Genomic DNA, 72,089 nt, shown 5'->3' with positions numbered 1-72,089 from the left:
AAGTATTTTTTTTTTTTTACTTCCAACAATAAAATACTTTAAAAAATACTTTCTTTTTCTAACCTTATTTCTGATTGTAATGGGAAACATTCATTCAACCTGTTATGTACATTAATTTGTTACTAGTAATTTTGTCAATTCAATTGTGTTTAGAATCTTCGTCCCCTTCATTTCTATCTATTCATTTTTCTGCACTAATTGCAAATATTAATTACAAATAAATGGGCAAAGTTTTAATTAGTTTTTTTTAATTGCATGTTTGAGGGATGATAATGAATCTACATCCAAATATTAGACTAGCACAAAAACGAGTTTATTGTCCCAAGAGACCAAACAGCATCTACAGTTCTTAATTCCCTATAAAGAAGGACAGACGCATGCTTTTATCCAAAATATTAGTAAATATTTTAAATGTTTTATTCATCAATGTGTAATATCAATTTCTTTTTGAGCTATAAATTTAAAGTCTTGGTCAAATAACATTAGACAACTTTTAACGTAGATACGCTCGGTCTCAATAACTCTCCCAGATTGGGCAAAACATATTTTAATGTACTGATTGTGTGGATAAAATTGCAGATATCAACGTCATATTTTTCTATAAGATAATGCATGATACCGATTGGGCCTGTTTCGTATACTAACATTTTTACTTCAGCTACTCTCATATTCTGTACACCTCGAGCTGGATGACCATTACTCCTAGAATTTCTAATTTGATAACACATATTATATAAAAATACGTTCTTACCAAAACAAATTCCCTGTCTTTCTTCAAAATACCTGTAAAACATTGTTTTTACATCCAGAAAGCTGTCTGTAACGCTGTTACATGTATCAAATAAGCGAGCTTCGATCATGTTACATGTAAAGATGTTTTAACATGCCAAGAATGAATAGCTATCAGACAGGTATTCTTTTTTAACACTTTATTATATAGGATGAGTTCGATAAATATTTCACCACTGAATTTTAAATGTAAAGTTCCTATCGCGAATTTTCCGTGAAGTTGCGGTTAGCCCGGTAGCATGCCAATCGGCTTTCTACTAAAAATACTACCCAACTTTCACGAACGTATCTTGTATTTGATTTGTATTCTAGACTGTAAATTGTACATGTAAAAGTTCTTAAAATCCATATGGTGAATTCAGGGGAAAGCTCAATTCGTTACACTCGCTCAAGTTTACGCTGAATAAAAACTCCAAAACGAAACAAAAGTTCAACAAGTTGTATTTAAGTTGATGAAATAACGGTACATGGTATTCCAATGAAAACCGATTCTCGGAGTTCCGAGATAACAACTTGATAACGTGCGGAGATTCCAGCACGGACAGTCCGATATAATTCTTTGTACAAAATCGAAACTAACGTGCGGAAATCCAGCACAGCTAGCCCGATATCACACACACTCCACTAACGTGCGGGGTTCCAGCACAGTTAGCCCAACCGATCTCTTCCAGATCTTAAACCATTCTCTCTGTTACAATTATTTTTTTTTGACAGGCATTGCTTTTTTATGACAAAGGGATAGTAATGGCATGCCAGAAAAATAAACATTCACACATCTAGCTGTTACGATAAGTTCACACTTCTATTGTCCAACAATTATTTAATTTGCCTGGAGATTAACTTAAGAAGAAATCAAAGACTAGAGTCAAGAGGATTAACATTTTTGTCAAATGAAAGCATCTCCGTTTGTTTGGTTATTTCCTTTTTTGTTACAAACTAAATTGCGTAATTAGTCTGAGAGAGAAAAAATTAAACTTAAGTTCTAATAGCAGCTTGTAAATTTTAAATCGTTAACCAAGATTGTTATAGATAAGTTTAAAAATCTTTCATATCACGCAGTAGATGTTATGATGATATGTTCTAGCCTTGTTCTGCCACTTTACTCAGAAGCTGTTTTTTCCAAAATGCTCACGTTTTTTCTTTTCAGAACAATAAGAGTTTACGTTATTAACATTAAATACGCAATGAACAAAACTCACAAAAAATAGGGAAAATCAACTTTTCGTGACAACCATATCAGTGAATCAAAACAGTACGTATAATGTTGCTAAAGTTAGGGTTTAATATATACAGTTTTCAATATCTTTCTCTTTAATGTACATCACGATTTGCTTGAAAAACACAGTAAAATGTTCTTATTAATGTACAAAACATTAGGATTTTCTGCCAACGATACCTTTCTTTATCCAGAGTTGCCTTTAATACTATGTTATTTCATACATCTGTGACCACGTAAATTTGGTATGGCACTAGATTCGTCGGAAACTGCATTCATAATGTGGATAACAAACGGATTAAAACTCTGTGCAGGGTTTTGGATTTATCTATTCATTCATTAACCGAATCTAGGAATATGCCAATATTTTGTGAAATTCTAATGTTAAGAATTCCTGAGACAAATGTTATCGGTGAAAAATGCAATAGATTCTTATATGCATTTGATTAACGCACATCTTTAATAAAATATGAATTTTTTTTATTTTTCCGACAAGCATTTCGAGAAAACCCCATATAAATCAGGTAGTGTAATATATAAAGATAGAAATAATCCTATTAAACAATGCATCAGTAATCGAAATATTTCTAGAAATTTGTATGGATTTAAAAAATATTGAACTCTTGTCTCGTTGAACCAGACGCTCGGCTGTCTCCATAATCTCCGACAATCAAGAGCAACTCACTGCTTGTCGGATATTTACGGTGACAGTCGAGCGTCTGATTGCACGTTGTTGCGTAGGAATATATAAAACAAATCGTTCGTACCATTTAACATCTAACTATTGACAAAGTGTTCATAAATTTAAACTTTACACACCATGATGACATTCGAAACTCTCGGGATTTTTTATAGTAAATGCACTGTGTTAGAGTAAATTATCCCCCGTATTTTCTTTGATGAAGAAATAAAAATTCCAACGAAAATTTACCCGCATTTGTTTTATCGTCTCTGAGTTTATCCATCAATAAAATAAATGCCCACATTTGTTAGATTTTGCTAGATTTTGGGAGGATTTCTGTGATTACCGCGGATTTCGGTTATTCGATACACCATGCAAATGTGATATTGTGGAAACTTAAAAATAAAGAGCCTCCCGTGATTAAGCGTGATGGTAATGGGCATGCGCAAGATTGTAAAATCCAAAAAAAATCAGATGATTTCCGGAATATTTTGTGGAATTTTGTTGGTTATTAAATAGCAAAGCTTGATTAAGAAAAAATGAAAACAGATCGGTAATCTTCAAGTACCAATGACGCTTAGAATATATAAAACAAAAGAGAGTAATCTTCCGATTTATCGGTTTTAAAGCCTAAAAATACGAGTCTGTTATGTTAATATAGTAGTCTACATAACTCAGTTTTATTTGTATTTATCACTTTTTCCCATGCCTCCCCATTGCGCTCTCTTCCTTTCATAGCTCGGTGAACGAGAAGTTTGCGACCTCCTTTCTGCACAGACTCTATACGAACCCATTAGCTATGCATTAATAGATCGATTTTTAGCTGTACAGTCATGTATATATAACATACAAAAAAGAAATACATGTATGAATGGTGAAGAAGATTAACATTAGCTAAATTAGTATTTTTTAAATTTTGTATTTCAAACCCCTAAAATTTTAATTTTAACAATCATTAATGATGTGATTTTATACAATTTTATTTATCGGATACAACCATATAAAATAAATTATATATTCTTAAATTCTTTAATTTTGAGACAAATTTAATCAATATAATGAAGAAATATCAAGAACGATAACTCCAAATAACAAAGAAGGATAAGTCTTAATATTTTTCTGGCAAAGTGTCAGGAAATGCAATATACATAAACGTCTGCAAGAATAATTAATCATTTTCTCGATGGAATCGGATGAGCACGGAGATTTCAAAGTAAGACTAGAAATGGAAGAAAATGGTGAAAATTTAGATTTTCTGCAATAAATTGATGACGATTTTTTTATTGATGAGATGATTGATCCTTTTTCTACAATCAATGATGCTGGTGCGTCCGAAAATTCCGAAAAACTAATTGCTGAAATGAAAAGAACTCTAGAAAACGCTAATTCTGAGAACACATCGATGAAAAGGTTTAAAACAGTTTCTGAGGACGAGATTAAAAGGTTTCGGGACAGCCGGCAAACGGAATCCACAAAACGCAACACAAAATGGGGTGTTAAAATCATTCAAGGTAATCATTTTTCTTTTAAAATATAAAATATCTCATAAAGTTAAAATTTGGTGAAATTCATAATTTAATTAAACATATCACAACAGTATCTGTTTGAACTTTTTTATACTACCAAAAATACAAAAAGGTGGCCAATGCGAATGTATTGAAAGGGGGGAACTCAGGTGTCAACTATAGAAGCTTGAAAACAACCCTAAATTTTGAAACCCCTTACTTGGCTTATTTTTTCTACATATGAAACATATCTATTTTTTTAGATTAAAAATATACATACAATATAAAGATATTTTTTTAAAATGGAGTACAGAAACGTTTGTCTTTGAAATCGAATTTGTCACCATTGAAGCAGCCAATCCCAACTCCAAATTATCCAAATTTTATGCTGAAGCCTGACCAAAAATAACAATAGAAAATACTCAGTCTGAATATCACAAAAATACCATGAAAAACATCCGAGCACCCATAAACAGACACCTTTCAGACCTGGAAAGAGACATGCACATCGTAAAAGATAAAGAATTTAAAAGTGCAAATGATACTCTGGATGGAAAATTGAAACATAATGTGAAATGTGGAATTTCTAAGTCTACAAAGCACAAGGAAGTCATTACTCCTGAATCTGATGAGAATCCGCGAGTATCTTTACTCCGTCGACAACCCAGTAATCTTGAGATACCGTGTCTGGTACGATATAGCAATACATTTCGTAACCCGCGGCCTAGCGAAGAGCTGAAACAAAATTCATTTGAATTTATTACCGACAAAAATGAATGTGAATATGTCGTCTTGTCCCATGAAACAAAACAAAAAACAATTCAAGGAGGGTTAACAAACGAAGAAGCAAACAACGATAAAAGAATGTATGCCATAAACACCAAACAATGCCCAGTCGCGTCACTGAAACTACTCCTTAGCAAAACTGACCCCAATGCAAAGGCTTTATTACGGGCCGCGAGGAGGCGGTCCGTTATTTGATGCACATTTAAAATTTGTAACTGCGTTTCTGCAGGATAGGTTTTTTTATGAATTAATATTATGCTCATTTTTATCAATTAAAAGTAAAATTGCATGTAGAAATATGTTTTTTAATATTATATGTTTTACTCGTAAATGAAAAGTTGGTCAAAGACTGTCGTGTTAGACGCGTTTGTATCGAGACTATAATGTATTCGGAAATTTTCGGAGTTTCCCATTGTATCGGGATCGGTATACGGGACATACTAAAACCTGAAATACTAAAGACCTGAATGAAATGAAATTTTATATAAATGATGTATTTGAATTTCTATGTGCTGCGTCAAATAAAGTGGCTTTGTGTGTGAATTTATTATATTGCCACGTGCGTTGTGGTGGAAAATTATCATGAAATGACATCGATATCAATTATTTACGCAAAAATATGAAAGAACTAAAAATTTGAATGGACTTGAAAACTTGAGCTAACCTGATTTATTTATAATTCTTTTGAAATAACCATGATTATCTTCATAAACTGTAGTGTAGATAAAGTTTATAATTCCATTTTTAAGAAAAAATTATCCGGCTTATTTTTTACCTTTAAAATTGTGCAGATTCTGCTGGATGAGCATGATCTTACATGTACCTTTAAATTAATCCATTTTTATTTTATTATGTGGTCCCTTGAATTTATATAAACTAATGCATTATATAAGTTTTAATTCAAAACAATGCAACAAAAACTCAAGATGGTTTGATATATATATATATATAATCCCCAAGAGAATAATGATGAATTGAATTTTGTATTAAAATAATTTACAAATCAATGTGTTCTCCATTACTTCATACTAAAGCAATGATCATTCAATTACAGTTAGAAATGCTTACTGTAACGAACTCTATTCTTAATAATAATAGTAGAATGTTGAAATTCAAAACGTGTTGATGAAAATATAGTAATTAAAATAAAAATCCACCATTAAAATTAGTATAACCAACTTGTTATTTTCTTCTTTGTGGTAGGTTTTTTTTAATGTAAACAACCAATGATGATTCATACAACAATTATATTTTTGCGGCCCATTTGACGCTTGCGCCAATATGATTTCTTGTTTAATCACTGTAAAACAGAAGCATTGAATGATCTTAACAAAAATATCTGGTATTCAGGTAGACCAGTAAAAAACGTATCAATTCTCAAAATTTATGTGTGAAAAATGCTAAGTGTAAACAACGGTACACAGCACACTGCCTCCGGGCAACTAGCATCCAGGCGCTTAGTGACGCAGTAATAGAACTTCGTTATATAATGTTTATGAGTGGACACAGAAACGAAGGTTCTATCTGCAGCCACGCGAGAAAATGCTCGGAAAACCAGAAACTCGCAATAAGCAAGATTCTCTCCAGATTGGCATCAGCGAGCGATGGCGGTGCGGGGCCTAGCTATCCCGACGACCAGGGCAGTGAGGGTGCATACCTGTTTCAACAATCGCTGTTCAAAACACAAACCACAAATGTATCAGCAAAATCTTTTATAAACAATTCGGTTTTTCAAAATTGTTCAATCAATGTAAATGTAAAGCCAGATCAAGAGTAATACACAATAAACATCTCCTCGAGTAAATCACACCGCATATTAATTTCATGACCTTGTTTGTTTCTTGTTATATCTTGCTTTTTACAAATAAATCTCGCTTAAATATACAACATTTGTGTTTGAAATTCAATTATAAGCATTATTTGACAGTAAAATTTTTTTTTTGCTCATCGACAGATGAATCTAAAATCTAAAAACCGCACCGCAAACTTTTTTATGAAAGCTTTCGGCTTTCATAAAGTTTGCGATGCGGTTTTTAGATTCATTTGTTGATGAACAAAAAAATTGATATATATGGAGATATGGAGAATTAGAACATAATTTTGGATTTGTCAATATTACAATTCGAACAAGATAACACAGAACCTGTTGAACATTTTTTAACAAGACTTATTGAAAAAAGAACTATTAAAATATACCAGACAAAATATTACTTTCGGTTGCAATGAATGGTTTAAGATCTGAGATCAGAACGCATGTTGTTACCCAAAATCCTAATTCAATTAGACAATTGAGGAACATTGCTATTTTAGCTGAAAAAATTCAACCAAGTCAAAGTATAACGCTGGAAAATTACAAGCATCTGTGAACACAAATTCAAAGTTTAAAAGAGAAATTTAAGACACGATCAGAAATTAGTTATCAAAAATGTCTTGAATCCCAAGACCAAAATCAACCTCAATATTTTGACTCGCAATATTGTGAAAATCACAGGGTAAGATGTATTTCTTCGACACAACAAACACCTAATTATATGCCAAGACGTAACAATATCAGTGTTAAAAAGTCAAGAACAGCTAGATACGAGCTGCCCGAGGTACCAGGCTGAAGCAAACAGCCATTAACAGCAGCCACTAAGCCCGTAGAAGCTAGCAGCCAATAAGGAAATTCATCAAAGTACTGAGAGAACTCGAACAGAAAATGATATTATACTTTATTGACGGCATATTTTAATTAATATTAAGAAAACTTATGCATGAATAATTTCTCTATGCATGGACAACCTCGGAGGCAGTAAAGCTCGCCTGAAAAAATATTAATGCGTTTATGTCTAATGATTTTAATTGAATATTGGTATTTGTCTATTTGTATGCATAAAAATTGATCCCCAAGTCTGTTTACTTTTCTCCAAAAATAACATGCATCGAAAATCATAAAAATCATAGTGTTTCCAAGTTCTTTTGGTCAATCTCAAGTGAGATATAAACCCCTGAAATGACCCAGATCCCCTGGGAGCTACTTGGTGGTACCCCTACAGCCCAAATTTGAGACTGGGAAATAATAGCCCCATAGGTCCCCTACACTGCCCTGGTATCCGTCTGATGCACACTTCAAAGATAAAAGAGATAATGGTCCGTCTTTCACCCCTATATCATTGTGAAATGCTAAAATATGACAAAGTTCGGGTGAGCTAAACCGACCCATTGTTTTATTCTTCGAAGGTTCACGTCAAAACATGACTGAGACAAAATAATCCCAATTTCACCTGATGATTTTCTCTGTTTTTTGACTGCGACATATTTATTATGAGAATAAAATCACAATGCTGGGTGTTCTATTGTCTCATATTCGTAATAATACGCTGTCTTTTTAATTTTCGATTAATGTTTTTTCTGGGGGAGTGAAAAGGCCAGAGCATAATTTTTTTAACACGCACATGTTCAGCTTCGATGTAAACAAATTATCTTGCCACACTGGATTGGCTTGGGGTTTTCATTGTATTTGTATCGTTTTATGCCGTTTAATTTACTTTAATTTATCATGTCTTGTATATCAGAATACGTTTGCATATCACTGTATACGATTCATATAGTTTTTTCTATTTGCATCAATAAGACTACACTTAGGATAACATTATATTCATGACTTAGACCCGTATATACGTAATTCAATTGTATCCAACAAAGACGCATTTTTAACTCTTATCCAGGCGAGCTTTTCTGCTTTGGAAGTCGTCAATGCTCGTTCAAATTATTGAGCATTAATCATTTTGATATTAATTAAAATATGTCGATTACTCGAGTACTCTCAGTTCTTTGATGAATTCCTTATTGGCTGCTAGATTCTACGGGCTTAGTGGCTGCTGTTAGTGGTTGCTAGCTTCAGCCTGGTGTCCGAGGTCAATGTAACACCTACTGCACAGCAGCATCAGCTAACACAACACCCCCGCATGATCGCTCTGCAATATTATTTTTGTTAGGCATGTACATGAATAGGTCTAGATGTCCAGCTCTGAATGCTTTGTATTATAATTGCAACATAGTTGGTCATTTTTCAAGAGCATGCAAACAATCATGTTTTCTTCAACAAAAGAGATTCGCACCTATTTCCAGAAAGTGCCTCTCAAATTCAGTTCAGTGCATACAGTTGACCTCAAAAGCAGTAAAACCCGAGTAAACCCAAAGTAAACCCCGAGTGGACCCAAATTTTCAAAAAGTAAACCCAGAGTAAATCCCAAGTAAACCCCAAAAGTAATCCCGGGGTTTAGTTGGGGTTTACTCTGGTCTTAGGTTGGGTCTGATTCAGGTACTGTACAAGAGTTTTCTACTTATGTTGATATTATTAACGTAAGTACTGGTTTGGCAAGAGTCTCAAAAACAATTACCGTAGAACCGATCGGATTTGAAATATTCCAATAAAACTCTCGCACACTCAGAAAAACCATACCGTGTTATTAGAACCGACTGGCAATACACAAAAGCAGCTCGCAATCGCAAAGTGTCTTGTAATTAATCGGCCGAAGCGCGTGTTTATACAATGCCAATGCATCCAATAAGAACGTATGCTTGACCGCGGGCACGATAATACCTACAGTGAGTACGATCCGTACGCAAGCTATTTATTTCATAGACGAAGACAACATAACTATAAAATCAAAATATAAACATGTACCGTTAGACTTAACATTATGAGATCAGCAAAGGCAACTTTTTCAAGAATTGAATTTATCAATCAAAACAGTAATGTCTTTGCAAATGATTTATCAGAATTAGGTAAATGCAACAATTATTATCATTCCATCATAACAGAAACAGAAAAACCTATTCAATCACAGCCATTTAGGACATTGCGAAAAGGAAAGTTAGAAATTGAAAAACAAGTATTCCTTTTAAAGGATTGATAGGCAATACTGATATATTAATAGCTAGAAGCAATCAACATGATCAGTTTGGTGTAAAATAATTGAAAAGTTCTGTATTTTTACAAAATAAAGAATATTTTGAATCTGTACACCATAATTTCATTAATTTAAACCGTCAACAAATTTAATTTTGAAATAAATTTGGGAAAAGCCGATCGTAAACTCCTTGTCTAGTTTTATATTTTAACGTAATTATTAAATGTTAATGTATCTTCTCCTTCAGAATACAGATTAGGGTTCTTCAAAGAGCATTAAAACGTATACAAAGAAGGAGTTGTATTAAAATAATTTAATGCGACTGAAAAACATTGAATACCATTATAACTTGCTATTGAGGTTGCATTATAACGTAAGCTTGTTTATAAATCAGGTCGTCCTCCTAGCTACTATTATGCAACACCAATAGATCGAAGTCAGTTCATGGAGCATCTTCTTATGATTGAGGTCAGTTCATCGAGGTCAACTGCATTACTGAATGAATCTGTCGATCGAAATTCTTACGCGTGAGACAAAATGTGCATTCTTGAAATAACAGGTCGAACTGTATTTTATGTATGTTGCATCTCTTAAGATAAATGAATTGAAATAACACTGAGTTAAATGTTATATAAAAACAAAACCAAACTTCAAGTTTTTAAAGGAACTATTTATGCAAGCGGAATGTGTCCGCACGTGGAAGCATTTGCCGAATGCCTCCTATGGACACAACAATGATCGGCCGAAGCCGATCACAACAAATTAAACAAATGTTGAAATACGATATATTTGAAGAAAGTACATCTGCTTATGCTTCTTTGGTTGTCTTAGTTAAAAAGCCAAATAATGAGTATAGATTTGCGACTGATTATAGAAAATTGAATGCGGTCACTCAACTACAAACTTTTCCAGCTACGCGTTAAAATGATGTTTTTGATGCGGTAGGTCAAACTAAAGCTGAGATATTTTTAACCCTAGATTTGGCTTTGGGTTATTGACAAATTGCCTTGAATGAACAAACATACCAAAACTGCTTTTATTACGCATGATAATTTATATCAGATTAAACGAATGCCTTTTGGATTAGTTATGCACCTGCAACTTTTCAAATGCTCATGAATATGATCTTAAAAGGTCTAACGTGGAAACACTGTTTGGTTTACATCGATGATATCATTGTATGGTCAAATAATTTTAAAAATCATTTAAAACATCCTTCTTTAATTTTTCAAAGCTTACGAGACGCGAATTTGACATTTAAACCACTCAAATGTTCATTTGCATAAATCCATCTAAAAATTGACGCGCTCAAATCTTATCCTTTACCTAAAAATCAGCATGATGTTCGCAGTTTTCTGGGTCTTGCAAATTATTATCGGAAATTTGTCCCTTCCAAAATTGCGCTACCTTTAAATAGGTTATTGAAAAAGAACACGCTGTTTAAATGGACACAAGATTGTCAAACTGCTTTTGAGTCATTGAAACAAGCTCTAACGAACACTCCCATCTTGGCGTATTCAGATTTTCAAAAACATTTTTTTTTATCTTGCTATGCATCTGGAATGGCAATTGGTTATGTTTTGTCACAACTTGGGGAGATGATGACATGTAATCGCATATGGGGAAGAGCGCTTAACAATACAAAGAAATCATATTTTGTTACGGAACAGTAAAAGTTAGCATTAATACCAGCTATTGATCATTTTCGCGTTTATTTAATTAACAATAAATTCATTGTTAATACCGACCACAAAGCGCTTACCTGGTTAAAAACTATAAATCATACAAATGCAAGATTAATTCGATGGGCTTTAAATTTGCAAGAATATACATTTGATATTAAACATAGACCAGGAATAAAACATCAAAATTGTGATGCTCTGTCAAGAAGGCCATACCCAGATCAAGACATGTCTCAAAACACAAATGCGTTCTCCCAAGATGATGATTTGTTACCGTCAGAAAAAAGAGAAATAACATTCTTCTATGCTAATAAAAATTATGAAGAAATTTTTAAAATGGCTGAAAATGAAACAAAAGGTGAAAATGCAACAATAAATGTACTATCGGATCAAACTCAAACTAAAAATGAACAACAAAATTGCCCATATTTAAGCATATCTATGAATATATACAACAAGGGATTCGTGCAAAAACAATACTATATGAAGCAAATCAACATGAAATATTATAAATGATGTATTGTTTCACATATTCAAACCAAGAGCTAAAGATAAGGCAAAAACGGAAGTAATTTTAAAACAATTATATATTCCAGAAAAACTAAGAAATGATGTCAAAAGGTCATATCATGATTCGATAGCTGGAGGTTGTCATTAAGGCGTTCAAAGAACTTATGCGGCAATTAAACAAAAATACTTTTGGGCAAAGATGTATCAAAATATCTACGATTATGTAACGTCATGTGACATCTGCAAAGGGTTAAACGAGCCACATCAGCTCGAAATGCACCATTGCATCCCTTGCCAGCCCAAGGTACCTCTGATAGATGGCATATGGATATTTTGGCAGGGCAACCAAAAACTAAACAATGCTATTAATACATTTTATCTTGTCGCATTGGTCAGAAGCATTGCCAATGAAAACTCAGGAGGCTACTGAGGTTGCTCATTTATTATACAAAGAAATGTGTAAAAGGTATGGGGCTCCTAGAACGTTAGTCAGTGATAGAGGAAAGAATTTTATGTTAAAAATAGTGCAGGTCTTGTGTAAAAATTTTCAAGTTACACGACACGTCACAAGTTTCTATCACCCACAGAGGAATGTTGCTTGTAAGAGAATAAATTCCACACTTCCACAATCGTTGACCTATTGTCAAAAAGAACAAATGCAGTGGGATGAAGTTTTGCCCAGTATTTTGATGGCATTCAGAATGAGTCCTTCAACGCAATCAACGGGGTTTTCTCCATATTATATGTTATTTGGTAAAGAAATGTCCTTAGATATTGCGTTGTTGCCAACTGAAGAATTACAGAAAGCACCTGATGCATATGTAAAAGGATTTATCCACAAAGTAAAGATTATTCAAGAAATCTCAAAACAAAATGTAAAAGATGTACGAAAAGGAAACAAACAACAGTATGATAGAAAAAACAAAGGTACCACAATTTCAGATAAGGGATCAAGTACTACTCAAGTTCATGAAACGGACTCCAGGAAAAAAATAATATAATTCAGGTTAAATTTGAATTAAAATCGTCGGTTCATGCAAATCGCTTAAAGTTATATAAGCATCCGCGAGATTTTCGACCACCGCCTGTTAATGATAATAATGGTGAGGTAAAGAACACTAATCAAAATGATGTAAATCGGGATGATGATAATAAGCAAAACGGTTAAAATAATGTGAATGACAGAGAAAATCAAGATAAAGATAATAAAAAGCCAAATGGACAATAGCATGAAGTTGAAAAATTGTTGAAATCGAAATACATGAATAATTAAAGACATTATTTAGTTAAATGGGCGGATGGATCAAAACCAGGGCCCGCTTTCTTATCGTACTCTTTTCATTTATTACATATTACTGAGCAATTTTTGATTGATTTTTAAAAATTTCTTTCTTATTTCAGCGAGAGTCATACCTTTTGTAATGCAATATGAGCATCGACTCATTTATTCTGTAATGTTTTAGGGCAGATTATAATGTAATTGAGTTCATTCTGAACACACCTCCCATCAACTAGGGATATGATAGATTCCGTAGTTTGATGAATGAAATAATCAGTCATTGTTGAAATGTATGTAATTATTTCCTATAACATGAAATATAAAGGAAATCTAATATGAGAACAAATGCTTGAAATGCAGGAAATAAGGCACGAGATACATGTATAATTATAAAATAACATTGATTTGTAAAGAATGAAGTGTTTACCTAATTTATATATTTACATATATTTAATATTAACGAGGAAATTTCTAACACAGAAGCATGTGTTGTTTTGCAGTTCAGTTATCAATCCTCCATCCTGTTTATTGCATGGCATGTGCAACCACCGACTCTTATTGATAACATCAATTCTGATGTCAGTTCGGCCTAAACTAATGGTTCATTGGCATTTTTTTTTCATAAACTAGCTAGCATCAGCGTATGTACAAATACATGGGTTAATTTAGCATCCCTGATAACTAAGACTTCATGTTGTCTATACTTTGTGTTAACTTTCACCATTCTATAACATTAGGCTAACCATTTATTATTTCGGTCAAATTTATTACAAGCTATTAAAATCTCTAATTAATCCAAATAAAAAGTAACAACAAATTTCATTAATTTAATTTTTTAACGATATTTTTTTTTATAATTCTAGCAGGTTTTGTTTTGAATTTTTTTATTTTCTTTAATCGCTGCAACATACATGTTCTTTGGTTTTGGAAATATCATCCTGAATTAGTTAACTATCATTATTTATGTAACACACAAATCAATGGCTTATAATATGTTATATTATCATCAATTTCACAAATCACATTATAACTGTTGGTGCACATCTTTTTTCGGTAAATAAAGCATATTGTTGGCTATAGTCTCTTGTCTTCGCAGCTTACAATCGTTATGAAAGAAAATTACTACGGTAATTGCTGAGATGCATACTGAGCTTCATGTACAATTTTCTATATTAATTGTAGTTTGCCTATCATTTAATTGATGATTACCAAACAAACAGAAGACACTAAATGAATAATTTTTGTCAAATAATATTTATTTTGACAAGGTGCTCTTTTCTACGGATGTAATATACAAGCGTTGGACTTTGTTTTTTTAAACCTTTAATCATAATTTGGTTACGAAAAATCTAAAAAAAAAAAATGTGGTCAAATGATATATATCGGTTTTAGTTTATCATGTATTACTGTCTAAGATTGTCGAATCTGAAAAAAGAAGGTCTAAGCCAAAACGTTGTCAATACATCACAATAGTGTGCTCCTGATGATACAAGTATTCTATAGGATGTTGTAATCCTTTATTATTATCTTTTTGTGTGTGTTACGATTTAATAGATATGTTTTTGCATGTTTTAATTCTCTTTTTCTCGTTGTAGATATATATGTACGAGTCACCTGAATCAGAGTGAAGATTGGAATAAAAATCAAAATCATATCGAATGTTTTTAATTTTGAGGACAAGATTTATTGTTATTGGGGGAATTTATCATAACGGAAATTCTATAGAAATTGATTAAAGTGCATGCGTTAAATAGACAACGTATGTTTATTTGTGTTCATGGAGATGTGTTTTTAAGTCCAGTGATGAGCCTGTCGACGCCGGGTCGGAAATCGAAATAAAACGCTATTACTAACCACGGTGTGTCTAATCATTAGTATGCACTTGATTGCATTTACTTATTAGGATGAGAATATTGTAGCGCAGTGTCCGTGCGTATAAAATGGGGGTGCGGTGAACACAGCTCTCAAGTAGTCATCTGGAAGCTGTAATTCTGCCTCCTCTTTTATACAGGTAAGATAAATTAAAACGCTTGAGCGCATTCTCAAAAGTAAACTTAATAGATTCCGAGGGTTCAACTAATATTTAATTTTCAGAAATTGTTGTAATGAATATTAATGTTGATAAATTTCATTGTAATTAATATTGACATTTATTGTTAAAATGTCATATTAAATTGATAAAAGAGTAGTAAACTTTAAACTGTCTTTTGCCTCCTCTTTTTGTACAGGGTAAGGGGCTACTCACCAGGTCAAGGAGGAGATAATTCTGGGTTATATAACCTGGCACGGGCAACGCCAGGTGTCTGGTCAAGGTCCCGAGGATCAAATTAACTGAAATATCGTATTGAGCGAAATCCAAGTACTATACATAACTAGGTTTGTTGACAATCATTATTAAGTGTCTGAATCAGTTTTCTAATTAAGGTCTTATAGCTAATTTGTAGGCTCTCCTTCAAGAATCAAACTTTGGAATAATCTAAATGAAAATGTTCACCTTGAGAAGCTGGTGTAGGATACGTCAAGACTCAGTGGTTGTAGAATCTAGTCTTCCCCATACAAAAATGAAGGTAAGTTATAAATATCGACCAAATAGTATATGCTAACTGGGTCTCACACGAGCTTTTTTGTAAAGGTCAACCGAATTTTTAATTAAAGCTGACTTTGCTTAGAGAAACATGTCCTGGTTACAGATGAATTGCGAAGACAATTGTTTACACTATCACTAAGCACAATTGAATTGCTAGATGTAATAATCCTTGACCATACCCAAATTAGGACGTTCATTTTTTTCTTTTATTAATATCAAGTTTATTCGCATAATCATCATAACAACACCATCATCATCATTATCATCATTATACATCACATATTTTGCGCCTTTATATCGTCACGGTGGTAAATATAATTTCTAGGGAGGTCACGTGACGTGCTAACAATGGCAAGGTAATCATTTCGGCTCCGGCAAATTTCGGTGAAAAGTGTGAATTACGATGGGTTAGTGAAATTGTATTTATACCCGTCTGTTAATATACACTTGTGGAGCATTCTGCAAAATTTTCAGTGCAACAAAACCAAAGGATTTAAGTGAAAATGTCAACAGGTAAACAACAAAGGCCTGTAAAAATGTTCAACAAAAAGCCCGTGGAGGAGAACTCACCGAAGCCAACTGACGAAAACAAACAGGAAACTGTACCTTTAAAGGATTTTCAATCCTTACAAAAGACAGTAAACGATTTAAGTAAAACACTTTTGAGATATGAGTCGATATACAGTGAAATTCAGGCCATTAAAAGAACTCTAGAAGATCCAGATAGGGGAATATAAAAAACTGTCAATTATATTGGAGAACAAGCAGAGAGTAATAACGACGAAATTCATATTGTCCGCGCAGAAAACGCACAATTGCGGAGGGAGCTCGATCTCATGAGGGCTATGCTGATCAAATTCGATAGAAAAATGGAAAATGTGCAGTCTGAGGTAACAGATTTGAGGGCAAGGTCCATGAGAGACAACATTCCTATTCACAACTTTCAGTACAAACAAGGCGAACATTTAATGCAGATCATCCCCGAAACAATTAAAGACACATTAGGAATCGATGTCCAATTCCTGAGAATCCACAGAAACAGCGTAAAGGGTGTTGTTAATTCCAAACCAGTGTCAATTACAGGGAAATTGGTAGATCGAAAGACGAAGGATGAGCTACTGCAAGCTCAAAAATCTAAAAAATTGGCAAAGGTAACCCTCCTTTTTTTCATAACAACACAGGAACCCACAGTTATGGTGGAGGAAAAAAACCGCCTTTACGCCATCTCAGATATGTTAAGATCGCAGGATATCAGAACAAAGGTCGAGAGCGGCCGAATCGTATTACCAAACGGCGAAAAGTACCAGGAACCAATTCCAAAACTGGAATCTTCTGATGTATTACAAATTGCGACGCACGATGTGGAACCAGTAGATTCCGTTTCAACAGACCGACTCAAAAAAAGGGTCGGAAATATTTGCAAACGGAGCAAGAGTATCATCATCTAGCGATGTTTGAAACCTTTACCAAAAAGTAAATTTGGACCCATATTCGGCATCAGCTGATCACAGAATTCTTGTATATCGGTTCTCTGACTCCTCAAGCAGGATACAAGAAGGATACTATGACGATGGGGAGCATGGAGGGGGCAGGCGCTTACTACATTATATGAAAACTAATCAAATGCAGAATATAGCGGTGGTCATTACATGGCGGAGTGGTCACACGCGACTGGGTCCCGAGAGATTCAATATTATGGAGGAACATATGTGCGATGTTGCTAACTTACTGGACCACCTATAAAATAGGTTTTCTTGCGAATCCTTGCAAATATTTATATCGGATTTAAAAAACAAAAACTCCATAATTTTCTCGCACAATGTTAAGTGCAATGTATTTATTTACACGTGTAACATTATACCAACTTTAAAATGTACAGTTACTCCACCTAAATTTTTTCCGGATTTATTATGTTCAACTTTTACATTCTTTTTTTAACTGCACATATAAAACATCCGGTTTGTGTTTATGGACACTGGAATTGCAAAAGTTGACGTTTACCTTGTGTCATATTTATAGTGAGCATGTCTACACAAAGGTATTCTATCTTCTTCATACTTTCTTTTCTTTCACTCTCTTTGACAGTACTGTTTACCCAAAATTTTATTTGTTTGAATTACTTCATTATTATTCACGTTTGCGATGTTAATTGTAAGTTAAAAATAATCTGTCGATCGGCTCATGTCGGACATTAAGATAATTTATGTAAACTGTCAAGGACTGAATGACGATAAAAAAGAAAAGACGTTTTCCAGTATTACAAAAAACAAAACTGTAACATTCTTTGTTTGATAGATACTCATTTCACAGAAGAAATTGAAAACAATATCAGAAACGAATGGGGTTTTGAAGTTTTATTTAACTCTTATGCATCTAATTCAAGAGGAATTGCAATACTTTTCAGCTGTAATTTTGAATATAATATATATGATTGTGTGAAGGATGATAATGGGAATTTATTAACTTTAGATATCAAAATTGAGAATAAGAGATTAACTTTAGCATGCATATATGGACCTAATAAAGATTCCCCCACTTTTTTTCAAACACTATCAGACATAATAACAAGAATAAATAATGAAGAAATAATTATTGTAGGTGATTATAATATTGTTATAGATACATCCAAAGATTATTTTAATTATTTGCATGTAAATAACCCGAAAGCAAGAGGAAACTATTAGAGCTAATTAGTTATTTTGATTTAGCAGATATTTATAGAGAATTTCACCCAAACATAGATATATATACTTGGAGAAAACCTAATCAATTAAAACAAGCAAGGCTAGACTTTTTCCTGATATCAACTTCATTGATAACACAAGTTAAAAATTGTGACATACTATCTAGCTATAGGTCAGACCAGAATTGGGGTAATGCTAAATGTAATGGTAATGCATTGCAATGCATTACATGTTTTCAAAGTAATGCTAGTAATGTGTAATGCCTCAAAATTAGCATTACAAGTAATGCTAATGTAATGCATTACTTTCCAAAATCTAGTGTAATGCTGGCATTACATGGCATTACTTTGCATTACTATGCATATTTATGCACGTTCACTTTAAAAAATGTGATGAATAAATGAATAGTTGAAATTAAATTTGATTAAATTTATTTTTAAAGAGGACAGAAATAATTCTGATTAAGAAAAAATGTTTTAATTGTACATGTTTTATTAAAAAAGGTTTTTTAAAACTCATTTTTGAATTGTTTATATTACTAAAGATAACAGCACAATTTCATAACATTTTTAAGAGTGTTGTTATTAAGAGTTTTTAATCATTTAAACAATTTACTCCAATTAGTTTGCACTTCAATAAGAAATGTGTCAACAACACACTATGCCCCCAGTAACATCTAAGTATCAAAACAATCTATTGTTCTAAAAAGTGCTAAACACCCCAATCCCCTTCCCTTCGCAATATGTCACAATAGAATAGGAGACAGACATGCACCTTTAAAAGCCAAATGAATGCACTGTCCATCCATGATGAAAATCAATATCACTTCCAATATTATAACCCATTTGAAAATAATCTTACTTATTCTCTCTCTCTCTCTCTCTCTCTCTCTCTCTCTCTCTCTCTCTCTCTCTCTCTCTCTCTCCTGTATATTAATTACACTTAACATTAGTTTGGACTGATAGAAAATACAAGATTTATGTATTTAATCTATTATTGCACTTAATATATCCTAAGATAAAGATCGTCAAACAGTATTATCCAGTCCAAGCTTTGACTGCTCCTGCAAAACATTTATTTAGTATAGCCCGGAAAATGGATGCATTTAAAAGATGAACCCTTTGAAACTTCGATCATAAAGTGCAACAGCAATCTTTTGTCTTAAAGTGTCCTCCGTAAAAAGAAATACGATTAAAATAAATTAAGAAATATAACTGGGAAAAATCATCTGTTTATAAATTAATAAAATTAAGTGTCCAAAATTATAAAGATTTGTGTAATCTGGGGATATATCTATATTTAGCTTTTAAAAACAGCAACATTATTTCATCAATTGTTTTTTGTTACGCATGTTATTCTGTGTCTCTATTTCATAATTATCTGATATTGTATCATGCCAAATGTCTATAAATATCATTTTACTTATGTAATATGTTGTTCATATTGCCACAATATGATTATATATTGAGCAAATAAAGAATGACTCTTGTTTATTCATTGAATTTGAACCTGATACCGCAAGCATAAAGCTGTAGATATGTTAAAGAGTGTTGTATATTTGAAACATTTGCACAAACTCTTTATTAGCTTTACTTTAAAAAAAAAAGTAATGGTAATGGTAATGCATTACTTTACTCATGTAATGGTAATGTAATGCATTAATTCAGGAAAATCAAGTAATGGTAATTTAATGCCCAAATTCATGAAGTAATGGTAGTGTAATGCATTACTTTACAATGTAATTCGCCCCAAGCCTGGGTCAGACCATTCACCAATTATGATATTGTTGAAACTGAATGAATTCAAACATGGTAAAGGCCTATGGAAATTTAATTACTCTCTTTTAAATATACCTGAATATGTACAATCAATCAGTAATCATATTGACGAAATTAAAAAACAATATGCATTGCCTATACATAATAGGGAAAATATTTTAGATTTACCAGACCCTGAAATACAGTTTTTTTTATAAATGACCAGTTATTTTTGGAAACGCTGCTAATCGAAATCAGGGGTAAAACTATTTCATTTGCAAGCTATTTAAAAAAAGTAGATCAATTGCTGAACAGAAACTTATAGAAGAAATAGGCTCATTAGAGGACGAATATGAAATGAATATGGATATAATATATGAAAAGAAACAATAACTAGAAAACATAAGCAAATGGGAAATTCAGTTAGATCGCGAGCGAAATGGCTAAGTGAAGGCGAAAATCCTACCAGTAACTTTTTAAATTTGGAAAACAGACATTATGTAAATTAAATTATACCTAAGCTTTTAAAACAGGACAACAATGTACACGTAGAAATTAATAAACAGGAAGACATTTTAAAAGAAGTAGCAACTTTCTATAAAAATTTGTATAATGCAAAAACAAATGTAAATTCAGCGGAATTTGATTTGAATAGAATAACTTTCACAGATGTTATGAAATTAAATGACTCAGAACATGAAAAATTAGAGGGAAAAATTACATATGATGAAGCATTAACAATATTAAAAAAAAACATGTCAAATAACAAAAGCCCTGGAAGTGATGGCTTTACAGCTGAATTTTTTAAAATGTTTTGGAACAAGTTAGGATATTTCATTATAAGATCTTTAACCTGGGGTTATGAAATTGGAGAATTATCATCAACACAGAAACAGGGGATAATAACATGTGTACCAAAAGAGGGTAAAAGTAAATTCAACATTGCAAATTGGAGACCTATAGCTCTACTTAATACAGTTTATAAAATTGGATCAAGATGTATAGCTAGAAGGATTAAAAACACTTTAAACAAAATAATACGTTCAGACCAATCGGGATTCATTTCAGGCAGATATATTGGCGAAAACACGAGATTAATATATGATTTAATAAACTACACTGAAATATGTAATATTCCTGGAGTCCTAGCTATGATTGATTTTGAAAAAGCCTTTGACTCTGTGTCTTGGAAATTCATTCATAAAGTCCTATCCTACTTCAATTTTGGCCCGTCAATTTCAAATTGGGTTAAAACTTTTCAAAATAAGTCTGTGTCATGTGTAACTCAAGCAGGCATCTTATCTAATTTTATTAATGTAGAAAGAGGATGCAGACAAGGAGACCCTATTTCTCCATACATTTTTTTGCTATGTGCTGAAATATTGTCAATAGATATAAAACATAACAAAGATATTAAAGGTATAAAAATAAACGATAATGAATATATAATATCACAGTATGCTGATGATACAGTTATAATTCTTGATGGATCAGAAAAGTCATTAAATGCAACAATAGAAGAGTTAGAGAAGTTTTATTTCATGTCAGGGCTTAAAATGAATAATGCAAAAACCCAGATTGTATGGATAGGAAGTAAAAAATATTCAGAAGACAAAATCTGTACAGAAATTAATTTTGGGCATTCACTATGATGTGGACTTAACAAGAATAAATAAACTGAATTATTACAAAAAACTGGTAAAAATAAAAAGTATAATAGAACAATGGAAAAAGCGTAATTTAACACCTATTAGAAGAATAACTCTTATAAAATCTCTAATCATATCTCAACTTAACCACTTATTTATAACTTTACCAAACCCGAAACCTGTAATAATGAAAGAACTAAATAACATCGTTTTTAGATTTCTATGGAACTCTGATGTTGATAAAGTAAAAAGAAATATTGTTACACAAAAATGTTCTCAGGGAGGGCTGAAAATGCTTGACTTAGAAAATTATATAAAAGGATTAAAATCTACATGGATAAGAAGAATTCTTTTTAATAACAATTCAAAGTGGAAAACCTTGTTACAAAACATAGTAGATATCGAACTTTTATTAAGCACAGGAACTGAATACTTAGTTTGCCTAAAAGAGAATATTGAAAATGATTTTTGGAAAGATGTTTTTATAGCGTTCAAGGAAATTCAAGATAAAAACCAAATTAGTAATTGGAAAGAATATATTAGCCAGCCTTTGTGGCATAATAAAAGATTTAAGATAGGGAAAGAAACAGTTTTTTTACAGATCTTGGTATAAAAATAATATCATACATGTCAATGACCTACTGAATGAACAGGGAAAGAACTATGTGCAGTATGGTCAAATATCTGCCCTCGATTTCAACCAATTTTTAAATAGTATCGTATAAAAATCAAATATTCACAAATCATTGTATGGAGGATGCCTATAACTTTAATCTTGATTTTAGTCATCATTGCTCATTCATTATTTATCTATGATGTCACCTAAATGACCTATTTCCCTTAATTTGCAAAAAAATGAAAATATTCTCATTTTTGCTCTTTATTTTGCTTTCGGAAGTATAGAGCGCAGGTCTGCTCAAGTGCAATTTTAATATATATTTTTTTCTTCCGATGTTTATACACATTAAACGAAAAAATGGTACATGAGCAAGCCTGCGCTCGATGTTTCCCAGTCGAAAAACCATCGAAAAACACCCATATTTTGCTACAAAACATCAATTTATCAAAATAATTCAATCTTCATGACGTCATTTCTACATTATGACGTCACTGTGGTGATAACCTTTTAAACCTTTATTTCCAATATGATTTTAACTATCTTTCACCTTATTTTTAAAGCTCTTTCTAAAACTTTGATTTTAGGGGCAAAACATGCATAAAGCCGCACATAGTCCTTTTATATCTTTGGATACACTACAATTGAAGTTTAATATAAAAACAAACTACGTAACTTATTTAGAAATCAAGCAGGCTATAATATCTGATATGAGAAAGTGTAATATATCGAGATGTATGTTTAGATAAACCTTTTATATCCGAGAAATATCCAGTTTTTTGTCACAACAAGAAAAGGATCAAAAGCTATGTATGATGTATTAAATAGATCAGAAGTCAAGCCAGGTGCACGGGAAAAGTGGGGGAAAATCTTTGAAATTACTGACTTACAATGGAAAAAGATATAGTCTATCCCATTTTTTACTACCAATAGTGCTCAGTTACAATGGCTACAATATCGCATCAATCATAATATTTTAACAACAAATAGTATTATGTTTAAAATTGGGAAAGTTGATTTAAAATGATGTAATCTATGTCATAGTGAATAGGAAACAATTTGCCACCTAATGTGGAATTGCCCAACTGTACAGCAGCTTCTTAATAACTTCATAAACTTATGTCAAATAAAGAATATAGATATTGAACTGAATCAAGATAATTTCATGTTTGGAGAATACAAAACTAAAGAAAATATTAGACAGAGCAATGTTATATTTATGCTAGTTAAGCAATACATATACAGAAGCAGATGCTTTAAAAGTAACTTTTACTTATCAGTCCTTGGATCGAATCATATATTAAGGCAATAAAATAAACTGCAGGTGTGGAAAATAAAATGAATGAATTTAATAACAGATGGGAAATATGGCAACATTTATTTACATAATTCTCTCTCTCTCTCTCTCTCTCTCTCTCTCTCTCTCTCTCTCTCTGAGATAAGTTTTTTCAATTTATGTCATTTAACATTTTTTGAAAACGTTCATGCTTTGTCATTATGATAATTGTTCCTGTATGAAATTAATGAATTCATTAAAAAAAAAATCATTTCTAATACAACCAGTCGTTTTTGCATCAAAAGATTTCTTTTTAAACTGAAAAAGAGGTTTCTTCTGACATTTTCTCATCCTTCAATCTACGTTTCATCTTATATGTAAACATATTAAAGGTAATAAAAGCTATTAGATTGTTTAAAAGTAGTGTTTTTTCGCTTATTTCAGTATAGAATCCAAGTAAAATAATTTCCGAGTAACATCAAATTTTAGAAAGAAGCTGACTTTCTCTCAAAAAGTTTTGATAATTTTACAATCAAATAATGTTAATGTTATATAATGTTTATGTTTTGTTCATCTTTACATATTTCGCAGAACGGGGATACCCAGAACGCCCATTTAAATTTCTTAGTCCACTACTTTCACACACATATAATAGCTTTTTACCCAAAAAATTGACGACCATGTCAGAGTTAGATCTACTTTGAAAATGTGTGTCTAAACCATAAAATATTACTGCACTCATATCTTATTACATAATTTCAAAGAGTTACTTGATTACGACGCACAAAAATGATTCATTAGTGAACACATTCGCCTATTATAAAAATTTCGCGTTGTTTTCAATTAAAACAAACAACTATTAAAGAAGCATAATGTCCACGATTAATAAACTCGTTTCTTTGGGATATCCGTGTGATAATAAATTGCAATGAAAACACTTTTAATATTAAGAGTTTGTATAAAAAGTGTCGTGTCAAGATGCATAGTTTCTTAAAACGTGATGAAAATAAAAGGGAAACATGTACTTTAAAGTGCACGTGATCATAAGTAATCATGACTTCATGAAGGAAAAGTAAGTAATATAATGCAATCAATTTCTTTTAAAAATGAATGTAATCAGCTGCTTTAATCAATTACTTTAATCCAATATCAAAATCCAATATAATTGAAATTTAAACGATTACTTTTGAAAGTAATCGACTCCACCCATGTACATCGACATATGAATATACATTTAGTGAATGTTGCGCTTCTGCCGAGATTATGTGTTTATCTTATTTTTCATTATGACGTCACCCACCTTTATAATACGGGAAACATATAAAAATACTCAAACAGGTAACATCAATGCATTCAATATTGGTTTATATATTTAAAAAATGATTCTCTTTTGTTTTACGTTCTTTAAGAAACTGTGGCAAAAATATCATTTTTACGAGTGATAATTAAATTTATTGTAAACAGAAATTTAGGCCCTAATCCCCGTAATACGTTTTATTAATAAATAATAATAAATATTGCCATTCCTGCTGTTTAAACATGCACAAACTATATTTTTAATAATACTCAATCCAGGATAGGCTCTATAAGCATATTACATAAACATCTATTAAAAGTTTTTTGAGTAAATAAAAGAATACAAATAATCAATTATACACAAAGCATCAAATTATTCTATCATTATATTATTGTTTCAATTTTTTCCGATAATAATGCAATTTAAACTATATATATTGTTAACGATTTTAGAAATATTTAATTGATTAATTGCCGACTGGTTTAACTACTCCGGCGATGCGTGCTCATGTCATAATATAATGTTCAATTATTGCACGCTAGTAGCATAAGGACCCAGGGAGGCGTGTCTCCCCTCACGTTTTCTCGCAACAAACATTTTTTTCTTAAATTAACATCAAAATAACGAAGGATTTTGAAACGCCTTACGCCTGTGTTATTCATCAAATTCCATGCATTCTAAAGGGAATTTAAGTTTGCACCACCTTGCAAAGTGGCTTGAACCTTTTCTAAAAAAATCTGAAAACGTATTGCCAAGCCTACTATGGGCAAGATCTACAACTTGATCGGGGGGATTTATGTCATATTCTTCATCATTGTAATCCAGTTTGCTGTAATTTCCATCAAACTTAATTGATATTCTATTCTTCAGAATGATGCGACGGTTAAAAAATACAGTCCACAACCTCACACCAATTTCAGTCGGTTCAGGCTCGGACACAACAACGTAATCAACATGTTCCTCTGACCGAATAATGTCTCCTTCTTTTATATGTTTTGCAGATGTTATTTTAACAATGTTAACATCTAGAACATACTTGTTTGCTACATAACAATTATAGCAATGGAAGTGCTGTTTATACAGCATTATATTTTTTTCCCTTTCATTCAAAATTCCAAAAAGTAAAAATGTCATTTTTCGGCCGCTTGCAGGCTGACATGATGTCCAGTAGCACAGCGTGTTGCAAAATGTTCGCAATTGTTTCTTAAAAGATGGTAATGAAATTTTTCTCTTTCTTTTTTTTGAAATTCTTTGGCACGTTTAACAATCTCATCTTTTTTATATGATTTCTTGTACTTGACTACACCAATATTTTGTTTATGAAAGTTAAACTTTTTGTCGTGAATCAAAATTGTTGCTTTTGAGCAAGAACTCAAAACTGCTGTCGTTCCCCGCTTTTTGAATTACTTACTTCCACAACCTCAAAGGTGTCCCCAACAGTTTTGGAAATAATTATTGCGTGGTGCTCGTACAAATCCTTTTTAATAACTACATGGTCGCCAGGTTCCAAATCAGACGACGAGAACACCGGCTTTACTCCTATTCTTCATTGCAAACATACTTTTTCTTTTCTAGGGAATAATGGTATCTGTGTAGATGTAGGTTTGCTAGAAAAAATACCCATTTCTTTAGGCAACTGTGCCGTTGAATAATTGTAGTTTCAGTGTTGTTTTCGAGATGATAGGCTTTAGTTGATTTACTCTCCCTCTATAAAAAGAAATCAATATACTTTTATATAATAAGTAAAGTATATATGACAGAATATTGATTAGAACACCGAATTCTTTCAAATCTTCACGAGTTTAGATTATTATTACATAGTACTGTACTTCAAATCAGCATAGTAAAATCATGAAACATCAAATGCTGTGCCTACGCAAGGTTAAGAAAAACGCTATGATATCAAAATTTAATAGAACGGAAAAACATAAAATTACACATAATTTCAATGCATCCAATATTAATTTGTATCACGAAATAAATGTTTTCTATTCTAATTTCGTTTTTTGACCTCTTATTTAATTTTGTTACTGGGTATATTTGAAAATAGGTTAGTTAAATTAGCACATTTAAAACATTTAAAGAAAGGATGACTGCACTTAATGCCGTGATTTGGACAACTTTTTCAGTCATTATTGTTACGTTTATTCTTCGCTCAATTTTACTTGAAGTCTTTGACACATAGTTCAGTAATTTTCCCGTAGAAATTTATTGTCATATAATGGTTTAAAACTGCGTTGAAATAAGATAATTCGTTGTTATCTTAGCCTTACTGCTCTGCAAATATCTTATATATAGACTTGATTGGAGATAAAAGTCATAAACATGCTTGAAGGATTAATCTAATAATTTAATGAGTGGTCTAAAATCTAAAATCAAAATAGTGGTACTATAATTGAACAATAATTGAACATCTCTCTCTCTCTCTCTCTCTCTCTCTCTCTGTCTCTCTCTCTCTTTTCAAAATGCGTTATGAAGGTACATCAACATTTTATTTTCTTTATTATATATTTTATTCAGAAATATGCAACCCTTTACAAAATCTGATTGCCCCGGGTCAGGACAACCAGTTAATCTTAACTAAAAAACAGATTATAACAATCGAATGAATTCTAACAATTTACCTCTATATATTTTTTTTTTGAAAAACTCAACACCATGTCCATTTCTTTAGAGAGAGACCTTTTGAAAAAAAAGTGTTTTACATGATTGAAAATTTTCCTTCATGCTACATGTAATTTTATATTTATAAATATCATATGATACATGATATAATTATATTTAAAAATACATTTTTTTTTCTAAATAGAAGCCTATAATGATGTGTTTCCAGCAGACATCGAAATTCAAAATACTATTCAATTTTTGCCACAATCTTTGTACAGATAGCCAATCAAATAAAAGGAGCTTAATGTCCTCCTTTTCACACGGGCAGAATTCACATTTTGCATATTACCTTGATTTACATTTGTATTGAAAGGAATTACAATTCAAAATATTATTTAACAACTTTTAATTAAATTCACTTAGTCTTTTGTCATACATGTTCTTAACCGTTCTTTCAAAAATATCTTTCCAATTTTCTCTGCCAGTATTAATTTTTTTGTTAAATGCAGATTGGTAGCAAGGTAGTTTGAATATGTTATTAAGCAAACTGTACAAAGTAAAATTTACATCTCTTTTCGAATATATCAAATGTTCCCTTATAATTATCATGAACATTTCTTTTCAGTATTTTTGTATACAAACATATCAAAACGCTCACCTTTTTTCTTGATTATTTTCTTTAAAATATTGTATTCACACAACTAATAATTTTTCTTCTTTAGATCATTTGAAACTTCTTGTAGTGTTTTGAATTCACCATTTTTGTTGAATAAATTTTTGAAATACAAAAGGTCATATTTTACTCATTACCCAGTTTTTAAAAAATAATGATTTTCTCTTATGTTCAAACAGAGTATTATTCCACAGTGGTTGATGTGCAAATGTTACATTTGAAAGTTCAGATATATTAATTAACCTTTTACATTCATTAAAACAACACATCATTTCTTTATACTTGTACACAGTAGGTAGATTTAACAAACATTCAAAATGTTCAACTTTTTTTCAACTTTCAGACATTGATATTAAAGAATTAATATTTAATCCCGTGTTTTTTTACCCTTGAAATATATTAATAAGTATTCAAGATTCATTTACAAGTCTTTTTACCTATGATGCTTTTATAACCTTAAGTTTCAGTTCTATATCTACCAGACCAACACCCCCGTCCTCAATTTTGCCAATTATTGTGTCTCGTTTTATTCTATCTCTTTTATCCTAAATAAAATTAAAAATGCTACATTTAATCTTTTTTTTAAAAATCTTCATTAGGGAGGGGTAAAATCGACCCTACATAAATCAGTTTTCAAATAGCTAAAGAATTTTCTATACAAGTTTTCCCAAAAATATTAAGTTATCTGTTTTTCCAGGACTCTAGAAATTTTTCTATATTATCGGAATTTTTTTTTCAATTTTAAATCAAAACATTGTTCTTTATCATGTCCAATAAAATTTCCTAGACATCTTAAAGCATCGTTTGTGACATTAATCTCGTCAATATTAGAATGTTTATCTTTAAGTTTTCCAAGAAAAATACATTGTGTTTTGTTTAAGGTTAATTTAGACCCAGCATGATCACAAAAAGGCTTTACTGTTTCAATGGCTTTGTCTAAGGAAAGAATATCTCTAAGTGCTAAGGTAACATCATCTGCATGTTGTAGATTTTTAATTACTGTACTCATATTAGCAATTTTTAAAGCGCTAAGCATAGCTGCAGCGCTTTTTTGTCGCCAGATTTCTAAACCTACTTCCACTTTCGTTTTCGCGTTTCCTATATAACGCCACCTACTGGCGGATGCTGGAGAACTAGTACCTTAGAGAAGTCGTACTCTGGCAATATCATAACTATGCAGTAGAGAGAACCTTTTATCTTCAAGTTATACTGCATGCAGATGTATTTGTTCTACCTGTATTGAATTAACAATAAGTTTCATTTAAGGTAGTACAAAACAGATAAGCTAAATTTTTCCTATAATTCAATTTTTCTGAAATTTTTATATTTTTTTCTTTGGAATGAAATCTTTTAATACGTAAAATTTGAAGAAAAAAAATCCGACCTCACAATTTTTGCCCACATCGCCCCAAACCTACCATTGGAATCTCCTTTCAGTGGAGTGTAAAATGAAATAGTCATTGTTATAATTTTATATGCCATCAAGTTATTTTTCAAGATATTACAAATATTGTGCTGCCATTTAAACAGGACACCTTCTTGTTAGTTACAGATACTGAAATAAATTCTAACTGGTAACTTAAGATAATTTTTCATGCGATATAATGTAAAACTAGTGCTTGTGAATACTCTTTTAAGACGAAAATTTGCAGCACTTAACGGTATCTAAAAAGAAAATGTATAATTCAAATTTAAATAAAATTAAACAGTATGATTGTCATGACCCTGAAAATAAAATAAATCAAAAGAAAGAAAATTTCCGTTGGCTTTAGATAAATTAAGGTTTAAGTATGTTTGACAGAGGTATAAATTGATAAAAATCCTAGATGACGTCATCATATTTGACCTTTGACCCGTTGATATGACCTTGAAATTTCTTTGACATAAAGCCTAAACACTGGTGGTGGTTGTGTCCAAATTTCAGGTCTTTACTACAAACAGAACACAAGTTACACATTTTAAAATGATATAAGGCTAAATTGCACAAAAATCATATGAACACCATCCAAATGTATGTTTCAAAATATTCGAAATATGTTGTATCCTAAATTTATTTGGCCTTGAGTAATATATGGATATGATACTGCATTTCAAAATATGTTTCCTTTTTGAGATATAGGTGATCAAAGTTTTGGACTTTTGACCCCTAAAAACCCCTAATTACGTAATATATGAGAAAATCGTCAAACTGCTTGGCTTCATAACTGTAAGATAAACATATTTGCTTCTACAATTTATTACAAAATATCCCTCGGTGAAGAGTTATGGGTAAAATACTTTAGAGCCCTTTAGGTTCCTCATTAGAGGGGCCAGCCCCTATTTCTTGATATCAGCAGAATGGTCTTGTAAATATAAAGGTTTTGTACTTTACATGTTTTAACAAAATATTTTCCAGAAAAGAGATAAAGTGAGAAAAACACAAAAATTTACGACGCTTTTTTAATGTCAATTTTCGAGCCACAGCGAGCTTTGGCGCCAGTAGTGCTGAACATACAAAACAACAATCATGCAAAACTTCAAGCTTTCCTTTACCAACAGTAGAAATTTGAGCTTAATATCTCTTATAGTTTAGGAGAACAACAGAAAACAAAATACCCATATAAAATTAGAAAAATCTCAATATTTCAAAAACGGATGTGACGTCATCAATCCAAAAAAATTCCAATCAAGTTCAGACTACTATCTATCACATACAAAAAATTTGATTGAGATCGGACGAGCCGTTTATGAGAAATCGCGTGCACAAAAAAGGAAGAAAAATAATAATAACTAGACACGATCTCGTTGCGAGCAACGAGTAGGTCTTCCGTCTGATTTTAGAATTTGAGATATATGTTCTATCTTGATTTTGCTATTTAGCAGCTAAACATGATTGAGAATAGAAAAACAGGAGCTACATTCTATGGTCCAGATACTATTTTGTTACAGGTGTAAGAGCTTTGTTTAACAAGTGTTTAGAAATTTGTCACTGTCCTCGAGATATCTTAGGCAAACAATGTTTTACGGGCCGTTCCCTTATCTCCTTATTCGAGCCGCTGAACGAAATTTTGAAGATTGCATGTTAAGTACATCATTTTTAGCATATTTTCTTCTATACTGCATTTCAAAATATTTTCGTTTTTGAGATATGGGTGGTCATATTTTTGGACTCTTGACCCCTAAACAAACTTTCATTACATAACACATGATAAAATCACTACATTTCTTGGATACATAATTGTAAGATAAACATATTTGCTTCTATAGCCTTTCACAAAATATCCCTCAGTAAAGAACCACAAATGAAAGACTTTAGAACCCTCTGGTCCCTTAATTTGAGGGGCCAGCCCCTTTTTCTTGATAACAAATAAAAGGTCATTAAAATCTCAACACATTTTGTTCAACAACTGTTTAGAAATTCGTTACCGTTCTTGAAGTATATGGGAAAGAACGTTTAAGGGGCCGATCCCATGACTCCTTATAGGGGCCATTTAACGAAATTTTGAAAATTGCATGTTATTTAGTACATCATTTTGACTATCTTTACTCCAATACTGCATTTCGATATATTTTTCTTTTCTGAGATATTGGTGATCAAAATTCTTGTCTTTTGTCCCCTAAAAACCACTAATTACGTAACACATGATAAATCATTACATTGCTTGAATACATAACTGTGAGATAAACATATTTGCTTCTATAACCTTTCACAAAATATCTCTCAGTAAAGAACTACAGATTAAAAACTTTAGAGCCCTTTGGTCCCCTAATTTGGGGGGCCAGCCCCTTTTTCTTGATATTAAATGAAAGATAATTTAATTCTTAACAAATTTTGTTCAATAAGTGTTTAGAAATTTGTTACCATTTTATATATATTTGAGAAAGAAGGTTTAAGGGGCTGATCCCTTATCTCCCTATAGGGGCCGTTTAACAAAATTTGGAAGGTTGCATATTATTTAGAACATTAATTTAAACAACTTTTCTTCTGCATTGCAATACAAAATATTTTTCCTTTCTGAGATATGGGTGATCGAAATGTTGGACATCTGGCCCCTAAAAACCCTTAATTACGTAATACATGACAAAATCATTACATTGCTTGGATACATTGTACATGTACATAACTGTGAGATAAACATATTTGCTTCTATAACCTTTCACAAAATATCTCTCAGTAAAGAACTACAGATTAAAGACTTTAGAGCCCTTTGGTCCCCTAATTTGAGGGGCCAGCCCCTTTTTCTTGATATCAGTTGAAAGGCCTTGTAAATATAAACCTTTTTTACATTACATGTCTTAATAAAATATTTTCCAGAAAAGAGATAAAGTGAGAAAAGCACAACAATTTACGACGCTTTTTTAATGTCAATTTTCGAGCCCTAGCGAGCTTTGGCGCCAGTAGTGCTAAACAAACAAATAAACTAGATGCTGTCATTAGACAGTAATACCCGCACCATGTGTTTGCCCCTAAATAACACTTCCATCTCAATGATACTGTATCGTTTGTATGATAAAAGTTCGTATAGAACACCGAACATTCAATTTTGATGTAAGTAGGATATACATGTACATCATATTTGAAATATAAAAATACTCAAAACACGCAAAAAACGCTTTCACTAACTGCATACGCTGATATGCCAGCAATACCATATAAGAAAAATAAGTAAAAATTCATAGCTAATTTGCTCGTTTAATCATGTTAATGTTTCACAATTCACAATGCCATTATCGCCCCTCCCCCTTTTCCTACATGGAAGTAAAGAAAAAGATTGACTATGATTTCATAAATTGCTACATATGTCCTGTCCTAAAACCTTAACCCGTCCCAGGGGTCATGAATATCATAACTTAGATATAAGACTACATGGATTTTATAACTATGCATTTAATTTTAAACAATTATACAGTGGCCACTGGGTATAACAAACTCAGATATAACGTGGTTCCACTTACAACGAGATGTTTGTGTGGTCCCTAATTATTTCATTATTATTTCCATTTAAAAAATACAGGATACAAAGGGATCGTTTATAACCAGACTCCATATAATACAAGGTAAAAATTTCTGCCCGTTGGTTGTATACGCTATCGGATATAACAGGGTACTCGCTGCACACTTGATTGCACACGCTGCTTCAAGATAACTAATGGTATGACCATGTAATTTTCACAGGTATGAATACACAGGACAAAACATTAAAAGTATTTTTTTCATAAATTATCAGAAATCAAAATCCTAGCAATATGCCTACCACTGATATATGTACAATTGATCTGCAAAAGAACAACTTCCTATCTTGAGAACTGTAGGAGGAGTTATCCGTACAATGAGGATACCCTATATACAATATTTTGCCAAAAAATGACTAAGATCAAAAGCTGGTATTTTTTTCATTAATTATCAGAAATCAAAATCATATTAATATGAACACCTCTGATTTTTGTACAATTGATATGCAAAAGAACAACTTCCTATCTTGAGAACTGTAGAAGAAGTAATCAGTACAATGAGAGTACCCTATATGCAATATTTTGCCACAAAATGACTACATGTAAGTTCAAAAGCTGGTATTTTTTTCATTAATTATCAGAAATCAAAATCCTAGCAATAAGCACACCTCTTATATACTGTAGATTCCTTATTTTACGCGAGTACTTAATTCCGCGATTCAACGATTTGCCATCAAATCGCGAGAACATCAAATCGGGAATGGCGAAATTTCATCATAGTTTCATGTATTTCACATGTCTTCTAAAATTAAAAGCGAGATTTTAGAATTCGCGAGACGGGCTTCTCGCGATTTTACGCGGATATTAATTCCTCGCGTTTAATTAGGAATTTACAGTATATATAATTGATCTGCAAAACAACAAATTCCTATCTTGAGAACTGTAGGAGGATTCATCCGTACAATGAGGGTACCCTTTTTGCAGCCACCCGCCCGCGATTTTCACCATTTTTGCGAGTTGATTTTAATCAACTCTCCTATGCAGTTACTCGGGCAAAGCGAAAGTGAAACAGTGTTTGGACCTAAGCACAAATCAATACCGCTGACAACACTTAGTTCCTGAAAATAATCGTGAATTCGATGCTATGAATTCTGAAGCATTGTTTTTCAAAAAAACTTATCTATTAATACCATGAAAATAGTAAGATTTTAAATTGTACAAACAGTTTAGATATTTTTTAAACTCGTATGTATTCCTACGCTAGAGTTCATGTAGTCTCGTTCAACCAGACGCTTGGCTGTCTCTGTTAATATCCGACAAAACAGAGTTTCTCTTGCTTGTCGGAGATAAACGGAGACAGCCGAGCGTTTAGTTGAACAACACAAGAGTTCAATCTTGCCTGGTTCCATACAATTTCTCAAAATCAACTCCCGTCAGTACTTCTCAGTACTTTGATTAATAACTAGTTTTTTCCATTGAAAAATCCGGTTAAAAATTCAGGTTTCCCTTTAAGCTATGGTGGCAGGGGATAGTTATTTGTCAAGGAAATGTGAGGCAGATACTTTTTATATCTCTGATCTTATTTTTCATGGGATTTTTAAATTTGCTAAAATTTGTTTGCATGCAGGGAACACATGGTCCGATTATTGAACATTATTAAACATTTCAGAATTAAACAAATATTAAAAACTTACATATAGCACTATATAGAATAGCCAAGGACAGTCTCAAATTTTTCTAAAAAAATTGCCCTCTTTCACAGGTCTGGCACCATGGACCAGTCCCAAGCAACTGCCATAAACTACCATAAAAGTTGTAGCTTAACGTACACCCATGCAAATAATCACCAATTCATTGGGGTGGCCAATCACCTTCTTTCCAAGTGACATTTCGTGTTCTAAACTCTCCCTACATTTTAAGCACAAAACCGAAAGTAAAAATTTGGCCACAGTTTCGCATTTTCATTCCATATCTGATGAAAAGTTCTACCAGTTTAAAATATCAATGAAATGGACATGAGCTCCACTATCCACAAAATCAATGCAATAAAAACTCTACAATTTTTACCACTCAAATAACCACCAAACCCTAGGTTTTCCCTTTATTTTAAAATTTTGACTGGATCTTTCATTCTAACCTATCCCCTGGCCACCTTTAAATTTAAGAGTTTGTTTCTTCCTAACCAAAACACTTTAAAACCATTAAGTTCATGCAATTATGAGTACCGGTAAAACTTTTCAAATTTGGTCTGATTTCATTAAGAAATAAAAAGTAATGGCTGTTAGTATTACCCTCTTTCCTGGCTGAATCACCTTAACCTGTTTATGAAAGGTTTTCAATATACAACTTCTATGTATCACCTATCCCCCTGTAAATGGGAATAAGAAAAAATACACTATCACTCCTTGCAATCATCCTTTCTATTTCTAAATGGTGCTAAAAGGTTAAAAACAAATCTATAGGAACATAAAAGAAACATATTCAGAGCACAGAACATTAACCTTGATCTCTTCATACGGGACAGGTAACTACCAGTACAAAATGGCAATCAGGCATGTTACCTATGGAGTAATTTCCCAAATATGCTGAACGGATGTATGACCTGATTTCTCTGTTTCTTCTTTAAACAATACCAAAATATTTATATTTATTTGTTATTAAGATTGAAATACGAGTCAACAAGAAATAAAAATAATACTCTGTTCCAGGGATAAAAATAAAAGCACATAGGTCCAATGAGTATGACTTAAAATATAAAACTCAAACCAATTAAACCAGAGACATAAATACCAGATTGGCAGCTGATCCAAATCTCATGAAATGCCGCGGTCCCTTTTGTATAGTGTTCCCAGTAAAAATAAGTGTTTCTTTCTAATAAACAATTATATCGAAATAAAAACAGCTACAACCTATTACCAAAACATTCAAAATATTATATTTTCATTAGTTTGTCATATAAACAATATTAAAAGACGAGCGTTAGGAGGCGGTTGACTACCCATCGCCCGCGATGTTGTCAATGTTTTATAGCTGACCAATATATTTCCTATATATCTGAAATCTAATTCTTCAATTTTTTGTTTCAGAAATGTCTAACAGCTATGCCCACTTTTCATTAAAACTATATACTTTTGGTTTAAGGTTTCTTCACCCTTGATGTTTTTATGGTAAAACCCATGTAATATTTGTTAAAAATTATTATGTAAACATTCAAATTGAACTTATATATTGGTATGCTCAACATACTATGTTGCAAACATTTTGTTAATGTTGCAGGAGCTATATAGCACAGGTACACTTTTAGACAATTATAGCTTGGACTGCTCTACAATCAAACATCACATATTTAATTTTATTTTACTGATTTCTATATAACATAGCTGCAATTTTTTGAAGAATTTAATCACAATCCTTAATTTTATGTATTTTAACATTTTAAGGCCATTAAAATTACTCACCAGTATGAAAGCTATCACACTTAGAGTGCATTCAACCATGAATAAGCATAGTTTAGCAACATAAAACACCTACGAACTTTTGAAATAACTGTTTCTATTAAGAAAGAGGATTTTCTATTCGTGTCCTCTTTTTTTCAGTGCAAAATGAAAAATGAACGCAATGCAATAACAGAAATGAACATGAATTTTATTCATTTTGGTCGTTGAACACAACATAAATTGGTGAATCCACCATCTTTTTTACACAAAAGCACATTTTACAGTATCTTTAAACCTTCATATTCCACAATGACAGTCATAATTTTGGTGATTCCACCAATTTCATTCATCGATTATTTCACTTACGAATAAACTTGGTGGGTCCACCAATAATAAGATATGGGCGATTCTATTATTTTGAACAACATAAAATATCTCACTCACAGAGGACCCTGGTGGTTCCACCAATTTTATTCATCAAATATCTCACTTACGAATAAACTTGGTGGGTCCACCAATAATAAAATATGGGCGATTCTATTATTTTGAACAACATAAAATATTTCATGCATAGAGGATCATGGTGGTTCCACCAACAATCAAGTGTGAAATTGTCTGTATACAGTTTTGTATTTCATTCAAAGAATTGGTGAACCCACCAACAAAGCAATAATAGAACAGATGACAAAAATAAAACCCTTTCGAATGCCTAAATATCAACAATTCTGCAAACAATGTTTGGTGGTTCCACCAATAGTCAAAGAGGTTAAATTTTCTAATATATCAATAACTACTACACTGAACAAATTTTAAGAACTTGTCCAAAAATGCTGTCACTATTTCAATACTTGGTGGATCCACCAATATAAAATTGTGCAAAATGTGAAATGAAACTAAAGTTCCAAATTGTTGGACTCACCAAGAATTTTAAAAGGTTTATAAATCGCTGTGTTAAATACAGCATTGGTTGGACAACCAACAAACAGGAAAATTTTAGTTTTTATACAAGACAAGAAATTGGTGAACCCACCGGAGAGATCACATTAACGTATTTTTCGTTTTCGTTGATGCAGACTAGTGGAATAAATTTACCTTGTTAGACTCACTAAAAACAAGCACTTTCACTTTAAATTTACATATACTTTTTGGATCTACGAAGACTTGTTGACCAAAATAGATTACAAACCTGGTGCATGCACACACACAAAAAATAAAATCCCCCAAAAGCACTTTTTTTAACTGTCAAATTCAAATATAGATTTGTCGGAGTCTGCTCTTCCTGTGAGTCAAAAGTTTTCCTTTTTAACGGGATTATCAATGGCAGAACAGAATGATATTATAAAAAGATAAAAGCAAAAATTATCATCACTAACTCCTAGGAGCAACTTATATGGATTTCCACCGATGTTATGTGTTGTAAATAAACTAGTCACCGTAACTATTATCATTTCAATAATTTTGTTGATTATTCTCGTAGAAAATCACCAACACTACTCTCTGGTCAAACTTTAAAAAGTTTACAAATTATCGACATACGCATAATTTGTCTATCCTCCTCAGGCATCTAGATGGAGGTGGTGCCACAGGGATTTTATGTATAAACCAACACAGCGATCTGTAAAAGAAGTGCAAAACTGGATAATTATGAAAATGAAAAGAAATCATAAACTTTTTTTGATATGATAAACTTTCACAAAGATGATTTTATTTGATTTTGTCAGTTCAAGTACAGAGTAAATGAAAGAAAATATTGTCACATTAAGTCCATGTTGAGGTCATGCGTTGAAGTTTAGAATAATCAATATAATGTTGATATCACGAACAAAGTTGCAAAAAGAAAACCAAGTACTCAGTTTCAGTTTAGTATCTAAATAATGACGCAATAATCAATATGTTGTCAATAAATGTTGAAAAAGTACAAGTCTCTCATGATAGTAAATAATATTTCCTAATTTGTTTGCTGCCAAGATAGTTTTTCATATGTATTGTTTTATGAAGATGGCTATAGAATATACATGTTTTAACTAAACAACCCCTCAATTATCCAGGGGCCGGAGAGCAATAATACCGGATTAAATGAAAAATAAAAATAAAAATTTGTGAACAAAACTCGAGCCTTGTTATTGTTTACATGTGTGTTATATTGATATATGCTTCAATCTAATGTTACTTTTTGTTGTTGATAAAATTATTTATGAGCACATTGTATGAGTTTATCTTGTTTCCACAGGTTATTTTGTCAAAGAAAATGTAATTTCTTTACTTTACAAAAATTACATTATTTGTAAGCAAATATAAGACTCGAGCTTTGTTTACATAACAACGGTTTCTTTCCTCTGTATCTCGCTTGTAACGTGACTTCTAACATTCAAATCTGGGTAAATCTTTTAAAGTAGACAACAAAAATAATTTATACATACAATAAAACTTTCATCTGAAATCGTCTCTAAATCCCTTTAAAGTATTCTGTACTTACATGGGTGAAGTCTAATTGTTGAAACCATATTAAATTGTATACTTGTACTTTATAGAACATATAGGATTATGGTGAAAGAGTGATCTATGTTTGACCAAGGGCAGATAAGCAAAAAATCTCTTTTTTTTCAAAAGTTGTAAGGAAAAAACATAGTTAGAGCTTAATGTATCAGTTTAAAATCAGAAGTCATGTTGGAAATTGATTAGACTTCTTAAAAATTGAAACAAACGCAGGAGAAGCGACCAAAAAGGGCCCAAATCCTGCCGCTAAGTGCAGTCATCCTTTAATGCAATTTATAGCTATGTAGACCTACAGTGATCCATAAAAAATGACAAACTGCACGAAATAATCATGGACATATACATCTTGCTGATTTATATGCATTGTAATTTAGATAATTTTTAACAATCATTTTATCAATTTGTTAAAAGAAAGATGTAAAAATAAACGAGGGTGTGCTTTATTTGATGATTCATACAGGTAATATGAAGGTAGCAAAAATTGCAGAAAAATTTACATAATCCGAAAACGCGGATTCTGGCCACACCCTGTGATAAGAAGCCCTACCCTGTTGTTGTTGATTTAATAATTTTCGACTTTACAGTCTTTCTTAAAATTCTTTCAGTTTCAGTAGAGATAAATAAGAAGAGTTTCAACCATTTACGTGTATATTAATAGTGTATGACCATAATGGCCTACTGAGTGTATCAGGTGACAAAACAAAATCATATTTTCGCGTATGTTAATTTAAATCTGTTAAAGAAAGTAGGCGCTTAAGATATACATTCGGCGGAAATCTAGGCGCACACAGAAAATGAAAATTCCATCGATCAATTTAGCACATTTTCGAATCATAACGGTAATTTGGTTTTTGTTGAATGTGAAATGGGTAGAACATGTTTGTAATGCAAAGAATGTATCAAAATATGGGTCTATAATCTGTCCCAAGTTATTGCATCCATCACTTTTTGATGATTTAAAAAAAAACACACACATATCTTTGAAAGAAATGCTGTTGAAATCGATAAAAGGAAACATATCCAAGATATCTTCATTGACAAATTATCATTTTTCACTCATAAAAGTTCACAGGAACGAAAACAAATTCCTTACGGAGATTTATAATGGGAAAAGTTTACATCTTTCCTCCATTCGGAAGTACTCGGGATACCTCCTACAATTTTTCTACGTTATCATCCGGGCTTGTTGATGCAATGTAAAATCCCCGTAGACTTTCTAATTTGGGATGTGTATCGGTAAAGGGGGCGTTTCAAAACAAATAATCTGGACATTATTTATATTTGTGGATGAACGTAGTTTGGAATCAGAGGTATTTATGATTATCGAAATATCAAGCGAAAAGTGGTGGAAGCAAAAACTCGGGAGAGAGTATAAATATAGCAACACGATGCAATTCATGCAAAATCCTACTTATTTACTGTTGTCTTGGAATGATTTTGTCGTCTCTGGGTCTTCTTTATTAGTTATAATAGTTATAGTTGTTTACGTGCTAAAACGTTGCAATCTACGTGTCTTAATAGCTAAAGCTAATTTTTGAACTGATTTATCTTACTTTCACAAGGTCTGTGGATATGATTAGTGGCATCGATATCTCCAGACAAGTTTTTGCCTTAAAAGCCTCGTAATATCTCTAAAAACCGTCAACTGACTTCTGAAAAAAGTAAGCTTAATTCACGTGCTGATCAAGTGTCGTCATTTATACGTGTTAACAAACTACAATACCTCACTTACATGTAAGTTATATTGGCTAAGCGAAAATAGTGGTTAAAATATAATGATGTAGTTTGAATGATTCCTGTCTCCTTTAGTATTTTCCCATCATTTTCCTGATTATTTTTGTTCCAAAGTATAGTAAATGAGAATTTTTTTTTAGGCATTTTATATTTAAATTTTACTGCACTGAAACTATAGAAAAATAGCTATGTCTACTTACACTCGTGACTTACAATTGTTTTCAATGAAATCTTTTTCATTGGTCACCTCTTTGCATATGCTGATTGAATTTAAATTGTAAATAAATCTTATTTTTAGAATTAAACTTCATATTCATTAAAACTTTTATCTTCTTTTTGATAACGTGTTAGATCCCGCAAGTGACATCCAGACGCTGAAAGTATTCAATTATGTTTGAAGAAATTAGGTAGCCAGGTAAGAATGGTATACCAAGGAAAGTATATCGCTGAATCTATTTTTTGATATCATAAATATCTAACCCAACCCATTAATTACGTCAGGCGAAGGAATAGATTAGTGCACCTTCCTTTACACAGTCACTGAAGAATTTGCACCTTCTCGTTCTTTTCTCTTTGAAAAAAGGTGGTTTTGAGACATTATTATGTCATCTATAGGTCTAGTATTTATTTCGTGCGTGTTAAAGACTTACATTAAAAACAAATTAAACCAAAAACACTGAATATTTAAAAACCATTATGACAGCAGTTACAGACACGTAGCATCGTTTTAGAAAGTGTGTGGGGGCAAACTCATCCAAAAAAATTTGACAAGCGAAAAAAAGGAACTTTCAAAATCATAAAAATCCTAATCCGTGGGAAGGGGGGGGGGGGGGGGTCCGAATATTGCATATCTATTTGTAACTTCAAATAACATCAACTTCCTTTCCACTCAATTTTTTACATTCTCCAAAAAAAGGGGGGGGAGGAGGCTCCATTTTAATTTTCCTCTTTATATGTAGATTTTTAAAAAAATGTTTACTGCGCAAAAAAGCAGGGGGGAGGGGGGAATGCTGCCCCCTCACCCTTACCCCACCCCACGCCCGATGCTACGTGCCTTAGTTACATGTACAAGGTACTAGTATGCATATAATGCCAATTTATGCTTGAAAACAGAAAAAAGGAAAGGCCAGGTCAATGATGCTGATATATCTGTTGCATTTGTAATGTTTACATCCATAACTTTAGCAATCGTCATAACTTTGCGCATTTTTTCTGCAGCTAATTGTGAACACGGTTAAGTAACATATTCACAATAATTCCAAGTATTCATGTTGATGTATAATGTATGACTTACCATAACTCGGCCGACTTCATTTGTTGTCTTTATTTCTTTTTTTTCTTTCTTCATTTATCCAACCATCGGCATCCATATAATTCTTTTCTTCTCTTTCACACACAATATCCAATATTTCGGTCATTATTCAAACAGATGAATTATTATATTTCGTGATAATTCAAAATTCCGTTGTTGTTAATCCGTATGTCCTAGTTTAGAATGTTGATCATTCGTACTGTAAACTGTTCTGTGCATGCCCCATTCACCCAGCCTTCCATTGGTAGATCCTATAATGTTTCAGAGGAAGGCACAGCAGGAAGTCTTTATGCAACCGTTACCGTTATTTGTTGACTGCCGTCCATTTCAAATTCAAAATAAATAAAATACTATATCTAGGTACATTTAACTGTATTTATTTGTTGAATAGTGCTAAAATTAAGCGCAATGTTTTTCAATTATGCGATCACTTTGTTCCTATTTTACAAGTTTTTCCGACCCACTTTTTTCAACCACGTAAGTCCATAATACATCTATTCATAAAGTACATGTAACCTTAAAGGTAAATTTGTTAATACTAATCTAAGATTAAATCGGTACAAACAATTAATTGTCATAAATTTTTATATACACTCTACTCCTAGAATAAACAGAAAATTTTATATGATCAATACTCTCTCTCTCTCTCTCTCTCTCTCTCTCTCTCTCTCTCTCTCTCTCTCTCCCTGTCTCTCTCTCTCTCTCTGTTCAAAGTATCTATGCACCTTTTTCTTTCTTCAGCTCTTTCTCCGATCTTGCTGACTTTGACATGAGTCAATGTGGGAATTTTACGACATCCGAGAGCAGTGAAGAACTCTCTCTCTCTCTCTCTCTCTCTCTCTCTCTCTCTCTCTCTCTCTCTCTCTCTCTCTCTCTCTCTCTCTCTCTCTCTCTCTCTCTCTGGGGAGGGTTAACTATTACCATGACCTACATACAGACTCGGTCTAATGTTCGGCCGCCCGATTACGACACCGAGTGCTGATTTTGAAGCTGGGAATTTCATCGGATGAAGTTCGATTTCTCCCCTTCACAGGCGGGCCCGATTTTTAGAATATTTTTTTTTTTTTGGTTAAAATACATTTCGTTACCGTCCAAATGAAAACTTGTGAAATAGAAAGAGGTGAATGCATCAAAAAGAAAAAAACTGAGGATGGGATGTATTGTTTGATGATGAAGAGTTTGGGGAACAAAGTCATCATAGCGTACATAAGTTGCTTTGAAAGCTTATCATGAATTAAGTGTCTGGTAACTGGAATGGGCTCTTTCATATTAATCGGATTGTTCATCTATTTTGAGTACAAAATATCATAACAAAGAGACATGTTTAGAAGGGCATTGTTTAAATTAACATTTTTTGTATTTATTTGAATTAATCAGTTAGCAATATTTAAGCGTTTTTTTGCTTTTTGTTGAGACATTCATATCACATTGCTAAAAAACATAAGCACGTATATAACCAAAATATACATGTATACTTAGTATTCTTAGCACTTTCTTCAAATATCATTAAAAAAAAATTAAGGTGGATTTAGGTCATATAATATATTTCAAATTGTAAACACACCAGATAAGGTGGCTATGATATAGAGGATATTTTGAATCGTGATAAGGACACAGAAAACGCGGTTCCGCTTGTCCTGCACAAGGTCAGCAACGTTTATCCTCCCGCTGGTGTGAAGACCCGGCGAATTCAACAGAATGTAGCCTCCCGCTGTGCCGACCAAGAAAGTGATCTTACAAGTGTTTGTAATTATTTGATCAAAGACCTCCCTCTTTGCTGAGCTTCTAGCACGGAATTATTTTGAAATTCTCAGATATTGCTGAATTTTACGTAATTTATACGTTGCAATGATTGATGTTCTAATGAAACATGCTCCTGGAAAGTAACTTATAACTCAATGAATATAAATATATATCTTTTTAGTTGAATACATGTAATTGTCAAAAATTAGAAGCAATTATTAAAAAGTCCTTACGGAAAAAAGTATGTACCTTACAAAAATACGATTGTGATGAACAGAATGAGCACCCACAGGAATGTTAATGAAGCTATATATCTTATAGATAAGAAACTTTCGAGAGGCGGGTATGACGCATCTTACATGAAGGTCCATGTGCTGCTGAATATTTGTGTATTCTTAGGGCAATTTCTCATACATATGTACATGAATGATGTAATTGTTTCCTTTTTATTTATTCTCTGTCGCATCAAATCCAACAGTTTCTTCACGCTGCGATAAGTAAAATATCAAATTTGAGAATAAATCATTGGATAAATTTTTATTCATTTAATGAAATTGATGTTTATTTAAGATATGTATTAAACGGATACATAATCTCCGTTTCCCGCGCAAAAAAAAGAAAAGAATTGTCTCTGATGCTTTTAATAAAAAATCGCACACTTGAACATTCTGTCTGCCACCACTGTATTTTTCAGGGTTACACGTATGTCTGCCGGTGGACATAACGTATCGATTTGTTTTTTAGAAAAAAGGCGGGCATTTTGTAACGACGAACATAATGTGACGGCGGACAAAACGTGACTGACCCACCTCATGTTTAATACTACATATGCAACTGATAAGTTTAAAAGACAGAATACATTGCATTTAAAAGTGTAGTCTGCCTCCAAAAGATAGTCTTATAGGTTGATATAGAGTGGTGTTATAGTAGTATGCCCCCTCCCCCCCCCCCCCCCCCCCCCAATTCATCCGAGCTTGCAGTACATGTGTACATGAACAGTATGTAGTATTGAATTAGATCCCCCCTCCTCGAGAATATAGGAATATACCAGGATGATATACAACGCATTTTCCTACCGTTGCTACCCCAAATGTTTAGTTCTATATGCGTACACATTTATCACATACATGTACATGTGTATTTCCCTTTTTTAAACCAAAAAAATCCTGCATTCGAGCCTGAATATTGAGAGAGAGAGAGAGAGAGAGAGAGAGAGAGAGAGAGAGAGAGAGAGAGAGAGAGAGAGAGAGAGAGAGAGAGAGAGAGAGAGAGAGAGAGAGAGATTTCACATAATTTTGTTAATTTCTCTGCTAGTTAACTACTGTATGACGTGCTGATCATTTATCTATACTTATTAAGACATTTTGCCAATAGCCCAAAAAATACCAACACCATTGGCTGATTTAAACTGAGGCGAAATGTATGGGGACCGCTCTTTCGAAAAATTTGTTAAATGAATAGATTTAATTTGATAATTGGAAAATTCATTACTTACAAGTAATGTGGTATGTGATACACTCAGGTTGTGTGGTATTTTTTATCGAAATAAACAATAAAATCAAGTATATTTTTTAGATAGTTTCTTTCCCATTTCGTATATATTACACGATAGCGCAGTGGTTTCGTGGCTAAACCTGTAGGTCATGAGTTCGAATCCCGTTGAGAACAATAATTTTTTTAACTTTCCAAAATTTTTTAAAACGTATTTTTTATTTGAATACAGTGAAAGAAAATTCTAAACAGGTGAAAATATGCAAGGAAATATCCATCATATGACCAAAAAAAATTCTCTCAATTTGTTAATAGCTGTCTTTTTAACAAATATTTTACAAAAACACGAAAAAACATTAAAAAATTCTTTAAAAATACCTATAGTATCCCTATCATCATTTTAATATTTGATAAGAATATGTTTTGTGGTCTTCTATTGAAAATTGGAATAAACTGTGGGTGTATAGAGACACCTTAAAATTTAGAAAACGGATTTTGTACTCAATGTAAGTAACACAAGTCATGCGTGGATTTGGGAGAATGAATTTATTCTGAATAAAATCACATAGTAAAGTTACTGAAACTAGCGCTCGGAACCCACATCCACCTTTTGCCGACATGCAAATATAGATAAGATAAAAAAATATCCTTTTTTACAGATCCTGAAACGTTCTACTTTTTATTTGTTCGAGCGCTCACCGTGCACTCATAGTGCGCTCACTGTGGGTTCACTTGCGCTCTCCGCTCCGCTCCGTTTGCGCTCATCGTTCATAAAGCTCTTACCGTGCGCTCATTGTGCGTTCACCGTTCGTTCAGCGTTCACTTATCAGTCAGTCAGAACTCCAAAATGAAAGAATCGGTCTTTGCAGGACACAGCAACATGAGAAAAGAACCCGTGTGTAAAGGTGGAAGAAAACTTACATGTATATTACTCACAAAACATCACTTTAAATAAGAGTTAAATCCGCAGAATCTAAAATACACATTCTTAAGCAGGTCCGTCTTTGGTTGTTTTTGTATGACTTCATACAGCGATAAATTAACACAATTAGACAGTTAGTACATTACTGGATTAGTCGTTGATAAAAACAATATAGTCTTAAATTTGGTTTAATTTAAATGTTATTCCTAAGTATAAGATGGAATAGAATAAATTTTATTTGGAGATTATTGGATAGGATAGCCATGTTTTGTCAATATTTACGATAGCAGCACTGTACATTTAGTTAATCAGCTGTTTATCAGTTTAACTGTTTTTGGGGGGTGTCGAATCAATGATTTTTCCTAAATTTACATATAAAAAATAAAAATTGTGGACAAAGAATAGAATTGAAAATTAGGAAATGAACAGTAAAACGGATTAGGATGTTCATGATTATGGAAAGGTGTCTTATTCTTTTTTCCTTCCGCTTTTTTTTCTTTGGGGGGTGGGGGTGGGGGGCATGTCAAGATTTTTTGGATGAGTCCCCCCCCCCCACTTTCAAAAACGATGCTACGTTTCTGTTGGTTCTCTTCTCTATTTTAAACTGCTGAGAATCATATCCTCAGTACTCTTTGCTGGTGTGGAAAACATTAACCTGTTTAATAGGTTCTGTTTGTGGATACTGTCCTTTACAAAAAAAAAGGTCGATGGAAATCAATTAAAATGAAAGATTTTCATTATCAGGATCACGATTGTTTCTCGAAACTTCTTTACAATTGCTTTTAAATCTGGCATGCATGTCAAAAGGATTTAGTTTTACATAAAGCACAGGATCCATTATTTCTGCCAAAATGTCCCTTTTGTCCATAAAAAAAAGTTGCGTGCGCTGTAATGCATCTACATTTAGCGACCTAAAGCACACCGGTGCTGAAAACTGCCACTGTGATTGAGTTGGAACTGTATGTAAGTCTATGTTTAAGCTGCGGGTCCTGATGCATGTAAGTTGAAGTTAAGGGAAACTCGATTGACCGGAATGGGCGTGAATCGTATACCCGGTACACATATCTGCACCAATAATCCGTTCCGGAATTTTTTTTTTTTTTTTTTTTTTTTTTTTTTTTATTTTACTCTCAAGAAACATAATAAATAAATTCAATACAGTTTTTTAAATATTCTTTCACGCATGCTCACTCTCTCACACTCAATCTAATTGGTAGAGGCTGCTTAAATTGAAAAAATACCAAAAGAATTAAACCAAAAAAAAAAAACAAAAAACAAAAAACAAAAAACAAAAAAAAAACAAAAACAAAAATATCATATGGTAAATATAAAGAGTAAGAATATTAGAACGGATGAAAGCACATAAATTGGTAATTAATGAACAAAGTGTTAGTTAAGCCAAATAACATGACTAAGATTGAATCATAGTGTCAAAGATAGAATACCAGGGTTGCCAGGTATTGACAAATTTTTGCATTTCAAAATTTTTACAAGCTATATATTTTTCAACCTTGTATTTGTTAAATAAATAAGATAAAAGTCCAGAAAGGCATGGCAGTTTGCCTTTTTTTAAACAAGTAAACAAATATTGTTTCGAACATAGAATAATTAAATTAATAACTTTGTTGTTTTTAGACATTGGAAGTTCACCAAACAAAATATTAACTACATTAAAACCAAGTCTTAAGGAAGTTGCATGGTAAATATGCAAGCTTAGGTTGCTCCATATTGTGGATACTTTTTCACAGTTTATGAAGACATGCTGAATTGTCTCAACTTCATATTTACAAAATGAGCAACAGTCAGAGGACACCACCTTAATTTTTTTTAAGTAATGATTCACAGGTAGAATTCTATGAAGTAATCTAAATTGTAACCATTGTAGCTGAGAGTCTTTGGTTGTTTTAAAGCATACATTAAAAGCATCATTAACACATATTTTGGCTCCATATTGAACTAACTCTGATTCCCACTTGGATATGGAAGTAGGAAATACATTACAAGAGTTTAATTGTCTATACACTACATTAGTACATTTATTATACAACAACAAAGATTTATAATATATTGGAATGTATGGAGTAATAAACCTTTGGTATGAATTTTTTGTAAGAAAAGATTTAAGATATCTTGATATGGCACTTACTACACTGTTATACTGCATAATGCAGACATTCATATTGAATCTATGTTGAAAAATATCATGTGGTAAAAGATTTCCATCCACATCAAGAAAATCACTGATTATTTTGACACCCTTTTCATACCAGCTTTTTATAAATAGTGTTTTCATACCCACTTTAATGTTTGTGTTATACCAAACAGGAATACTAGGGAGGTTTTCTTTGACGAAACTCCCATTAAAAGATTTTATAACACAGAGAAAAGAATTGAAAACATCTTGCCAAAAAACATTATTTTTTGGAATTACACATTCTGATATGAATGCATCACCAAAATCAAGTAATTTGTTAACAATTTGTACACCATTAATAGCTTCAAAAATATCTATCCATGACTTTTTACCTTTAATCAATCTTTTCAACCATGAGCATTTCAATGACATAATAAATTTGTTCATTTCTAACATTTTTAACCCTCCTTGTTGATAGTCTTGAGTTATAACTGAACGCTTTATTTTGTCACACTTTGCATTCCAAACAAATTCAAAAATGTCTTTATTGAGAGATAAAATTGTCTCCCTTCTGGGTGTCGGCAATGATATAAATAAGTGGTTGATTTTTGGAATGATTAAGGACTTTACTACAGTCACACGACCAATTGGAGTTAGAATTCTTCTATTCCAATGTTGTATTTGTGACAATCACTGTTCATATCAAACACACCCGATTTTATTTTTCCCATAATTCTTTGCAACGTGCTTGGCCGACCCTAACAATAGGCGCTAAGATATACCCGGCCGAGCTGTCCAGCAATAAAGACGTGCTTAGTGTGTGAAGGGGGTATCGTGTTAGAAGCCTGTGTGGCATGTTTTAGTTTCACAAGTTCAGCATTTGACGCGGACACGGATAGCTGACCGTGGTAAGTATTTATTTAGTTTGGTGTAGTTTATTTGTAAATTTTTGCCTTTTTATTAGTATTACGCAGTCGTCCTATAAAGTCACCTTGACCATTGTTCACTGTAGAGTTACCTGTGTGTTCACTGATGTGTGACTTTAGCGAGAGTGTTTAAATGGAATTCGTCTTTTTCTATAGTACAGTTTTTGCTATTGCTGTATAAAGAAACGGTGATTTAAAGGGCTATTTTCTATGCGTTATTTTATTTTACAATTTATTGTCACTTTTTCCACTTAACTACTTGGGCGGAAGTGCGTCACCGGAAGTCTCAGACGCCATATTGTTTACTGTAAACAAATAACTTAGTTACCATATACTTACAATATTTTGAGATGTTGCCTTTAATATAATACTATTTATACATTATCATAGTTTGATACTATCAGTGAGATACTTATATGATGTATTATACAATAGTGTTTTTATTATGGTGTTATGGTGTCACTTGTACACTTATTGTAGTGTCATATTGTTGATGTTGAGAAGATGATGATGATGGTCATGTCGATGATGATGGTGTAGATGATGTCGTTCATGGTGAAGTCGATGACGATGCGATGTTCATGTTGATGACGACGATGATGTTATGGTGATGATGACGACGACGATGATGATGGTCATGTCGATGATGATGGTGTAGATGATGTTGTTCATGGTGAAGTTGATGATGATGTAGATGATGTCGTTCATGGTGAAGTCGATGACGATGCGATGTTCATGTTGATGACGACGATGATGTTATGGTGATGATGACGACGACGATGATGATGGTCATGTCGATGAAGATGATGTAGATGATGTCGTTCATGGTGACGTCGGTGATGATTATGAAGTAGATGATTATGGTGATGACGATGATGTCTTTTATGACTATGGTGTTGTAGTTGATGATGTTGACGATAGTGTCGATGATTATGATGGCGATGGTGATGATGATGATTGTGGTGACGAAACTACTCTAGTTGTGGTTGTCCGTAGTTGGTCCAGGACTACAGCCCCGGAGATTCGGACACTCTTCTAATTTATTTTTGGTCATTTGTATAAACATCATATTTTTTCTTGTTGAGTGAAAGGTGTGTGAGTGTTTGTGTGGTTTAGTGTTTATATTTCTATCTTTTCTTTCTTTCTCTTATTTTTTTTTGTTATTAAATTTTGTTAAATTTAAGATGTCTTGTTGTTGTTTGGAGTAGCCTCCGCTCATCCCGTTACAGTATTATACTTTTTATTTTAGGAATCTGCAAAGAGTAGTTTAGGTCAGTAATTTGTTCTAAATCAACAGAAAAACAGATACCCAATAAGTTAAATGTTGTTGAACCCCAATCAAGTTTCCATCTAGAGTGATGAAACACCTGATTTGAAATTTTTTTTGATCCTATCCAAATTATTTTTGTTTTAGAGCTATTTACTTTCAACCCAGATAGTTTTGAAAAAAATTCTAAAGTATCAAAAGCTGTAAATAGTGAATTTGGTGAGCCATCAAGAATTAAAGATGTATCATCAGCATATTGACTTATTTTATGTTCCTTACCATGTATCAGAATGCCCTTAATATCATTATTTTCCTTTATCAAGGCTGATAGAATCTCAGCACAAAGAAGAAATAAATAAGGTGCAACAGGGTCTCCTTGCCTACATCCTCTCTCAACACAAAGTTGGTCTGATAAAAAACCACTTTGTAAAACAGCTGCCTTGAAATTAGTGTTAAGAATCTTAACCCATTGTATAATGTATTCACCAAATCCGAAAAACTTTAAGACTTTGTAAATAAAAGACCAAGAAATCGAATCGAAGGCTTTTTCAAAATCTATTAACACTAATAGTCCTGGTATTTTCTTAACTTCAGTAAAATGCATTAAGTCATATATAAATCTGGTATTTTCTCCTATGTGTCTTCCTTTAATAAAGCCCCACTGAGTGTCAGAAATCAGATAATCTAAAGTAGATTTAATTCTTGAACTAAGACAACCTGAAATAAGTTTATATATAACATTCAAAAGTGTAATCGGTCGCCAGTTTTTTAAAAATTGTCTAGGATTATCTCCCTTCGGCAAACATGATATAATTCCCAAACGTTGAGAAATAGGAAGTTCCTTTTTGGAGAAAATACAATTTATTGACTTCAGAATAAATTCCTTTAGGTCAACCCAAAAGAATTTAAAAAACTCGACAGTATATCCATCGCTACCTGGGGATTTATTGTTTTTCATGTTTTTTAAGACTTCATAAATTTCATTTTCAGATATATTTCTGTCCAATGATTCTGAGAGACATGTATCTAATTTTGGAATATGGATTTGAATAATATCTTCGAGGTCTAGGTCCAATAGTTCAGAATCTCTTTTTGCATAGAGATTTTTGTAAAAAGTTTTAACTTCATTAAGAATTTCTGCCTGGTCATAGATCATACCACTTCCTTCTAATTCTAATTTTTTGATAGTTTTATTAATATAATTACGATTTTCCAAGTTACAAAAATATCTGGTAGGCTTTTCTCCTTCCTCAACCCATCTAGCTTTACCTCTGATCATATGCCCTATCATCTTTTCTTTCCTAATGTTTTCTAGTAATAATCTCTTTTCTTCAACTGCATGTAAATTAATATTTTCCTCAGACTCTAATTTATCTATTTCTTCGAGTAATGACTTTTCTTTATTTTCTCTTTCCTTTTTCTTAAAAGTGGAATATGAAATAGTAATACCTCTAATTTCCATGAGTAGAACATCTAGAAATGAACTATCATCTATATCCTCTGTGTCTCTTACCAGATATTGTTTGCAAATGTCTTGTATTGTTTCTTTTACCTTTTGTACATAATTCATGTCTGAAAGTAGACTGTTGTTAAATTTCCACAATCCACGCCCCCTTTTAAAGGTATTGAATTTTTTTAACATTTGCTAGTAATGCCCAGAGCATGCAGAAAGAATTTATTTGGACGATTATCGACATAAAATTACATGCAGGACCACCAATTAGGACCACTGTACAACTCGATCGATCCGGCTGTACCCAATTGACACGCGATAGGATTGTGGTCCTCTTAATGTTAATTCACCAAGTGATTAGCGCTTCATCATTTGTCATAGATCTGAGATACATTTTGATATCAGGACGACTGTCCGATTCCGGCTGATGTACATAAGAGTTTCAACAATTTTTTAAACAAACAACTACATGTATATGTACATGTAACATGTGAAAAATGACAAATTGATAATAAATGTAGAACAGACTATGGAAGCTACGTAAATCCCATTGTAAAATATACAATCATGTAGCAAATAAACCCCCTTTGAACAACATGCAATATAAAGACGACAAATGAGGAAATCCAATTTTTGTTCACTAGCATAATTGGTATATTTTCCGTTCCTTAAAATAGTTTCCTGTGCATACATAGATCGTTGAACTTCTTCATATAGAAACGAAGTTGAGCCCCCCCCCCCTCTCTCTCTCTCTCTCTCTCAAATATAATTAAACATGATAAATTAAGTTACTAATAGGTAAGTAATACCACACAAAAAATATCTTGGGATATTTTATCTTCATGACCTCATGTAAATGGGTAAATTACAAACCCTTGTTTCATTTATTCACACCTAAGACGATACCCCATCCCTTGCACCCTCGCTAAGGTGTTACACGTACGTGTGGATACACCAGTGTATATACATGTATATGTGTTTTACTATGATGAAAATATTGTTTGTTGTGATCCCATGTACAATAAATTGTAATTGAATGAAAAGAATTTAGCGAACGCGATTAACTTCATGTAATTTCTTTTTAACCGACCTTGAAAAGAAGTTATTCAGATTTAGCAAATCAATTTAACCCTAACCCTAATCCTGACTCTGGGGAAGTTTGCCTCAGTCTGGACGGACCGGGAACACAAAGACAGTGCTGTTTTGGGCCCGGCTCCGGGTGCGGTACCCCCCTCCGAAGCGAACACAGAACGTACCCGTTGACGCCCGACTCCGCATGGTCTATGTGGTGATGCTCGTCTTGTCCGAGCCGGCGCTACGGATACGACGGAAGAAGAAGGGCCTGTCCGCAGAGGCTTTGCGGTTATGGTTCGGCAAGTCTGCTCCGGTTCTCGAAGCGATGACTTACTCTCAGCACGGATCCACAGACCCATCGGACGAAATGACAATACCCGGCGCTCGGTGGGAAGATATATGAACATGAATCAAGCAGGGGCCTTCCACGTGAAGTGGATAAATCGCATTTTACCCGTTGAAATTCTGCTTTTACCTCAATATCTGCACTCGATGTCAAAATTCGGAGCCCGCCTGTGAAGTGGAGAAATCGCACTTTCCCTGATGAAATTCTCCACTACATAATCGGCACTCGTCAAAATCAGGGGGACCAAGCAGATGACAGAAGCGATTTCCATGTGTCTGCATGGTCGGTCAGGATTAGGGTTAACCATCACCCAGAGAGAGAGAGAGAGAGAGAGAGAGAGAGAGAGAGAGAGAGAGAGAGAGAGAGAGAGAGAGAGAGAGAGAGAGAGAGAGAGAGAGAGAGAATTCAAATGAGGCATCTACATGTCGTAAGATCCTCACATAGACATATTAAAATCTGTAAGTTTTGGGAGAGATAAAGAATGAAAAAAGAAAGAGGCAGATATCTGTCGAGTAAGTACAGCTTTATAATTCAGAAAGGGTGGCCAATAAGGAGCGTCTTCAAAGTCAAGTATCTTGATATCCTTTTGATACGGAAATTGTTTCTGTTTTGAATCATTCATCAAATTTAGGTGATTGCAATAATTATTGCTGTTCAATTAAGAAATAAACAAAATTGTTACAATGTAGAAAATGGTTTAAGCTCACGCGATAACCACTGAGACTTCAAATAGATATTTCCTAGCCTACGTTTTTGCTATTTTGTAGCTTGATTTAAGGGAAATAAAATACATTTGCAAATATTTATACTTACATATAATTAATGATTTTACATCGTTCATACGTTCATATAACCTTAAATCACACAATGTAAAATAAATGAGAGGGAGATGTGTGAATATTTCCGGAATCAATATAAATGTTTTCTTCAATAAAATCACGGACTGTGTTGACCCTATGAACAAATGACAGACTTCCAACCGTAAACCATGTTTAATTCGTAAAACCTCTGTCTATTCCATGTCATCGTCGGTACCATCTGACATAGGTATGCCGACAGACCTTCCATATATAGAAGAAGAATATTTTAATCGTTGTTCCTCTAAATCACCGCAATGATCGATGATACTGCACATACCCTTTCTTATTTATTGTTTTGAGAGAGAGAGAGAGAGAGAGAGAGAGAGAGAGAGAGAGAGAGAGAGAGATTACACAATTACAATTATAAACGTTTTTAGTCATATTATTTACGGAAGCTTTTAATATGATACATATTCCCAAATTACATGGGAAAAATCAGATTAATCGTTTTATTTCTTAACAACATCAGAGAAAACATTTTCCTTGAACATGTTCCCCACATGAATATTTACGATGTCTCGTTTACAAACATGCCTGCATCAATTATTGTATAACGTCACTCTGTCTATCGATTGAGGGTTTTTTTCCACTTGATGTCATTTTACTCGTATGAGGACTTTCTTTGTTGCTTGGCTATTTGATAACAAAATTTATTTCTTAGCTATTATGTTGATTTTTATATCGCCTTAAAGTTTAAAGATCATTACAAAAGTTGTTATCTTTGCGTCGCCTCAAACGCTGACGTCGCCATTTTACTACGAAATGAAACAATTTTTTATTGGTTAAAAAAATGAGCCTGAACAAATTTTATCCCTTTTTAAGTTTCTTTAAATCATTTAATATGAAAAGTACTTTTCGTCACGATATTCATTTCTTTATGCTGATTTTAACTTTTGCATTTTTTATTTTCATAATCAAGTGAGTAACGCTACTTATCTACGCAATTTTTGGACATTCCTCGTATAACGTTGTGAGTTAGTTTTTGATATGTGAACAACCCTATTACCCTTGCAAAGTTTTACAAACCCGTGAGTCAAATTTCTTGACTTATCTTATGGCTGTATGCTTACAAATTACAAACAGTGTCTATATGACTGTTTGGTTGCCTACATGTTCATGTACCTGTCTGTCTGTCCCCCTTCTCTCTCTCTCTCTCTCTCTCTCTCTCTCTCTCTGACTTAAAAGTGTGTGACATTAAAGTTACATATCTTCTGTTTACTTAAACACTGAATAAAATGAGAGAGAGAGAGAGAGAGAGAGAGAGAGAGAGAGAGAGAGAGAGAGAGAGAGAGCGACTTGGATAGATCGTAGAGTATGTTACATATCGAAAGAAGACGTGTCTGTTGTTCATTGGAAAATAAATCTAGACTGAGTGAGTGGTCTGAGGTGCGGCCTAATTAGTGTAGAACTGTTGCCGTGGAGCCATGCTGTGTCGTTTTTGTATTAGCATAAACAGGTCGGTCTGCGCTATAGTTTACAAGCTTTGCATTTCGATGATACAAACAACGTATTCGATTACTGCATGTTAGTCATGGATGAAGAGGGAAAAAAATCAAAGGTACGTTTTTAAATTGTTGAAGTCAAAGTATAAAGAGAAAGTAGACTAATCTGAGTACAAATTGTACATAAAATACATAATCTAAAGAATTCCCTACATTTATTAATTCTAACGATGTGGACGCTGAGAAAATGGGTCAAGGTACAGACTATTGTGAAGATTACTCTCGATGTTTCTCTTTTGAATAGCGGGTCATGTCGAGAACAATTCAATTGCCTATCATGCCAATTGGCAAATAACTCGACATTTAAATTTCGAATTTCTATTTCATGCACTGCATTTTTAGGAAAGATATCTCAATAGCATTCATTTTGGTGATTATCTCGGCATTTCACTCTGCGATTTGTCAAATACGTCTGCATTGACCATGTTAAGAGATGGATCAACATCACTTGCCAAATTATTCTAATGTTCCTTCTTTTCCGTTTAGAAGACTCTTACAAAGCCTCCTCCGTTATGTGCCGTGATTTTCTCGAAAACCTCGTAAAAGGCTACACGCTCGGACTCGGAAGTTGCTGTGATCATCATCCTACTTTTGAATCAGATGTCAAAATACTAATATTCAAGCGCCTGTTAATGAATCTACTGGCTGAAAAGATCCATTCACAAGCATTACCCGAAGGTAGGTTGTCATACAATAAACGTTTATAAAATATATGCGTCGATCTAGACTCTTTTATATAGTAATTATTATGTTTATAGTCTTCCTTTAAAAAATCACAATATTGAATCAAAATTGGGACATGAACTTCGAGCTAGATAAATTCGTCGTAGTCTTCAAAGGTCTGTCCAAGAAAACACAAGTACATGTAGAACGTTTTGATTTTCATAAACTAAGAAAAACGTTTAGTACAGGCTACATGAAAATTCAGAACATTTTCGCAAATTCAAAAAGCGCACACATTTAGTTTAATGCATACCAGTATTTACAATGATATATTTGCCTCTAAGATTATAACACATGTTTTGATGTTGGTGTCATTTAAGGTCGATTGCCTTGTCTAGATTATAATTAATGAATCAAGTGTTTATAAAAGTTTTTACATTGTAAAATTATGTCCTATTCTAGATTTGATTTTCATCGAGAAATTGATAACAACTGATAAAGAATCTTTTTGTTCTATATTAATTAGGTATATGCTGATTTGCGTTAGTTAAGGAAAAAATATTCTTTACAGTCTCTATGTATTCTGATTATTAAAGTCATCTGTATCTAAATTGACCGCAGTTGAACTCAAATTCAGATTTTATTGATTTAACCAAAATATCTTAATTACTAGTATTCAATTAACAACAACTTTTAAAAGATAGTCAAATTAATTCACGGGCACTTAACATATAAATTATGGGATGGAAGTAGTAAAATAAAATCCATGTTTAACAAATGATGCGTATTTGATACACTAGAGGATAAACATTAAAGGGCTTTGTGTGTTCAACAAGATTGTTTTGTACGTTATACTGTGTCCGAATTTTTCCTTATTTGATTTTCTTGACATGGTTTAAAAAATTATATCAAGTAGCAACTGGCGTGATATTCAAAAGAGGTGACAATGCGAAAAAAATTCACTAAAATTGATCATATATAAATGTATACAGTTGATGTATGTTGCTAAGATTTTTTTATTGCATCTGACTGGAAAAAATACAAACATTTCCGGCTTTCCACTTTTTAATATGTGGTTTAATGATGCAGCTTGAAATATTTCTATTCTTGCAATATCTATTGTAATAAATATGAACCCGCAATCGCATAAATACAGCTGTACATGCATTAGGACATTAATTACAGAAGGGGAAGGGGATGCTTAGTGGGACGTATATCTTCTAGATTTTGTTCGTTAGGTTTAATGCCACTATTAAGTTTTATCACCGTCCCAAATTAAATGTATCAGATAAAAGACTGTTTTGGAGAAGAAGACACCCCCCCCTCAATACTCCTGGTGCCCGTTTCACAAAGATTTCCAAAGATGATTCATTAGATAGCACTTAAGAAATGCCTAATTTATAACTTAGGAATTTCCCAAGGTTTACCATAGCTGTTTCACAAAACTTTCTTAGCGTAGCACAGTTGATTTATCTTAATTAAGATGCATTGTAAATCACTTTCATATCATATTGTTAACGCTAAATTAATACCGATTATGTATAAATTCTTTTCAATATAACAAGAATGTAAACTTTATAAGTGAATATAAAATTTCATTCTCTTATTCACCTATAAAAAAATGCGTACATAGAGTGTAAATAGTGTAATGTCTAAATACATATACTGATATTTTGTATGAAATTTTCCATTTACATGCATAAGCGAGCAGAAAAAAATCACGTAATGTTCTTCGTAAACGGTATTTCTTTTTAATTTAATGCATTGATCAAAGTATCTTTCTTGTTTTTTGTTACATGTACATATATTTCTTTGTTTTAGATATTATATGAATATGACTGAATAAATCAACTGAAATTGGTCACTGCTGAAATTTTTACGATCGAGTGTATTTTTTGTCTATAGTTGGTCCATTATAAATAGCCCGTGTTAACATATACAGATATGCTTACTCCAAAATTAAAAATGCTGATGTAACCAGATAATCTAAAAAATATAAACGTCTAAAGTCTAAACCAAAGGAATTAATTGACGATATATATTATGTATATTTTAACTTCTAATGTTTTAGTTTAGAAGTAAAGTGAAACAGGTTTTAATGATACGTGTAATTTATTATTTTTGTTCCACTTTAATGTGCTTTATTAATCTGCGTATTATTCTTTTCAGTAGAACATAAACAGTCGTCATGTTAAGTTGTTAAGACATCGATTGACCTGTCTTTTTAAAGTAAAGACATAACTTAGAAATTTCCTAAGATAAGACTTGAATAGTGAAACGGATAAGTAATGGACTTAAGAAAAAGTTTTTGTTTCACAAAATATTACTTAGTCAAAAGCATGGTTTGTGAAACGGACCCCTTGGGATAGATTTTGAACCTAAGTTGTCCGATCCAATGTATCTGCCCGTAACTTGATGAACTCGCCCTACACTGTCTTCAAAGATTTTTGTTAGTTAATCCACGTAAAAAGTTCTCGCTAAATATTCTTACTCTTAACGTATTTATTTAATATTATTTCATTTAAAGTATATATATTTTATGCTAACTCCCACTAACTTGGATCCGCCAAAGCCTGTCCACTTCCACACTTTCATTTATTCTATTTCAAAAATGATAGTTGGGTTTGTTTTTTTAAAAATAATTTTACAATAATTATTTATCAAGCAAAAGTGAAATTATAGCTTAAGGACATTTTCTCACAAGACTTAAAATACAGAAGGTGTAATCAGTTACTTTATTTGTTTATTGGCAAAATGTATTTATTTTTAAGGATAGAAATGCATTATCACTTTTGATATAGGAAACATAGATTTGTTGCCTTTATCAAAGATCTAATTAAAAAGATTGAAAAAAAATTATGTATTTTCAGGTGCACCTTTTCTTATGCACATGAGGATGTCAATGCATGATTCAGCAACGAGGCTGAAAACTGAGGAGGAAATATTGATCCCATTGAACTACTTCTTAAAGTCAACATGATTATTAACTTCATTGAATTATGACATTCACACCTTGATGCAAAATAGTATGTGTGATTTGAGAAAATTTACTCGTCCACTTCACTAGAAGAACAACAGTTCGATAGTGAAAACGTTCTACATAAGGATGGGTGACTCTCCTACATGTAACAAGAAATCCGAAGGAGGTAAACAAGCATGGTTTAAGCGTCGCAAAATTCGTAGGAATACCAAAACTTTTCCCGTTCATCTTTACGCATTTTTTAAAGAAAGAATTTTTATCCACTTTACTGATTGGAAATGGTCAATAAGTTATATTGATTAGTACAAATCATCTGTGAAAAAAAACTAATCTATATAAGAACAGTAAGAAACAATGCTGTAAATAGATGGAGATATTGATCATGGATGATGAGAAAGTTATATGTAAACCCTTTGTTTAAAGCAAGTAATAAAATGTTTCAGTACTGTAATTCAAAAACACTTCATGATATTTCAATATTCTTTGAAATTTCTTTCTACACGTATTTCTTTTTTTTATGGCATTGTATATCCAAAGGCAATTACGAGTTTTGATGATATGATGATCTTTCTGGTGGATTCACCAACTTTCTGATCTTTTATGTAAACTGAATAGCAGCGATAAACTAATTGTTACCGGCCTGGAGTTTCTTTGGTGAATCCACCAATTTTGTATTTTTAAGGTCTTCCGTTTCCAACGGAAGACCTTATTGTTTTCGTTCTGTTTCTTTTTCTTCGCTATTTTTCTTTTTTTTCCAACAAATTTTGTGCACGCGATTTCTCAAAAATGACTCAACTGATTTTCATCAAACTTTCAGATATGATAGATACTGATCTAAACTTTATACGTAATTTTTTATTTTGATGACGTCATTTCCGTTTTTGATATATTGACGTTTTAGCGATTTTCAGAGGGTCGGCTTGTCCTGGGATCTTCTCCTTAACGATTGAAGATATTGAGTTCAAACTTTCAGGGATTGTATTCGAAAGATTGTAGATGTGTCTTTAGGTATTCATTTTTGTCTGACTCAAAAGGCGCTGAAGCTCGCCTGGACCCGAAAATTGATATTTAAAAAACGTCGTTATTTTTTCTGGTTTTCTTTGTTTATCTCTTTTCTGAAAAATATTTTGTTAAGATATGTAATGTAAAAAACGTTTCTATTTACATGACCTTTTCTTTGAAATCAAGAAAAAGGGGCTGGTCCCTCAAATAAGGGGTCCAAAGGGCTCTAAAGTCTTTAATCTGTAGCACTTTACTGAGAGATATTTTGTTAAATGTTATAGAAGCAAATATGTTTATCTCACAGTTATGTATCCAAGCAATGTAAAGATTTTGTCATGTATTTCGTAATTAGGGGTTTTTAGGGGCCAAAAGTATAAAATTTTGATCACCCATATCTCAGAAAGGAAAAATATTTTGTAATGCAATACAGAAGAAAAGTTGGCCCCTAAAACCTTCTTTCTCATATATCTCCAGAACGATAACGAATTTCTAAACACTTGTTGAACAAAATGTGTTTAGAATTAGATGACCTTTCATATGATATCAAGAAAAAGGGGCTGGCCTCTTAAATTAGGGAACCAAAGGACTCTAAAGTATTATACCTATATCCTTTTACTCAGAGCCATTTTGTTAAAGGTTATTAAAGCTAGATTAGGTATAATACGTTAATATATCCTAACAACATAATGATTTTCTCATCTTTTCTATCTTAATTGGAAGAGTGCAAGTATTTAAAAAAGCAATGTCAGAGAACTTATAAAAAGAGATACAAAAAAAAATTAGTACTCCACTCCTTTTTTCATATCATGTTTTGTTGTCGAAAATCAAAGTCAATGACGTCACATTTCCTTATAATAATCGTACGGAAGACCTCCTCGTTGCTCGCAACGAGATCGTGTCTAGTTTTTTTTTATAATTCGTATAACTTGATTTCTGGTGGATCCACCAAGTAGGGGTATTTTGAATTTTGTCAATCTTTTTGGTGGCTTCACCAACTTTCTTGCTTTGTATATAAACTGACATGTTTTGCGGTGTTTCTGTTTATTTAGTGCCGTCGATAAATGTTTAGAAACTTTTGGTGATTGCACCGACTTTGTACTCTATATTTGTTTGGAAAATTTCATTTTGGTGGATCCACCAAATATTTGGATAAAGAAATTCTGCCTGCATTTTTCATTTTTGGTGAGTTCACCAAATTTCATCAGTAAAGTATAAGACAAAACGATTATTGCATATTTGATGCTGTTTAAAAAAAATACAATCGCCAAAATGTTATTATTGGTGGACCCACCAAGTTTATTCGTAAGTGAGATATTCGATGAAATAACTTGGTTGAGTCACCAATATTTTGACTGTTATTGTGGAATATGAAGATTTTAAGGTACTGTGAAACGTGCTTTTGTGCGAAAACGATGGTGGGTTCACCAATTTATGTTGTGTTCAACAACAAAAATGAATAAAATTCATGTTCATTTCTGTCTTTGCATTGTGTTCATTTTTCATTTTGCACTGAAAAAAAGAGGATCTGAATAGAAAATCCTCTTTCTTAATAGAAACAGTTAAATATAATTATAATGGTTCAAACCCACTGAAAATTGGTACATTTGTAACTCATTATATCTCCTATCGAAATTTGGAAAGAAATGTTTACCTTGCCAGCTTAAAAATTATGAATTAAAGTCTCTGTCAACTTTTCCTATGTACGGTTTTATCAGTTTTTCATTGATTTCAGCTATTTAAACTTAAACTACTCTCTATAAATTGTTAAATATTAGTGTTATTTCATTTAACTTAGCTTAAAATGTGTAAAACACAAGTTAAATAAAGAAACATTGAAAAAAAAACCATGCATCATATAATACTAATATTATTACTCAAAACGGTAACATATTCCGGAATGCTTCAAATGACGTCATGCGACAATCGAAAGACCTTAAGATCATTATCTGAGTTCACTAAATTGTAGTTCTCAAAGTAAGGTTAATCCCGTACCATTTTTCAACAACAAAACACACATAAAGTTGCCAATCTCTGTTATTTATGTCTCTGATTAAACTCTCTAATTTATGGAGAAAAAAACCCAACACAAACCAATGAATAGATTCAGATTTTAATATTTAATGGGTGTTTCCAAGTGCGTCAGATATAAACGTCACTGAATTTGCTATACACAACAGTAACAGGCTTCTCGTTTTGACACTAAAGCTGCATGGTCAAATTTCTTGTGGTTATACGGTATCAAATAATTTTCCATACAAACTCTCGATCCTAGAAAGTTGAAGACTATAACTGTTTACAACCAGGAATCGGTCTCCTTTCAAAGTTAGAAATATTCAAATTAAATAAAAATGTCTTAATGGGAATATAAAAATGCATCATGGGAAGGTTTTGAAAAAAAGAAATCCTTTCGTTTCGTTCCACAATTCATTGGGTTTATTCAACCCCAATATTATGCATCAATTTTAAATAAGATAAATAATAAAGAATTAAAGTTATAATTCCAAATTTCCAAAACAACGACCTTTATACCTAGCAAATGTACAATTCATAATACAAACTTACCCACTTGACGTCGGGGCGAATTTTGCAAGGGGCGAAATATTAAGGTGCCCTTTTGTGTAAAGTTCGCTTTAAACAGATTTTGTTAATCATTTTCTATAGTTGATATATGTCTTAAATGACCAGGAAAACTACTGCAATGTCTATCATAATACACAAACTCAGCATAAACATCGTTTAAAAGCTTCCTACAAATTCTGATGTAAAATTTGACCAAGCAGCTTTAACCTGTTAACATCATAAATGGCGCGTAAAAAAACATAAACAAATGCAGAAATATCATATATACTTACGATGGGAGAAAGAATGCACTTGTGCGTTCTCTGTCGAGTTCTTTGTCAAGTTATCCCAGGTACCAATCAGTATCTTTTACAACCAAACAACTTCTTGCAACAAAACAATAATACAAATTGTATAATTCATCAAATGCTCAATGGCGTCAGTCCATAATAACTGTATTGCGAGCGCCCCCTAGCGATCAAGGGCAGCCAATCCAGTCTATACGAAATGACAAAAATTGACCTCGTAACACGAACGATAACTCCAGGATATGAAAATCCTGAATACATGTACTTTTCTACAATCGCTGTACACATGCCGTAATCAGCACAATAATTCCATACGGGGTGTTCTTTTCTTATTGATTGTGACTTGCTGATAATGTTATTTGCAGCAGAGAGAGAGAGAGAGAGAGAGAGAGAGAGAGAGAGAGAGAGAGAGAGAGAGAGAGATTGCATAAAAGGTTTGAATTGCAATGCATTGGCATTATCCGGTATGCCATTTTCAAAGATGCATGCAAATTTGTATATATGAATCATAATATCTAGTATCAATACACAAAAGTATCATCGGATTTGCACGATCAAAATACTGATGTCCGAATAAGTTATTACAACTTTCCGCCTTTTTATCTAGAGTACATTGTTATATAACGTTTATCTCATGCTGTGGAAATATGTGACAATTGAAACTTATAATTACATTTTCTAATTAATTAATTAATTCATTTACTGAACAATTAGAATCAGATTCATTCATGCATATAGCTTGCTGGATTAAAAAAAATGGAATGGTTTTCTGTTAACATAAAAATGCAAAATTGTATTGTCATCTACTCATTATCGATCTGTCTGTTAACTGTCTGATTTACGAAGTCTATGTTTTATTTAATACGTAGAATTTATAAACCACAGGCGATAGTTCCTTAAGTTACAAAGCTTCAATTATGAAAATGAAACGAAAATCAAAACAAGCGAATCGAACCATCAAAACTTAAAAATTTACTAAGAGAGTATGGTATAGTTGCTTTGTTCGATAGAAATGAGCGTATAGTGTTTGTGTACATACATGTACGCACATATATATACATCATCCAGTGTCTTTGTCCGAGATAACACTATGTATCGATTTTGTACTATATAACCCATAATACAAATGACGCCAAATTGAGGCGCCGGCGGGGTTTGCTTATTTATAATTAAAGATTTAATTGTACGATAGCTTAAAATTATATAAATGTAAGTAATAAGGAATCATTCTTTGAATATTATGAGGGGATAATTTCGGTCGGGGCGTAATCAAATCTATCATAAAGCCCTGATTTATTGGATTTATTGGATTTGATCACGCCCCGACCAAAATTATCACCTCATAATGCTCAAAGAATGATTCCTTATTCCTTATATATATTTGCTTCGTTATGTGTCGATATTTAGGGATTAATTTACGGCCGTTCTTTTCTGAGACACTTTCTTTGCGTTGAAATTTACCCTTTTAATAATTATAAACCTGAAAATGAAATACATGCGATAGATTTAGAATATGTTTTTTTCGTTGTTCGTTGACAATTAGCTGATTAATTATGGTCTAACAATTAGTACTAACAATTAGTATCAAAAACGTCATTCAGCATGCGACTCAGTGAAAGATTGCATTTGCTGACAAGGTCGTTGTATCGACCATAGAACTTACGAAAAGATGACTTCAAACGAGACTGTCGATAGTCCTGGTTTATCAACGTGTTTATCAGTAGCTTGCTTCGTCTTAGAAACTGTTCATACGAACAACATGCCCTTGCGTATCGAAACAAATGAGAGACAAAAACACCATATGCAGGTGATAAACGTAGTATTGCTACATAAGTAAGGAAAGTTGAAAAATTTAAGTCATCGCGTTTATCATAAAGTTTTGCTTTTAGGTTACCATCAATCCCTATGTCCAGTAAAATGTCCAAATATGAAATAGATAACGTAAACTCTGCACCAGATTTTGATATACATCTGATGCTTTTAACCAACTCTGACAAACTATCCAGATCTTTTCTTTTTAGATTTTGCCCATTGCTTAACGAAATCATCAACAGAATTCATCATATATATAAAATTACGACGCCATGTGAAGGATCTCCGGTCGGACGTTATCGTCGTTTTACGATTTTTAAAAGTCAATTTTTTCGGCAATGTTTCTCAAAAACGAGTAAAGATAGAGATTTGAAATTTTCAGAGATGATAGATCTAGCAATATCCTCGTGAACTTCGGTCAAGAGAATGTTGGCCGTCACTTCCGGTCGTCACCAGAAGCAAATTCAAAAAATGAAAATTTTCAACTTTTTGTTTTTATATATTTTCTAGATGATAGTGACCCTTTTACTGATTCAGAATATGTTATTTGTTTTAAAATCGATCAAGGCATTCTCGAGAAATTAAGCGTCAAAGTTCTGAAGCGAGAGTCCGAGGAGCTCAGTTGATAGAGTCGTGGACATGGCAAAGGCATGGCAAAGGCGACCCGGGTTCAAGCCCAGAGTGCCGCAAAAATTTTTTTTTGCTATTTTTCGCTTAGATGTACAGTTTTATCTTTGAATTCATAAGTTTGATCTTATCTATTAAAAAATCGGACGGAAGACCCACTCGTTGCTCGCAACGAGATCGAATCTAGTTAAGGTCTTCCGTTTCCAACGGAAGACCTTGTACTGATTCTGTTGGAAATTCTTCATTATTATTTTTCTTCTTCTTTTTCTTCTAGACGTTTCTTTAAACTGTAATATCTCGCTTGTTTGTCATTAGATTTTATTCAAATTTTCAGGGTTTATTGGAAATGGCAATAGCTTACTGTAGCACAAAAAATTGTGAAATCGCTACTTCCGGTTTTGAGTTATTCCTCTTTGAATATTGTTTTAGTGGGTCTCGTGTACCTGCAAAGGCTCCGAGTTGATCCGTAGCAAGTAGTTTTAATTTACAAATCTTTAATGTAGACACCTTGAACGTTGTCCTCCTAGTTTTAAATGTTTGATTAACCCACGTATACTCCTTAAAAAATTACATCGAAATTTATGTTTCAAAAAATGTTAAATTTTGCTTATATCTTTGCTCAATAACTTTTTAGTTGTAAATTATTTCTACACACATATAAAACAAAAGTTGTGCAGAATATGCAGAGCTTTCATTTGATACCATAAAAAGGGGATAGCCCCTAAAATGAGAGGTCTAGAGCCCTTGAAAGTCTTTGCTTCATAACTCTAAAACGGTAAATTTATCGATATGGGCGTCGCTGCAAAAAATGTTGTTTGTGACTTTATTGATCTCATTAAACTGTTTTTGTGTTCGGGTATTGCATAATGTGAGGGAAAAAGTAATACGTGTTGACCAGTACTCGCGGCAATTTGGCCAGGTTAACGAAACTCGCCCTCACCGCGGCCGAGAAAATCGGTCACCATGGTCGCGGCTGGGTTACCTAGAGGTCAACGGTTATCTAATACACGAGAGTTGCGTCTCTCATATACGAGTTTATTTAGCCGCGAACTCAAGAATTGTTTTAGTTTTGATTACACATAAAGGTTTATGGACTAAACGATTCAGTGTCAATTAAGAAACTGTTCAGCTAATTAATAAAAGCAATGTCATTCTCAATCTAAAGCAATATCAGACATAGATCAATTGTGGGTTTTAAGTTTAAAATAAAGAACTTTTATTTGATAGAATATGGTCATTATACTGCAGACTTTACAAGTCGTCCTGGGTTGCGTGCTGTGCGTGTCTGTGCGTTGTACCTTTACGTAATCTATCCTTCGTTCACGGCCGAGGAGATCAGCCACGGCTGCACTACCTAGCGGTAAGCGGTTATCTCATACACAAGAATCGCACACCGCGACGCACACTTAGATGAATATAAACGTGTTTGAGTTTATAAAGTCGTAAATACAAGAACTGTTTTAATTTTATGTTATAAAATTGTTTGTCCATCTTGTATTTATTTAATTAAACATTTGATTGAAAATGAATATAATTAATGAACGATATTACTCCAACTCGGAAACATCGTCAGAAATAAATTAATGGTTGGTTTGTATATCTAAAAATTTTTAACCCCCCCCCCCCCCCCGAAATATTAAATGATGATCATCCCTCGCACATGGCCGAGGAGATATAGCGCGGCGCGAGTGGACAAGTGATCCGCGGTCGGCTCGTGTTCTTCTACATGTTCCTTATCACGCGTTCATGTTTCATATTTTGCACGGACAGAACTATATTTATTATGTTTTAACTATTATTTAGGTTTAAGATGAAAAGATAAATTTATTTTACTTGTACAGCTGATTAAGCATTGATTTAATTATACGATAGAGTACAAGGTAGTTTAAAAATCAACTCAAATTATAATCAAAGTTCCATGTTACATGTTTGCAGTAGGTGCTAGCACGATAAAAGAATGTCCTGAATTAATTGTCCTGAATTGAGGCATTTGATAATTATTTGAAAGAATATTCAATTGAGTTTTAAACAACTTAAGGATGACGTTTACTCAGGATGAAAAAAAAATCCACTGATGATAATGAAAAACCAACTATTGTGTGTTATATACCTTTTATTGTAGTGTTATTTTTCATTTTCAAAAAAGTAGGTCAATGACCTACTTTTTGAGTTAATGGCCATTGTAACTATATTTTTGGAAAATTAAAGAAAAATCACTTAAAATTTTACACTATGATTGAGATTTTCTTAATTGTGAAAATAATACAAATTGCTCAACACTTTTGAAAATGAAATACAATTTATGAATGGCAGTGACACTAAATACATACAAAGCATTAAGTTTTCCTTCACAATTTTTATAAATATTCCAGTCCGAATTTCCTCTATCACTTTTCAAATTCCTACCCATTTTTGATCCAATTTTACAAAAAAAATGAATGATGATAATACAAAAACATTTATAGTATTAAACCACTTATATTGATCTTATTCTGTTGGCATATAATTTATATGAGGTCAATGATCAAAATTTTGAGATATGGTGTCTTTTCTTGTTTTTAAGCATATTTAAATATTCTTTAAATTCATGCTATACGGTTATTACAATGAATAAATGAAGTAAAACTACCAGAAAATATGCATAATTATATAGACTAAAATATAAAATTTTAACTTTTAATATCAGAGTACTTCCAAAAATGTTTTAGCAGAAAACAAAATCTCCAAAATTTAGTCCGAAATTCCTCTGTTTGGCTTAAAGTCTATTTTTGTTTTGGCATAATTCCATAATTTAGTAGAAATATCGAATGTTATGTCAATAATAATTCATTTCACAGATACTTTTTGTGTTTAGAACAAATTTTACTCATGACATTGAACTTTATAACAATCCGAATTCGAGAACTCAAACCCTGAGTAAACAACACCCTTAAGATTAGATTCTATCGATCACATATTAATCACTCTGTAGTTTTTCTAATACATGGTTGTTCGTTTGAGTGTGGAAGCGAACTCATTGCTGCGCCCCCCCCCCCCCCTCCTCCCGCTGACAAGTGCTTGCGCTGGATTTTTTTTTAAATTGGCGAAAAGATATCCAGATGTGTCGAAAATCATTTTTGGCGACTTCTTCTTATGTGTAACATTTTCTCCTCAACGTGTTTCACTTTCACTTTCACTTTCCCACCCGTTTGTTTATTCGGTCAGTCTGTGTTAATTCAATCGCCACGTGCGACCGAAAATCTTGTGTCGCTTTAGCGCACACAACTCAGAACATATGTAATTGAGTAACAGTTGGAATGTGCTTTTATCAACAATAAGACTATTATTCGAAGTCAATCATCTTCACATTAAAGATGTGAAATCCTTACCTAAGAATGTGGCTAATAAATCAACCTGTTGACCACGCTAAACTTCTATAGTTATGAACAGAATAATTCATAATATATTATAATTGAAAGTTGGAAGTCAAACTTTGACACGTTGAGGAGAAAATGTTACAACCTTTTAATTGAAGTTGTGTATTATGAGGTTGTAATGCAACTTAATTTACTAACAAGGTTTGCTACAGCCAGCTAGTGGAATACTAATTTTAGGTGAACAATGAATACCCAATATATTAAAATACAAGATAAATAGTTTCCAGAACTATAATACTATGCATGTGTATATGAAGGTTGCACTCTCATTTGTATAGCTGTAGGTGAGGAGGTAAAGGTGTATCGATATACATACAATGTATGACTGCACATACGGATACCGGACCGTGGCTACAGACGATACACATGATAGTCTTTTAATACATCAATGCGCAGTTTGATCTAGAAACTGACCAGTTTCATAACTTCTTCGAATTTCTCTAACATGGACTGTCTAATTCCTTCCCAGAATTCCAATTTACGAAAGCGTATTGAAGTTTTTTTCAATTTTATAAATCAACCCACTGACATGATAATAAGGATTTTGCATATTATTACATCGTTGAGAGAGGTAATATTCATTTCTGTAAATATTAGGGTTATTTAATTCACGATACATAACAATGTCTCTATGAAACAGCACCATCTGGTGTAAAATTTAGATGCTCGCTTTTGCATAAATTCTCCCGCTGATCTTTTTTTTTTTTAGCTTATTATATATTATTTTGAATATCCAAGTCTACTTGTATCATTAAATCAATCAGACGACACACATTTCCCTGTAGAAAAGTTCAGAGATGCCATCAATTTTGACTAATTACTAAATTTTGTCAGCACGTAACAATTCTAAACTTGCAAATAGTCTTCAAAAATTTAGAAAGATTTAAATAAAGAAGTTATCTTAGAGAAAGGTTACGTGTTTTGTAGGCGTGTTCTGTTTAAAAAAAATACAATTCCTGACATGAATCATGAGTACATACTGTTTATAACAATGTTACCCTGTGAAAAAACTCCCCATTTAACATCTCATTTTTAAAAGAATTTTTGAAACGATTACACAAACTGTATTCGACAAATAGTTTTTCTAAAAATTTTCTTCCTTTCTTTTTCAAAACATGTTTTATATACAGGCTTTCAATCACAACACGTTGTTATAACAAAAGCAGAACAGCAAGTTTAGTCATTACGATCGTTTGACACCATATCACATATATTTGCAACCCGCAGCAACAACGGAAGACCTACTCGTGGCTTTGCCACGAGCTCTGCTCTAGTTATTATTATTTTTCTTTTTTTTCTTACAAATTTTGTGCACGCGATTTCTCAAAAACGGCTCGACCGATTTTCATGAAACATTCAGATATGATAGATAGTGATCGAAACATTATACATTTTTTATTATATTGATGACGTCACTTCTGTTTTGGAAATATTGACGTTTTAGCGATTTTTAGAGGGGTAGCTTGTTACTCTAACTTCTCCTAAACTATAAAAGATATCGAGTTCAAACTTTCAGGGATAGTAGACAAAAGATTGTAGATTTGCAATTTTATTTTCATTTTGATCTGGCTTGAAAGGCGCCGAAGCTCGCCTGGACCCGAAAATTGAGATGGAAAAAACATCGTAATTTTTTCTGGTTTTCTTTGATTATCTTTTTTCTCTGAAAAATATTTTGTTAAGACATGTAATGTAAAAAAAGTTTATATTTACAAGACCTTTTCTTTGAAATCAAGGAAAAGGGGCTGGTCCCTTAAATTAGGGAATCAAAGGGCTCTAAAGTCTTTTATCTATAGCAGTTTAACGAGGCATATTTTGTAAAATGTTATACACAGGATGAATGACCATCTTTAAGTCCTCCTTAAAGATAGCTTAAAGGTGTTTAAAGGTAGCTTATAGACGATCTTTAAGCCACCTTTAAGCTACCTTTAAGCTATAAGTATTGCTTAAAGGTGGCTTAAAGAAAGCGTAAAGATGGCTTAAAGGCAGCTTAAAGACTATCTTTAAGCCACCTTTAAGCCACCTTTAAGGACAACTTATAGGTCCTTAATGTCCAAACTTCTTTAAGCCACCTTTAAGCCACCAATAAGCTACCTTTAAGCCACCTTTAAGCCATTAAAAAAAATTTAATTCAATATTGTGCTTAATTTCCAACAAAATGTATTAACTTTATGAAAGAAAAGGTATTAAAACGGTTTTTGTTCTAGAAAGAAAAATGAAAAAAAAAACACAAAAAAAACCGGCCTCGGCGAGAATTGAACCCGGGACCCTTAGTTTACTAGCATCACCACACATCCTCTGCGCCACGGCAACTTACATATATATGAGTGTTTTTATATCCTATATATCAGTGGATATTGAATGACTGTATTGAATTTGTTTACTTGAAAAGATTTTGACAAACCATTCAGTTTGTAAAAAATCAGTTATATCTAATTTATAAATTACATGCATGCATGTATTTAGAATGAAATACGGAACTTGGTCTTCAGTAAACAAAAATATATTATACCTAAATGGAAACCGTTAGGTTCACTATAGTAGGCTTTCTTAGTTAATAAATTTAAACCGAGTAGATATTTCATCTAATTTATAGCTATAAAAAT

The 72,089-nt window shown here is 32.5% G+C and overlaps 2 long non-coding RNA genes across 2 annotated transcripts; both read left to right on the top strand.

The window, feature by feature from the left end:
* The first annotated feature begins 49,374 nt into the window (after positions 1 to 49,374).
* LOC136274569 (uncharacterized) lies at positions 49,375 to 50,796 on the top strand. The gene is made up of 2 exons (XR_010712990.1): positions 49,375 to 49,599; positions 50,098 to 50,796. It is a non-coding gene; the product is annotated as an uncharacterized lncRNA (long non-coding RNA).
* Positions 50,797 to 56,027: 5,231 nt separating this feature from the next.
* LOC117686057 (uncharacterized) lies at positions 56,028 to 60,435 on the top strand. Its single transcript, XR_010712989.1, has 3 exons — positions 56,028 to 56,175; positions 56,606 to 56,797; positions 59,653 to 60,435. It is a non-coding gene; the product is annotated as an uncharacterized lncRNA (long non-coding RNA).
* Positions 60,436 to 72,089: the final 11,654 nt, after the last annotated feature.

Source organism: Magallana gigas, chromosome 4 (assembly GCF_963853765.1).
Source record: "Magallana gigas chromosome 4, xbMagGiga1.1, whole genome shotgun sequence".
Classification (NCBI taxonomy): Eukaryota; Metazoa; Mollusca; class Bivalvia; order Ostreida; family Ostreidae; genus Magallana; species Magallana gigas.
This window is presented reverse-complemented; position numbering and strand designations above follow the sequence as displayed.